This window comes from Panthera uncia, unplaced genomic scaffold (assembly GCF_023721935.1).
Source record: "Panthera uncia isolate 11264 unplaced genomic scaffold, Puncia_PCG_1.0 HiC_scaffold_1360, whole genome shotgun sequence".
NCBI classification, from domain to species: domain Eukaryota; kingdom Metazoa; phylum Chordata; class Mammalia; order Carnivora; family Felidae; genus Panthera; species Panthera uncia.
In genome coordinates, this window is record NW_026057987.1 from 82 (window position 1) to 71,456 (window position 71,375).

Below are 71,375 nucleotides of genomic sequence, written 5' to 3' on the forward strand. Positions count from 1 at the left end.
CTGGCCAGTCCAAATGTCCCTGATGCCCGGGGACACGTGTCCACGTGGGCCTGGAGCCCTCCCTTTCTCCTCCCAGGGGGCCTGAGGCTCTGAGTGCGGCCCTGCCACGGCCAGTCCCAGGAAGGGACGTAGAAGAACCGGGATCCCCTTTCACTGAGGAAGAGCCCAGAGAAGTCACACAGTTGCTGAACAACAGAGCCAGAGAGCCTGTGCTCTCTCATTAGCCCACACAGCCTCCCCCAGGACATCTCCTGTGGCCAGTGTGTGCCCGTGCGTTTGAGCGTGTATGTGCATGCGTGTGTGCACGTGTGCGTGCGTGTGTGTGTGTGTGTGCGTGTGTGTGTGTTTTCTAGGTGCAGTGCCTGCCCACAGAGGCCAAGCAACACTGTTAGCCTCCTGGTCCCACTCCGAACACACCAACACATTTCCCCCCAGGGCAGGGACAGCATGGTGCCACCCCGCTCCTCACAAAGGAACCGGGAGGGAGGGCACAGCCAAGGTGCAGCTCCAGTCACCGGATGCCCGTCTCTGGAGGACCTCACTCTTGGGATCTGCCTGGCAGCTCTTGCAGTGCACTCACTTGATTCCTGGAGCGTCCAGCAGGTTGGTCAGGCCTGTCCAGTTGATCTGCAGGTGCTGCAGGGGCAGAGGGAGGCTGTTAGGCTGGAAGAAGCTAGAAGCCCAGGGCTGGGTCCCTCTGCCAAGCGCCTCACACCTGCCAGCCCGGGGAACCCAGCCTGCTGGTGGTGGTGGGACCTCTGCAGGGGCGTCAGGCAGGTGAGGGCACCTCTCAGTCTTGCTTAGGCCTCGGCTTGGGTGGCTGGGGCCGCGAGGCCCGCTGCTCTCCTGCCAGGACCACACGGGAGAGCAGGGCACACGGCCACAGGCCGGCCTGGACTGAGAGGTCTGGGTTACACCGTCTCCACCTCGGTCCCCCTGTGTGACCTCGGCAAGCCACTCTCCCGAATGTTTCCTGGTGTCAGGGAGAGCAGAGCCGAGCACCTCAGGCTGCCTTAGATGACATGAGACGAGCAGTTGGAGCAGCCAGTCTCGCCGGCCTTCGGCAGTTCCATTCTGGGACTCAGACTGGCTCCTGGGGCCTAGCAGGCGAGTGCTTTCTCACAGGGAACCGCAGGCCTGCGTCTTTCCCTGGGACTTACTGGCTTCTGAAGGAAGAACACCGTCACGGCTCCCACGAAGGGCTTGTCCACCAGGAGGGGCTCCAGGATGATCCGCAGCGTGCCCTGCAACTGGGTGGGCACAGGGGGCCAGTGTGGGACCTCAGCCCCACTCCCCCCTGCACCTGCTGTGCTCTGCCGAGGCCACCCCCAAACATCAGGGCCACCTGCTGTTCCAATAGGGACCACACTTGGGAAACAGAAATCTGCACACAGCTGTCACGCCTCTGCCAGCTACCAGGGGCCCCGAGCTAGCCACCACTGCCTTCCACGGGTGCAGAGGGCAATTTACTTTACCTCTTGCTCACGTTTCAGGCCAGCCCAGCCAGTGGGGACCCAGCTCCCGTATTACTCCTCTACCACAAGAGATCTCCACCTCCTCCTCCAACCGCCTCATTTCTAAGCACTGGTTCTGCATCACTCCATGAACAGAACCTTTCCCTTCCCTGGGCAGCTGATATCACCCTGGGGGGACTGTACAGAGGCAGGTGTGGGGCCATGGGGCCAAGCAGCAGGTTAATAAGGCCTAGTCACCTCTTCACGGCCAGGCGACCTCAGGCCTGGAGTCCCTTGGTCATCGTCAGCCTGTGTTTGGTGTCTGCACCTTTTCTGCAGCCTGCTCCAGCATGAGCCCACTTCCCCCTGCCCAGCCTCCCACCCCAGGGGCAGGAATGGGGGGTGGGCAGTCCCACCAGGCTCCACGTACCTGGATCCCATTCACGCCAGCCTGTATCTTCTGCAGCTCTGCACTGATCTCACAGTCCCCGATGTAGCTGAAAGTGGGGAGGGACGAAGGGCAGGTACACCACTCAGAGAGATCAGGAAGCTTGCCCAGCACCACACAGCCCAAGTCCAGGCGGCCAGCCACCAAGCCTGAGCCCTGTGTCACCTGGATATGGCCTCCCTAAAAGCCTTAGCCTTTCTCAGCTCTGCAAAAATACCGACGTGAGCCCAGACCCTGGGAGGCAGCTGCACCGGTCCTTTCACCCAGGTGTCTCATGAATATCCCTACCTCCGCCCACAAGGGCGGTGACTGTGGTCACCACTTTGCCCTGTGACACCCCGAAGATGTGAAGTGGGGGCTCTCGATGAACATATTACCCAGTCCTCCGCTACTGCTGTGTGCCTGCCCCGTCCCTGTTCAGGTCTCTTCCCCAAGGACACAGGAACCTGAGTCTAGCTGGCAGCACTTACCAAGTAATGGGCACAGGGAGCCCAGATGGGCGCCTTGGAGGGTAAGGATCATAGGACTCTGTCAAAGGGTCCTCTAAGGGGATAGAGAGCGGGGAGGCTTTAAATATCTGCAGGACAGGCAGAGAAGCTGGGTATCACAGAAATGCTGAGTACCCTCTGAAGAGCAGGGGTTGGAGGGGGGGGGGGAGATCTGTCTGAGCTGAGAAGCTAACTGAGTGCCAGACAACCTGATGTGCCTTAACTATTCATGCAAGGATCCTGTGGCAAAGTTTTGGAGCCAAGAGTGACCAACAGCCAATATCATCCCAACACACTTGAGACCAGCCCTCAAATGGGGATGGGTGTTCCCAGAGTTGACTCTTGTCTTCCCAATATGCTCTCGGTGCCAGCCTCTGGGCTAAGGACAGGAAATGAGGCACTGGAGAGGAATGGCAACAACCTGGAACTTTAGGAGTTGATCCTTGGTCCTTTAAAGCACAGTTCAGATCTCACCACCTCCAGGAAGACTTCCTGGATTGAATGTCCCTTCTCTCAGACTCAAGCCTGCTACAAACATCATTCCAAAGAGGCTCCTTTGCCCAACCCACTGAACTAGTCACTCATGTGTCTTTGCATCCTTGTTTTCCTGAGGTGCAACGACTCCAGTTCTCCCACAGATTTCTCACAGCCTGTGCTCAGAGCTCCCTGGGCTTTACCACAAGTCCCCATATCTTCTTGCCATACTTGCTCCCTCTTTCTACACGCTCTTTAAGGCAGCTGGTCTGACCCTCCAGGTGACTAGCCCTGACTTCCAAGAAAGTTCTGCTGTCTGGGCCTTGGCACCCGGAGCATGCTTGGTGCCTAGTCTTATGGGAGGAGCTGGGCCTGGGCTGAGGGTCAAACAGCTGTGGCTTCCCTGGGACCATCCATTATTCCTGATAGTCGGCCCTGCTCCAGCCCAAGGTGGTGTGGATATGTCTGTTGTGAGGCGCTTTCACACCCCAAATTCGAGTGTAAGTATGCTACTCCGTCCTCAAACTGACTGTTCTCACACAGGGTTCCCTTGTGCCCTACACCCGGCCCACAAAGGCAAGAGGGCTCACCATATCTGCAGGTCCAGGACCACCTGCCTTCGGTTGCGCTTGTTAGTGTGTGCCTTGACGCCGTTGACCCTGGGGCACTGGAAGAGAGGCCAGAGGGCTAGGTCAGCAGGGATCTGGCAGCAAGGGATGGCTGCTGGCCCCTCGCCCAGCACCGGGCTTTGTCCCCAACAACCAAGGTGGCCTCTGCATTCCCGGGATGAGGCACAAACAGAAATTCACACTGCTGCATCTGTCCTGGGCACTGTGATACTTCCCTCCCTAGAACGCACACCCTTTCTTCTCTCTCTTAGTGCAGGTATTTACGGAGTACCTGCTCTGTGCCAGGCACTGGACTGGGGAGAAGGCCAGGAGCAAGATGGGCTGAGCCTGCCCTCATGGGTTGGAAGCCCAGCAGAGGAGACAGTGGTGGGGGAGGGTGTGATGAGATTCAGCCCCTTGCTGTCACATGGGGATCTGGAGATTTCAGGAGCAACCTCCCCTGGTGTGGGCAGAAGTTAGTGAAGGCTTCCTGGAGGAGGAGGCATTTAAACAGTTCTGGCCTATGAGTAGGAGTCGGCCACCCAAGGGCAAGGGAAGAGGGCAGGATCCCTGGCTGTGGGATCTGACCCTAAAAATTAAAGTGCCCTGCCCTTGACCCAGCCCTCCATGACCCAGGGTCATGGTCCCCCAGCCTCTGGGGCTGAGGGCTGAGCTGCTAAGTAATGCCTCCTACCCCAGGTCTCTTCGCCTTCTGTTAGGAGGCTATTGGGCATTGGAATGGGGGTCTGATTATTATTTACGAAGAATAAAAAGCAAGTATCATTTGAATTTGAGTTATAGTCATGCTGAAGTAGTGAGGGTTGAAGTTCACTAATGTTTGCAATCTAGTTTGAAATGCATTTTAAAAAAAGATGATGAGGTGGGGCACTGGGGTGGCTCAGTTGGTTAAGCGTCCGACTTCGGCTCAGGTCATGATCCCGTGCTTTGTGGGTTCGAGCCCCGCGTCGGGTTCTGTGCTGACAGCTCGGAGCCCAGAGCCTGCTTCGGATTCTGTGTCTCCCTCTCCCTCTCTGCCCCTCCCCCGCTCACACTCTGTCTCTCTCACTCTCAAAAATAAATAAATGTTAAAAAAAAGTTTTTTAAAGATGATGAGGAAAAATAGATGCATGGATATGTGCTAAAGCAAAATATAGCAACAGGTTAGCAGTTGTTTGATTCAGATGTCTCGTGGCATAATACTCTCACGTCTTCTGTATGCTGGAGATTTTTCACAATGAAATGTTGGAGAAAAAAATTCGGTCAACCACACTAGAGGATATTCCATTATCTTTCTGTTCTCCCCTTAGAAAGTGCCATTTACAAATGCACTGTCACATGAAAAGCCTATCCAAGAGTATGGAACCAAAAATGCAGGGGAAAAAGTATTAATAGGGACATCTCGAGTGGTTTAATTAAAATTATTATGTAGTCTTTCCACAGTTTGTGATATGTGTGGTAGGTCAGCTTTTTTAAATATATAGTTTGCTGTGGTTTATTTTTGCCATTCTTTCTCATATTTATTTAACATTTATTTTTGCCCTGATTTTATATTTTTATTTTTTTATTTTTATTTTTTTTTTGAGAGAGAGCGAGAGCACGCATGTGAGCAGCAGAGGGAGAGAGTGAATCTTAAGCAGGCTCCACGCCCATCATGGAGCCGGACACAGGGCTCCATCTCATGACCCTGAGATTGTGACCTGAGCTGAAATCAAAAGTCGGACGCTTAACCGACTGAGCCATCTGGGCGCCCCATGTTCTTTTTCTTTCCTGTCGAAGCTTCAGGCCACGTCCACCCTGGTCTCCAGGGCCTTCGTATTAAAGACCCAGAAAAGCCAGTGGAAGACTGGGGAGCAGGGCGGGGCACTGTAACGGACTTCCCACAGCCTGGAGCCTCTAGGCCTGCTTCTGTTGTGACAAGGGACAACTTCCCAGCAGCATCACATCCCACAGGCATCGGGCTGTGTGGTAAACACAGCAGTCTGCCGGCTCCTTAGCTCTTAGCCTGCTGAATCCTTCAAATGCCAACTCAGACATCACCCACTCCCGGCAGCCTTCCCTGACTACCCCATTCCCCTCCACTCCTGAATTCACGCATTCCTCTACCATTGTGTGTACACGGCCCTGTTGAGGTCCACCAGTTTATACGTCCGCCTCACACAGGACAGAGACCTTTGTGAAGGCAGGCGCATAGCCACGCCCATTTCTGTCTATGGTGTCTCACTCACAGCCATGTTCCATAAAGTCTACATGAACGAACCAGGGAATGGACAAATGAACCAACAGATGCTGGGACAAGCCAGTCCTGGCTGAGTCCGAGTGGCATAAACCAGAATCTCCAGGGCTCAGGCGGCTAGCGGGGCAGAGTTGGGACACGCCCTGGGGCAGGCAGACGGCTCTCAGCAGGCTGGCCTGCACTCTGGCACCTGCCTGCCCCACAGCAGACCACATGCTGGGGCCTCTGATTTCCCCAGTGATGGACATCACAGCAGTTCTCTGCCTGGAGGATGCTTTTCTTTTTTTTTTTTTTAAGTCAACTCTACACCCAACATGGACCTCAAACCCATGACCCCAAGATCAAGAGTCATGTGCTCCAGCGACAGAGCCAGCCCGCCAGGGGTTCCTGGGATGAATTTTCAAACAGCAAAAATAAGACTCACAGCAGTGGGGCACTTTAGGGCAGCAGGAACGGGGCACAAGGGTGGACTAGGAAGCTGTCAAGAATAAGGACCTGATGTTGGGTATGTCAGATGCAAACCTCACCTATCCTGGGTCACCTATTATCTTCACAGAACTAGGGTTGGGCTTGTGATGCTGCTTGCGAGAACCAATCATTTGGTACAGAACTATCCACTGTGTTGAGGCACTTCCTCTCTCCGTGAAGGTGTGCTCTCCCAAGCTGATGCCTTAGCAAGCATGACTTGTACATCTTTGTATCTGGCCGACTGCCACTGCCTGGCATGTTTCCAAAATTTGGCTGAAGAAAGGTGGACTTATTTCCCATCTTTCCTTTTTGTTCTCTCAGAGCCAGGCTTCCTTAGACCCTGCAGAGACGGTGGGGCCGGGACTCAGGGGTGAGGGGTCTATACCGAGGCTGAGAGGCTGAGAAGGGCAGGTGGCAGCCAGGCCCCCAGCAAGGTCCCCTGGGATGTTCTCAGTCAGGAGCGAATGACCTGGGGCAGGGTTTGGGACAGAGAAAAGGCTGCAGAGCAGATACAGGCTGCCCCTCCTGAGACATCACCCACCTTTTGTCACCCACCTTTTGTCCAAAGTAGAGCTTGGTGAAGGTGAAGGTCTTCAGGTGGATGCTCTTCTCCCGGATCTTGGGCTCGAGTTTCTCCCGGAACTTGTTCTCCATGATCATACTCAGGTAGGGCCAGATCTGAGAGATGATCTGTGACCACAGGAAGAGGCTCTTGGGGGTCAGGTCTGTTTCCCCCACCCAAGACCCAGGGCTACCCAGAACAACCTGGCCCCGGGGTGGGGGGGGGGGTCCCATGGCCCTTACACTGCAGCACCCACAGGCCTGTCTGCCCACCCATCCACGCAACTGTCCATCCATCTATCCATCAAACATGGCATAACTACAACAGTTGTTCTCACTCTGGCCCAGGCAGTGGGACCCCAAGACTTGGTGCTGTTTTGCAGAACACCACAAAATGGTCACTCAACTTAGTATTATGAAACTTTTGGTTCACTGCTAAAATGTAAGCTATCAGAATCAACATTGTGGTGTAACCAGGAAGGAGCAGGTGCCAGAGGCTTAAGGAAAAAGAATCACAGAAGAGAAAGTTAAATTGCTTCCTGTGGATTTAATTTTTTCTAACAATCAAAAAAAGGCTGCCTTGGGCTGATCTCTGCAGAATGACTCATGGCGTGGGCCTGGAAAGTAAGCATGGGACAGGGGAGAGGGAGGGCAGCAGAGAGAGGTCATAGTTTAAAGATGCAGTTCCTGTTCCCCAGACCCAGCATCGGAGGAGCCCGAGGCTGAGAGGTTTCAGGGCACCACTGCCTCCATCTCTCTCAGGGGCCCCGTTAGGGCTGGTTCCATCTTCCTGCCTCACTGCTTTGTCGTCTACTGAGTGCATCCTGAGCATGAAGCTCCATGGGACACACTGGGTGCCCCAGTGTGTGGTTTGTCTACACAGTTGTCTCCCCACCCGTGCCCTGAACTGAGGGTGGGAGCCTCATCCTACAGTCACATGTCCCCAACACCTTGTGTGGGACTCTGTGTGTCAGTGTAAGAAAGCAAGATGTAACACACGAGGGCACCCATGAACTAGGGGACACAGGCAGGAGGGACTCCCCTTTGTGGGCACAGAACAAGGTCTGTCCCAGGGGCCCTGGGCCCAGCATTAATCCACAGAAATCTGGTCACTCCTCTGAAAGCAGCAACCTACTTCGTCCAACTTCTACCCATAGGCTGGGAGCAGTGTTCTTTTTTTCTTTTTTTTTTAAATGTTTATTTATTTATTTATTTATTTATTTATTTTAATTTTTTTAACGTTTATTTATTTTTGAGACAGAGAGAGACAGAGCATGAACGGGGGAGGGTCAGAGAGAGGGAGACACAGAATCTGAAACAGACTCCAGGCTCTGAGCTGTCAGCACAGAGCCCGACGCGGGGCTCAAACCCACAGACCGTGAGATCATGATCTGAGCCGAAGTCGGCTGCTTAACCGACTGAGCCACCCAGGCGCCCCAAATGTTTATTTATTTTTGAAAGAGAGAGCAAGTGAGCGAGCAGGAGAGGGGCAGAGAGAGAGAGGGAGACACAGACTCTGAGGCAGGCTCCAGGCTCTGAGCTGTCAGTACAGAACCCGACGCAGGGCTCGAACCCACAAACCATGAGATCATGACCTGAGCCAAAGTTGGACACTTAACTGACTGAGCCACCCAGGCACCCCTACTGGAAACGGTTTTTGATCCACACGGCATTGACATCTTTGGTAACACAGAACTATCAACTTTTGCTCAAAAACCATCAGGAAGTCTTTTCTTAGACCTAACTTAAGTCATTCCTGCTATGGCTGTTCTAACCAGAACAGAGGCAAGGTTCATATTAGAAAAAGTCCTGAGTCAGAATACTTGAGTGGGTGGGAGGATCCACGAGCTGTCACATTTAGGGGACAGATGTGGGCTGTCCAGATAGGGGCCAGACTCTGTTTCCTCATCTGTAAGAAAGGGCTAGACCCAGAGTTGGAGCCTGGGGGCCCCCCTGAGGCATCTGGGAGCAGAGCCTGCTGGGAGTTCCCTGAATGATCTAATAGTAGTCACACCAGTGATGACAGTGTTCATGACGTCCCAGGCACTGTGGGGCACTCATTACCTCATTAACCCTCACAGCCTCACAAGGCAGGGACCGTAATTATTCCTGTTGCACAGATAGGGGGAACCAGCTCTGAGAGGTGAGGCGGCCTGCCCAGGGTTGCAGAGTCAGTGCTGACAGATCTGGGCTGGAGACCAGGTAAAGTGTGGCCATGGCCTTCCTCCCTAGCAAGCACTGATCTTGGCCTCATGGGCCACTGGGGGTGCTGCATTTTTCTCTATACTTCTCTGTGTTTTCTAACATTTCAGCTGTGGCCATGCATTAGTTTCACACTAAAATAAATTTTGTTTTCTTCTGTTTTGTTTTAAATAGAATCATTGGTAATGAGAAGATCCGGGAGGGTGGGAAGGGGAAGAAACCGGCAGAAGGCAGCCGGCAGTTACTGCCAGGAGGCCCCTGTCCCTGTGCGTGGCATCGCTGATGCCCCGTCCCCGGGGTCCCTCAGCCTAGGGCCAGGAGGATGAGGCCTAGAAGGAAGCCAGCCCTGCCGGACCCACCCCGGCCTTACCTTATTGGCCCACTCGACCCGCTCCACATCTGGGAAGTGGATCTAGGGAACAGAAACCCCAAAGGTAAGTTAGACTGAACACCTGCCCATCCCTGAAAACCCAGAAGCACAGCAGCCGGGCAAGTCCCCGCTCCCACCCCACACGCACCTCTGCTCTTCCTCCCCGTCCAGCACCCACTTGGCCAGAGACTCAGCCAGCCCTGCCCCGGAGCGCACCGTCTGGTGCGGCAGGCAACCAGACCGTACCAATGCACGGTCAACACTGACACTACTGGGCTTGGAAGCCCTGCACATAGGTGTGCGGTTCTGTAGAGACTGCTCCTCTCTCCTGCCCCCCCCCCCAACTGCGCCCTGCAGCCCACAGGCTGGAAGGGCAGGGCTGGAACCCCGTCGCTTGCTTACGCAAATAAGACCTTCCTTCCCAGTGGATACACACAGTCCCCACCCGGGCTGGCCCAGGGTACCACCCGACTTCGTTCCTTGCCTTTCCCTCCTCCTTATTCCTTTTAATGCCACAAGTAATCATGGACTCTGGAGAAAAACTAGAAAATACAGCTAAGCAAAAGGAAAAATATTTTATCACAGAATGCCAAGGGACAACCACCGTTAACAGGTCCAGCCTATTGCGGAAACAAGGCTATGTAGTTCCCACAGAAATTGAAGTCACCGTGTGTTTTGGTAGTCTGCTTTTTTCCACCTAGTGTATGTAGGATTGTATTGATTCCTAAGGTAACAACTGCCCGTTTGAAAGCCATTTTCATAGGCAACTGGAGAATGGAAGTGTCCCCCTCAACTCCCAGGAGCCCCTCCCCAGCAGGCCAGATCTGTGGTCACATAGGGGAGCTTCCTTCAGGTCACAGCCCCTAGCCACTGTGCCTGCCGGGTGAGTCCTGCCACTTCCTTGGGTCAGGGAGGGAGCTTGGGGGGGGGGGGCTGGGGGCAGGTGAAGCAACAATCCTACTGGCTAACCTTTGCATCACCTGAGGGTGTTTAAGCCCTTCCTTGCAAGAGTCTTAGTCTCTGCCAGTGTCTGAGCTTCTCATAGACCCCCGCCCCAACCCCCAAGGTTTTCAGGGACAAAGGGGTAAGACTGTAGTGGTACCTGGCACAAAATAGGGATCAGTAAATGGTAGCAGTGGCTACCATCACTGTCACCAAAGTCCTCTGAGCACAAGGCCAACTCAGGATCAGATTCATGGTGGGCATTGGAACTCCCAAGGTCAGGAAAGGAGATGTGTCCATGCAGTTCACACTCCTAGTGCACACCAGGCCCTGGGCTGGCTCTGGGGATGCCCTGAAGGCCTAAATGTAGACCCCGGCCTAGACCACTTGCCCAAGAGGAGAGCCATTCCCAAAGGAGTGATAAGCAATTCAGTCCTCTTAAGGAGTTTTTAACAACCTTGAGAAGTCAAAGAAGCCCGGCGCTTCTGAGACTCCTGGAACATTGAGCCATCAGGAATTAGGGTCAGCCCATCCATTTCAGCTGGGGAGAAGCAGCCTACTCACCACCCATTCCCTGCTGCTGCCCTGGGTCAGGTCCTAAGCTGGTAGCAGGCAAATGGAGGGTGAGACCCTTTCATTGCTCCCTATCACACTGCCCACTAAAGCACACTAAAGAAAAAGCTCCTGCACGTGGGGCTGAAACAGACATCCCCACTGCTCTTTGGTTGCTCCACTCATTACTATCTTTGACTTTATTTCTTCCAGGCAGCCTTTCCTGATCTCTCAAGTCAGAGACAGGTGTCCCTATTATGTGTCTGCTGGTTCTCCTTTGAGACACTTAACACACCTTAATAGACCTGCTTGTCTGCCTGCCTCCTTACTAGACTGGAAGCTCTCGTGGGCCGACTCGGCCGTGTTCCCTATTAGTGCCTGTCCCTGACACATGAATATCTTAATAAATATTTGTGGAATGAATGAATGCATAAATGTATGCAAGGCTCTTGCCCTCAAATAGCTCCTAGGCTGGCAAAGGAAGCAGACAATAAACAGATCATTCCAAGTACAGGATCAATACCAAGGTGTGGGGAGTGGGACCCCCACAAAGGAGAAAAGTGGGTTACAGCTGGGCTTTCACTGGCACCTTTGTCCCTCTGCTGCTCAAGCCTGCTGGCTGGACCCTTCCCTCTCCTCCGTCCATCCTGCCCCCTGCACTCCCAACCTACCCCGGGGCACATCTTATGTGCACACCCCTTCCACCGACCCCCTGACTCTCCAGGGGAGGACCCAGAGGAGGATCTGTACCCCTGGGAACTGGGTTCTGATCTCCTGCACCCTGGAAAAGTGATCCAGCTTGGCAGGTCTAACCCTGGCCACACTTAGGAGCCGGCTGAACGAAGATTCCTGAGCTGCCTCACACCTACTGACTCACAGTGTTTCAGGGTGGGGCCTGGCAATTTATTTTTAACAAGCTCCTGGCAGGATTCTGGAGTTCCATCAGGGTTGGCATCAATGACCAGCCCGCCCCTTCCTTTAGATGGGCCCACACTCACCCTGACAATGCAGACAATAGCGGGATGTCCAGGGCCTACACTGTTTTCATGGTCTCTTGGCCAGCTGCACTTGTGTTGAGGCTCCCTGCTAAGAGATTCCCCTAGAAAGTGAGTCTGAATGCCCTGACAAGAGCAGCAATTCAGGCCAGGAAAGGAAGAGGCCATCAAGTCTCTACTCTGCCTTAGGCACCCTGCTGGCTCTCCCTCGGCCTAAATCTCAGCACCTATCGTGACTCGCCAGTGAGCTGATTCAAGAGCCAAGCCACCTTCTCTGTGATGGCCCTAGAGTAAGTCCTGGACCAGAGGATGACATCAGAGTGATGGACATTTAGGAAGCAATTACTCAGACCCAATGTTCCCTCAGTTTGATGGAGACAAATTAGTCATATTTCCATTATAGTTGGCCTTTTTTTTCCCCTACTCCAAATTCTCAAAGTTATTGCATGCTTTTATCTATTGGCTTTATATTTTAGCTTTTCCACTTAGGTCTTCAATCTGTCTGAAATTTTTTATAGCAGATGAGATAGGCCTCTACTTTCATTTCTCTCCACACTCTAAGGCAGCAATTTTCTAGTATCACATACCAAAAAAAAAGTCTATCTTTCCTCCTGACTTGTGAAGTGACTTCCCTCATATGTCAGCTTCTGCTGTGTACTCTGGTGTGTTTCTGAACTTGGCATTGAACTCTGTGGTCTGATTGCCTGTTCCTTGTCAGTCTCACACTGTGCTAATCACTCTAGCTTTGCAACATGACCGGGGTTGGGTGATTCCCTCTGTTAGCTTTTCTTTTTCAAACTGATTTAGCTAATAGGAGTTATTTATACTTCCATATGAATTTTGGAATCTTGTCAATCTTCCCTCCAAAAAATCCTCCTGGATTTTGATGGTTATATTCCAGAACTTATAAATTTGTAGGAGAAATGACAGCTTTACAATATTAAGTTTTGTAGCCATGAGCAGAATATTTCCCTTTATGAATCACATTAGGTTGCACTCACATTTGAGATCATAAACCTTTTCCTATAAAAATCCCATATATTTTTGTTAGATTACTTCGTGGGTTTTGCAGTTATTAAAAATGGTATTTCATTTTCTGGGCAACTTTGTTGAAATTTGTTGCTAGTTCTAACTGTTCATGAATTCGCACAGATTATTTATACACATGAATAATCTCCAGTAACAATTTTTTTCTTACCTTCTCTTAGTTTGTCTTTTGGTCACGCCCAGTAGCAGTGATCTCGAACAGCTCTACCTTGTTCCTGGCCTCAAATGGAAGTTTTTCCATGAAGCGTGATTTTTGCTGTAGAGTTTTAGAGGACAGCCCCTATCAGGTTGAGGAAGCTCTTCTCAATAACTTAATTTGCAAGGACTTTCATTATAAATGGGTATCGAACTATATTCAACACGATAGATAATGAGACAATCATGTAATTTTTTCCTCTTTGTCCATTAATGTGGTGAACTTAACTGATGTTTGTTTATAAAACAAAACCATCTCTAGTACTCAGGAAACGCCCCATTTGAAGTAATACATTTAGGTAGCCTGATATCTCATTTAGGTTTTATACACTTAGGATTCAAAGTGATACCTACAATTTTCGTTCTTGTGCAATTCACACCCAGTTTTGGTACAAAGATCTTACAATAAATTATAAAACTAGTGGGACAGCTTTTCCATATCTTCCTATTTTCTGAAACAACCTGTAAATAATAGGAATTATCTCATTTAAAAGAAAAAAGAAAAAAAAAAGGGTGCCTGGGTGGCTCAGTCCGTTAAGCGTCCAATTTAAGCTCAGGTCATGTTCTCCTGGTCTGTGAGTTTGAGCCCCGCATCAGGCTCTGTGCTGACAGCTCAGCCTGCTTCAGATTCTGTGTCTCTGTCTTCCCCTCCCCCGCTCATGCTCTGTCTCTCTCTCTCTCAAAAATAAACATTAAAAACAAAAAAAGGAATTATCTGGTCAATGAAGTTTAATGCATCTTAGCTATAAAGCCATCTTGGCCTGAGGCTTTTTGGGGTAGGAAGTTACCATTCCTCTTTTTAGTGGTTAATGGTGTATTCAAGGTCTACTTATCTCTTATTGTGGCAATTTCAGCATTTATATTTTTCTAGAAATATAGTTTATATAGGCTTTCAAAGGTATTGATATATATTTGCTTATAATATTTTATTATTTTTTAAATGTTTATTTATTTTTGAAAGAGAGGAGTGCGAGTGGAGGAAGTGCAGAGAGAGAGGGGGGGGACGAAGGATTCTAAATGGGCTCAGCGCTGACAGAAGGGAGCCTGATGCAGGGCTCGAACTCAGGAAATGTGAAATCATGATCTGAGCTGAAGACCGAAGCTCAACGGACTAAGCCACCCAGGCTTATAATATTTTATTACTTTTAATCTGCTTTATCTATAGTTATTTCTGCATTTATCCCATATTTTATTTTCATCTTTTTCTATTTTTTAATAGGTCTAGCTTGACAAAGGTTTTGCCCATTGTATTGATCTTCTCAGAGAACTAGCTTTAGTTGTTAATAGTTTTCTTTCCCCTTTACCATTATATTAACATTTTTGTTCACTTTCATCGTTGTTTTTTATTTCCTTACCTATTTCTTTGATCTAAACCTGTTGCTCTTTTATGTTCTTGGAGTTGAATTTATTTTCAGTTTTTGGTTTGTGATAAATTCAAAGTTTAAATTCCCTATGATTTTTGGCATAGTGTTTTCATTATTTACCTCCCATTTTTTTGTCGTTTCCATGATGACGTTTTAAACAATAATTTTTTACAATAAGTACTATTTTTAAATATTTAGGCATGTGAGGTTTCTAACACTGCTTATTGCTTTCTGATTCCATTTCTTTATGGCCTGCACAGTCTGTAGGATGGCAGTCCACTGGAATATATTGATAATTCCTTTGCGGCCTAGTGCATGATTAATTGCTAGGGCTGTTCCATTTATGATCAAGTTATTAATCATGTCCTTTGTAAAAAAAAAAAAAAATATCGTGCCCTTCAAAAATTCTTTATCCTTGTTTCCTCCTTGCCTACTTCTCATTTTCAGAGAGGAATGTATTAGAGTTTCCAAGTCCAACTGTTGCTTTATCTTCTTCCCTGTGCAGTTCTGTCAGTTGTTGGGTTTTTTACTTCAAGTTTATATTATGCAGCATATATATGTCCATGACTGTTATCTTTTAAAATTACTATTCCTTTTATAATGACAGAACATCCTTGTCTTTAGGATATATCTGAGTTACATTCTACTTTATCTGATATGAAAATTGCTACTCTAGCTTACTTTTGTTTCAAAGTTGCCCAGTTTTCCACCTTATTTTCAAACTTTTTGAGTTCATGTGATCTCATGTCATTTAAAACTCACCTTAGTCCCTTTTTAGCTCCATTTTACAGATAAGGAAACTAAGGCTCAAAAAGGTTACTTACAGGCACTAGCTGCGGAGTGCCAGAGCGGAATCACAGATCCAGGTCGGTCTCACCACAAAGTCCCTGCCTGTCCACCCCACCCCTCTCACTCCTCTTAAGAAAACCTTACATAGTATTATCTTTTCCTCTTTTATAGAAAGTCTAATTTAGCAGAGGGTTGCCCTCATGGGACCTGAGTCTTCATTAGCAGGCCATGCTTTATAGCTTACAAAGGACATTCTACACTTTCATTTCATCCTCCTAATACTCCATAAGGTGTACAGCAAAGCTACAATTATCCTCATTTTACAGATGAGGAGAGGCTCAGAGACTAGTTGGTACCTGCCAAGATCACCCAGGTGACCAGAACTCAGATTTCACCCGCATGTAATTTGAGCCCAGCCTTCAAGCCTTTTTTCTCCCTGCCTTCTCCACCTGAAGTGTCAGCATTTGAAGTGCATTTCTTAGGGTCAAAGTAGTCTTTGTGCATTTAAAATTTCACCTCTGTAAGCCTTGGTTTTCTCATCCGCAGGATGGGTACCATGCTACCAATTTCACAGAGCTCCTGAGTAAATGAGACAATGCAAGTGCTCGGTACCTTCCCTGGCTCAGAGTAAATGCTCCAGAAGCTGTTACTGTTGTTGGCAGTTGTATAGACCCTGAAGGTGCAGACACTGACGTCTTTGTCCTCAGGTACATGCCAAGAACAATGTCACCTGGGCTATGCGTCCAGTTCTGTCTGACCCAAAACCCAGCAAATTCTCTACGGGCTCCCCAGGTGCCTGCGGCTCTGCACTTTGGGAAACACTGAGAAGAGAGACAACACAGTGAAAGCGCCTGAGGCTGAAGGAGGACCACAGTTGAGTGTTGTTTCCCCGGCCTCTGCTGATTGGCTGAGGGATGCGCCCCTAGATAGGCTGGGCCCAATGCCTGTGAGGCGCCTGTGTGAAGCTGTCCAATGAGGGCGCTCCACAATGAGGCGGGGCAAAGGGACCCAATCAGAGCCTCTGTGCATGTCTTTCCCTCAGGAGGTAAAGGAAGGGAAAGCTGAAAAAGACGACTGGTGGCCCACTCTCAGACTGAGTCCTAAAGTCACCGGAACTTTGGTTCCAATACCTCACAAGGCTGGGAGTCTCTGACACCAGAGAGCAGGGAGACATCCACGCCTCCTGGCAATGCAAAGGGCTACACTCAGGCGGGTGTGGGCAGCGGTCTTAAACTTTTCCTTACAAAACCACCACCCGGAGACCTCGTTAAGACGTGGATTCTTAGTGAGGTCCCTCAGAGATTTCGATTCTGGGAACTGAAAACTTGGGGCAGGAACCCGACAGCTTGTATCTTTAACAAGCTCCCAGGTCATTCTGATCACAGTGCTGGGGCGTGTTGAAGAATGAGTGGACAGTCCTCCCTAGGCTAGGGGACCCGCTCAGACCCTGGGAGAAGGTGACTCCTCCGCCCCCCTGAGGCTCCTGACGAGGGCTCCAAAGTCACAGCTGTCACTTTGTCATCAAATTCTTACACTCCAAAGTCACAGCTGTCACTTTGTCATCAAATTCTTACCGGCAGCCTATGGACCTCAATTCTTTTACAAAGGGAGTATCTTTTGTGCCACGAGGAGCAAGGGAAGGCAAGGGCTAGCAGATGAAAACACAGTATGATGAGTCTGCCTGGCTTTGGGCGCTGCTCAGGCCCCTAAAAAGGTGAGCCACTTCCACCCGGTAGCTGCTTTCTACAGCCAAGCAGCAGAGGTAGGACGTGCCACCAGGGGCCCTGAGGAACAGGGTCTGGTCCTGACCCCCTTTCTGCAGCCTCAGGTTTCTCCCCATTGAAGGAAGTGAGGCTGTGATGCCTATGCTGCCCAGGTCTACAATCAGGAGACAATAAACGCAAATCTACTCTATATGGAGACAAATTAAGAGCTCTAGCAAGGTGGGGCGTCTGGGTGGCTCAGTAGGTTAAGCGTCAGACTTCGGCTCAGGTCATGATCTCACAGTTAGTGGGTTTGAGCCCCATATTGGGCTCCGTACTGACAGCTTGGAACCTGGAGCCTGCTTGGATTCTGTGTCTCCCTCTCTCTCTGTCCCCTCCCCACTCACGTGCTCTCTCTCTCTCTAAAATAAATGAACATTAAAAAAAAAAAAAAAGAGCTGTAGCAAGGTTCATCCCCCTAGAACATGGACACTATCCTGACTGCTATATTACAGGTGTGAGCACTTACCCAAAGAAGGCCTGGAAACTCTTAAAGTTGCCCAAGCCCGTGGTCAAGTCACCAAGACCTTAGATGCCTGCTTTTGCCCCTCAGAGAAACTTAAGTAGACGGGGCCTCGGCACCCACCGAGAGCCTCCCTGTGCTAACTTACATCTTGCTGCTGTTAGTGTGCTTGGGCCAAAGCTTCCCAGGCAGTGGGCTCATATTTTAATGACAGCAACGTTTTAGACAATGGCAGTAATGAGAGCTCAGAGAAGAGATAGACTGTAAAGCAAACTCAAGTCAGAATTCCAGGCTAGCAGAGGCCACCACAAAGGCGCCACACATCAATGCTTCATCTCTAGGTGGTCGTGCTTTACTTCTTAAACCCTTGAGGAAAAAGGATTCCACAGCAGTGAGGAAACGGAGCCAGAGTGATGGCTGTGTCCAGCAGCGTGGAGCCTAGGCAGGCCCCACAGATGGACTAGGAGGCCTGGACACCAGCTTTGGGCCACCAGACCCTCTCAGGAGGCAGGGAGATTGGAGGGCTTCACTTAAAAGGCCTGCGTGTCACCAGGTGAACCCGGCTCACTCCCTGTCACAGGGATGGTAGCTCTTCCCATGGGAGCAGCCGTGTGCAGACACACAGACACAGAGAAAGAGACACACAGACATACAGAGATAGAGTATGTTCCTGTGCCTCTTTGTATCTCAAAGACCTGAGACACACGCTCCTGTCTTTCGAGATAGATTCCTTCTCTGTGGTGCCTATTCAGTGGTTCCTCCTCTACCAGAAACTGGTCCCTCATTTCATTCACTTGTTTTCTGGTGAAGAACAGCCTTCGTCCCCTTTTCTCTGTTCTTGGGAGGTAAACATTTAACCTTAAAAATTGCTTTTAAATCTGTCCACTCTTCTGCTTAAAATTACCCTGCTAAAAGTGCTTTAAAGGAAAAAACATTTTGCCAACTTGAAGTTCCATTTAGTGCTGCTCTAAAATCCATAGGCTATTTAACAACACACCCAGCCTGCAGACTGGCCCAAGCCAGCTGGACCCAGTAGAAGGGGCGGGGGGGGGGGGGGGGGGGGGAGGGGGGGGGGGGGGGGGGGGGGAGACACTGAGCAGATAAAACTCCAAAGGCAGTCACCGGCCATGAGAATACTGGTGCCAAGAACCTGTCACCATTTGCTGAGGAGTAAGGGCTTGGAGCATAGAGGGACTACCTGGGCTCTAGAGAGTCTTTGTTTCAAGGAGGCCTGAGTGTAATGCTAAGTCTCCAGACAGTTCAGTCACACAGTTAGGTTTGGTAGTGCCCAAAGGTTAACAAACATATCCTCTTGCTTATCAAACTAGTATAGGCAATGCCTCAGAGATACTGCAGGTTTAGTTCTAGGCCATTGCAATGAAGTGAATATTACCATAAAATGAGTCAAATGAATTTTTTCGTTTCCTATACGAAAGCTATGTTTACACTATACTGTAGTCTAGTAAGTGTGCAATAGCATGTTTTAAAAAAAGTACATACATTAATTTAAAAATATTTTATGGGGCGCCTGGGTGGCTCAGTCGGTTAAGCGTCCGACTTCGGCTCAGGTCATGATCTTGCGGTCCGTGAGTTCGAGCCCCGCGTCGGGCTCTGTGCTGACTGCTCAGAGCCTGGAGCCTGTTTCAGATTCTGTGTCTCCCTCTCTCTCTGACCCTCCCCTGTTCATGCTCTGTCTCTGTCTCAAAAAATAAATAAATAAATAAATAAATGTTAAAAAAAAATTAAAAATATTTTATTGCTAAAAAATGCTAACCATCATCTGAGCTTTCAGGAAGTCATAATCACTAATCACAGATCACCAAATATAACAATGGTGCCAAAGTGTGAAACACTGCAAGGATTACCAAACTGTGACACAGAGACACAAAGTCAGCAAGTGCTGTTGGGTAAATGCACTGATAGACTTGCTCGATGCAGGGTTGCCACAAACCTTCAATTTGTAAAAAAAAGAAAAAAAATGCAATTATCTGCAATGCATAATAAAATGACGTACACCTTAAAAGACCAAAAAATGGAGGAGCGCCCGGGTGGCTCAAAGGCCTGACTTCAGCTCAGGTCATGATCTCACCGTTTGTGAGTTCTAGCCCTGCAATGGGCTCTGCGCTGACAGTGTGGAGCCTGCTTAGGATTCTCTGCCCCTCCCTTACTTGTACATGCGCATAAACTCTCTCATCATCAATACATAAACTTACAAAAAAAAAAAGAGAGAGAGAGTAAAAAATGTAGTATCGATGCTGTTAAGGCCACAGTGAAGTGGGAATGAGAATCTTTAAGTTGTTCCCAAGCCTTGACCTATCAGTTTAACATGTAGGAATCCATAGCAAGGAACTTGTGAAACTTGAGACTAAGATTCATGCAGCATGTGAGGAACAGATTTTTACCGAGCCCACTATGTACTAGGCACCAACTGAGGAACTGCAGGTACAGATCGGAGCAGGAAACACACCTTGCCTCAGAAGAGCATTCAGTCTGGAAGAAAAGTCAGATGCAAAAATAGGTAGGTGCAAGTCCAGGAAGGAAGTGGGGTGACACAGGTTCCGGGTGCTGCGGGGGCCTGAGGAGCAGTGTCTGAGATTGGGGAGCCTGAGCTTGGATTTGAAGGAAAGGACAAGGGAGCCCCTGGCAGGTCAGAGGGAGAAATTCCAGACAGACACAGGAAACACCCCCACCTCTGCTAGCCACATGAGTAGGACAAACCTGAAACAACTGAGATAATCAATCAATGTTAGAGCAATCTTTTAAGCAGTGTAGGGTATATTCACATTAAGGGTATCATAATCCTTAAGCATGTTTTTGAACAATGTTATAGAATGTTAAGAACAAAAAAAAAAATAAGAAAAAAAAGGGTGCAAGTTTTTTAAGAAACCATGTTTGTATACTTTCTATACAAAAGAAGTACACACAAATAGAATAATGTTATCTCTGGGTGGAGGGACTGTTGGTTCTAATTCTTTTAGGCCATTTCCAAATATTCTACGATGGGAATACTTCCACTTGACAACCAGAAAAAAAGATTTTTAATCACTTTTTATAACCAGTTACTTAAGAAAGTAAACATGACATGGGCAAAGGAATGGAGTGGGTGATTCTGGGGTCTTGAAACATCCTGTATTTTCCTGGCTCTTTCCTCGGAGTGTCTGGAGGTCCTGGCACCCTGCAATGGGGTTTCACGGCCAGGAGCGGCCACCCTGAGCTCCTAGAGAGAGAGGGCTTGCAGGAGCTGGGCCCTGACTCCCAGTGTGGCCTGAGGGGGTCACCTCTCATACCCTTGGCTTGAAAGGCAGGGTAAAGAGAATGGGGCTTTCCCCTTCCCCTTTAATAGTCCCCACTGGGACAGAAAACACCTTTTAACTCTTCACTATTTGCAGTGAAGAAGGAGGAAGAAGGAAATCACTTTCCTCAGGCACATGTGAACACTTTGGGGCTACAAGCTCTAGGTTTCCTGAGATGAAAAACCCCTGGAACTCTCCCAGGAAATAACTGAAGGGAGGGGTAGGAGGGTCAGGAAGGAGGAAGGGAAGGCAAGGCCGAATCTCCTCTGTGTGGCTGGGTTGTGACCTTCAGGCTGCAGCCCACACCCTCCAGCGGCCCCCCAGTGTCATTGGGAACATTCCCACTCAAGTGCCAGCTCAGCCTGCTGTCAGGCCAGGGCCAGGAGACCCATGGAAGCTGGTGAGCAGCTCTTCACACTTCCTGCACGCTGGACAGGGGGCCACAACAGAGGAGCAGGGCAATGGCTGTCCCCTTCTTGGCCCTGATCCTTGTCTACCACGTGACCTTCCCATTACTAAGGTCCTCAGGTACTTAGCTGGGAGACAAGACTGCTGTGGACACTTCTGTCGCAGAAAAATTCAGCCCCTTCTACATAAAGCAACGGGAAGCCTCGTGTGAGTTAGGGTATCACAAGTTGCTGTCCCAGAATCTTCTCACCCCAGAACGAGATTATGAGCTCAAGTGACCATACCTACCCACAGTCCCCATCCCTTTCCCCAGCCAACATCACCCAAGTGTTGCTTTGTGGGCCACTTCCAGCCTGGGTTAGATCCCCTCCCCCAGGCTTTCTCAGAGCCTTGCGCGGCCACCTCATAGGACTGATCACACTGTATCAGGAAAGCCTGTTCTAGCGGGTCTGAATCACCATCTAGACCAGGGGTTCCTTGAGGTCAGGGACCAGGTGTCACTCATATCATTAGTCAGCCTGCAGCACCATGCCTGACACATTGCAAGCCCTCGATAGATGATTCCTGACTGAGTATAGGAATGAACACATGGATGCCTAAGATCCCTGTGCTGGGCCTGGAGGGCAGACGCCCACGTTCTGTCTCTTTAATTGCCCAGCCATGGCCCGAGACATGCTAAGTTCATAAAGCATCACTAAGATGTGGGGCAGAGACTCAGGGGGATGACTAAATCATGCTGTGCCTCTTCCTTCCTGAGGACAAGCCTGACTCCAAGCCATATGCATGACCTCATGGGACTGCAGGGACCCCACAAGTAAGTCCCCTAACTCCAAGCAGATCCCACAGCACTGGCTCCAAGAATTGAGCTCAATTGAGTGGCCAGCCCAGCTCAGAGCTGTCATTGCATTTACTTCCTCTAATTAACAAAAGTATCAGAATGGGACAGACCAAGAGCGCCTGGGTTCTGGAAGACTGCTGTTCCACCCACAGAAGGAATGTCAAACTCAGCCCCAGGAAAGCAAAGCACTCAACCCTGGTCTTCAACCTGAATGATGCACAGGAAGGCCTGGAGGGCAGTATCCTGGAGACACTGCCGGGAGCCCTGGAATGCTCACAGCTTTGTGTGAACAGTTTTCCCTGGTGCTTGCCTCACCTGATGTCCCCAGGGCGCACCCAGTTAGATGATGGGTAGGCAAGAAAGACTGCAGAACCCGGTCCTGTGGGTGGGTGGCACTACAGAAAAGCCAACTTGGGACTGATTCATGATGACAGACTCCTACAGCTGAAAAGACTCCAGAGGGCATCTCCTGGAGTCTCATCATTTTCAGAGGGGAACCAGGGACCCAGGGAAGACAGGGGACCTTCTCGAGTTCCCCTGGTGAATGAGCATCAGACTCCAGGTCCCTACCAGCCACCACATCACCTCAACCCCCACCCCCATCCCAGCAGATACTGAGGGTTAATTGTCTCTAACAAAGCTGCCAACTGATTGCTATCAGCTGGCCGGAGAGCAAGTCCGGCTAGACGGGAGACCCAGACAGACAAAATGCCAGGCTTTCTGATAGTTCTTCCCCCACTCTACTCAGTCTCAGGCCTTCATCCCCCAAACCTGGGGCCAGGCAAGGCTCTCACTGAGGTTCCCTCAGCACACCACACAGAGAACTGTTGTGATAGGGCAAAACACACCTCTGATAAACCAGTCAGGTTTATCAGGTTACTGAGCACAGGTCAAGGGCTTGATGAATATCCTGAAAGGGCACGGGGCCTTGAAGGAGAAATCTGGTGCACAAGGTCAGGAGGGCAGCCGGCCAAGCTTCAACCAGCCGGCCAAGCTTCTGCCCAGGCCTCGAGGAGCAGAGCATCGAAGGGACCCTGCAAAGGATCTTGAGGAGCCCAGAGCATGAAGATCAGAAGGGAAATGACTTCTGGAGCGCGGTCACTGGAACTTAAGGACCTATAGGAGCAGGTCCCAGAAAGAGCCAGGGGCCCGGGATGGAGTCTCACTGCCATGTGCTACCCGTTCCCCTTGCTTGCTTTGCCCTCTGCAGCCACTGGGGGTTTCACCAGCTCTGCAGTGGCAAGGACTCCACTTTTGTCACTACCCGGTCCACAGTCCCCAGCCCTGGCAAGATGAGCTAATGGAAGATGCTCCTCATTCCTTGAAAAATATATCTAAAAACTGTGTGCAAGATATATAAAAAAACATTCGCACATGAACAGTGAGGGGCAGCCATTCCTCTGTTCAGAGGATGAGAAGTGGGGACAGCTCGGCCTGCTCTTTCCGAGTGGCCAGGCCATGTTCACAAGCCAAGAGGACCCACGGCTTCTTCACTGGTGACCCCTCGCAAAGCAGAAGAATCCTTTATTCCAGCTCTCTCTTCCCTGGAAGGGACCCAGAGGGAGGGCAGGGCTGTGTGAATGAAGCTTGACCAGAAACAACCTCCTTTTATAGGTGGGGACGCTGAGGCTCAGGCTGGGAAATGAATCTCTAAGATCCTTTCTTATGATGCCCTGGGGGCAGCAGCTTGGAGCAGTGTGTTGAGGAGTCTCACAGGCAGGGAACATTGCTCCATTGAGAACTAAAAATGCCCACTGTGGTCCGGCAGGGGAGACTGGCTCCAGCTCAGCCTGGCCTGGGCCTCCTCTATCCGCTCACAGGGGCTTGGTGCAAATTAGAACAAGGTGCTCTTTCTCAAGCAGCCTGTGGGCTGGATTCCCCACACTCTCCCTTCAAGACCCTCAAACTTTTCTTCAACTCTCCCCAACTATTGGTTTGCCATGTGTTAATTTGTAAAAATATTTCTTGATACCAAAGGAGGTCATAAGCCATTGACCCCACTTCTGTGCAAGAAGTCAATTCTCAAAACAGGGAGGACGGCACACTGAAAGGTCCATATATAAGGATAAAGACACTGGTGCTGTGAAATCGTGGGCAAGGGTCATGCTGCCCCCACCATACCCAGAGCCATGTCTCTGTCTTCATCAACAGTATGCATTCCTCACAACAGGGAGAGAGTATGCAACCAAGTAGCTTCCAGGTTTTCCACATCATCTCCCCGTTTGGCAACCTTCCCGAGGAGGCAGGGCAAAAAGCCCACACCTGAATCTAGTTGCGTGCTCTACACAGGTGTTCACGCAGACGACCAACCTCCCCAGACCTGCTTCTCATTCTAGATGCCCAGCTCCCCAGATTAGAAAACGCCTTGGAAGATTCCTGGATCCCTCCCTCACACTAATCTAAGGCCACCAAGCACCCAGAGTCCCACTCTTACACATCTATTGTACTCCTCCTCAGTCCTCAGTACCACCATCTTGGCTTAAATCAATTTCTCATCTTGTCTCTCTTCTCCAGCTTCACTCCCCACCCCCCATGCTGCTTTTTACAGCATCTTTCCAAAGCCTTCCAGAGGCTCCTTGTGGCCTTCAGAATCAGGCCCAACTTCCACCAAGCCCGCCTCAGTTTGGCCCCTGTCCATCAACCCTTACCACACACTCCAGCTGAACCAATCCAAACCATATGGTGCTCCCTCATATACTGGCCATTCTGTGCCTCCATGCTGTGCTCGAGAGCCTCCCCCAGCCTGGAATCCCCTTTGCAGCACCACTGCCTCAGTCCAAAATGTAATCCACATCCTGGCTCACCAAACTAGCCAGCCAAGCCAGCCAGGAGAGTCTGAAGACTGCAAGCTGAGGCCAGACTCCTCCCAGGACTCTGCCAAGGCAACAACAGGCTGTGGTCTGGGGACATTTTGATATGGAAACAAAGCCAGATGTCCTTTGCTCCATGCTTTCAACCCTTGACTGGACCCTGTTCAGACTATCTCTGGCTTCCCTGAGACCTCTATGGCAATTACCTACATGCATCCACTTCCTGCCCCAGACTGTCCTCTTGGAAGGAGAGACACCATCACCTTCCTCTGTGTGTCCCTAGACCCAGCCGGGTCAGTCCTGGGGTATGGTTTATGAGATGAGGTAGCTTCCTGTGTTGTCTCACCCATCAGGCTGAGCTCCCCGTTGGCTAGTTTCATGTTGCTCCTGGTGTTCGTGTGCAGGGGGGCAGGTGATGGTGGTTGGGGCATGTCAATGCCCCCACAGGATCTGATTCTTGCCTCAATTTTGGAAACATTACCTTTTGCAAACAACTAAGTGTCTACAGGCCTCCCTAATACAAGAAGGGGCAGAAAGAAAGGGCCGTCTCCTGGTGAGGACTCACAAGCTCCCCCTCATGGATTGATGCCACCATGGGGTCACAACAAAAGTCTAGCAGGCATCCAGTACTCCCTCGACAATAAGCAAGGAGCATGGATAGGCCCAGGCCTGCTTTCTGGGTCCACATCTTTCAGGATCACAAGCCCCCAAAGAACAATCAGGATAATCAAGTTTGGGAGACAGGCTGCAAATACTGTTCCCACGGCTGCTACCATAGAAAAGTTGTCATTGTGATTATTGTGCACCCTTAGCGGAAGGTTTGGGCCCCCTCACCCTCAATATATGTAAACCAATTTACAAAACTGTATGGTCAATCCATATATTAAATATCAGTGTTATGAACTGAACCATATTCCCCAAACTCATGGTGAAGTCCTAACCAGGACCCCGGAATGTGACTGTTTTTGGAAAGAGGGCCCTTAAATAGGTGATTAAGTTAAAATTAGGTCCCATTAGGGTGGACCCTAACCCAATGTGATTGGTGACCTTAAAGGAAGAGGAAATTTGGGGACACCTGTGTGGCTCAGTCGGGTAAGTGTCTGAATCTTGAAACTCTGGATTTCGGCTCAGGTCATGATCTCACGGTTTGTGAATTAGAGCCCCCATCAGGCTCGTGTTGACAGCTTGGAACGCACTTAAGATTCTTTCTCTCCCTCTCTCTCTGCCCCTCCCCTGCTAGCTTGCACATGCACGCTGTCTCTCTCAAAATAAACTTAAAACGAAGAGAAAATTTGTATACAAATATATAGAGGGAAGACCATACGAAGACATGATGGAGACAGCTATCTACAAGCCAAAGAGAAGCCTCAGAAAAGGCAAACCCTGCTGACAATTTGGTCTTGACCAGTTTCCATTGTTTGTGTGACTGGGTTTGTGTTTTTGTGTTTGTGGTATTTTGTTATAGCAACCCTAGCAAACGAATATAGTCAGGCTTAATTTCTCTCGTTTTAAAGATAAACATAAAACAGATCTTTCTAATTGGTTCTTCTCACAAGCACTTTGGAGGCTACTGTCATGGCCTGACTGAATTTTAGAATACGGGCCTCAGGCCAGAGGAAAAGAGGGGCCTGGGGGCCTCTGGACATCTCCCACTGTGGGCCTGAGTGTGTCTGGAAGAATCAGAGAAGCACCCAGAGGGGTAGGTTTGCCGCAGACCAAGCCTTGGACCAAACACCCTTCTTCCAGTATTTCCCAGACTCACCGGATCCCAAGATTCACCCAGGTGCCTCAACCCCACCTGGGAGTTGCCAGGTGGGGCTCTGAACTTGTTTTTGTTAAGTGGGCCAGGTGATTCTCAGGACCAGAAGCGTTTGAGAAACCCTAATACAGGCCCTTCCACACCAGGAGGGGGGTGTGTAGTTGTGGAGTGTGAGTATGTGTGTGTGTCCGGGCAGGTCTGAGCATCCCACCAGGCGGAGGCAGGGAGAGAAGCTCGTGATCCAGCCTCCCAGCCCACCCTTCAATCCCATCTCTAGCCCGCCCCCTCCCTCTGTCCGGACCTCTGCGGAGGCAACTAGGCTGAAGTTTCTGTCATTGCTGTATTGGCGGATCCGTTTTGCGCCTTGCATTCTTTCTTTGAATCAACAGGTGAGTGGAAGAAATAAATGCCTTTTGCTTCCCTCCCGAGAAACTTTGCAAAGTACCAAACGCCCTTTTTTTTTTTTTTTTTCCTGGGTGTGGCCCGCCCGTAACTTTTCTCCCAGGCTCTGGGCCCTCAAATGAAACCTAAGTTCCCCGCTCCCCGAGCTGCCAGACCAAGAGGCGGGTATGAGGCTGAGGGACGTCGCGGCGAGGGGTCTGTGCGTCCTGCTTGGTGGGGCACCAGGTATTCGGATCGTGGAGCGCCGCCCCCAGCTCCCCCGGTGACAGTAGGTTCCTTCCGAACCTCCAAAGGCATCCATCCCACCTCTGCCCCCCTCGACCCTGCTCACCCAGGCCGGCAGGTGCTGGCCCCGCAGTTCGCGGCTAATGAACTGGCGTTCGTTGTCTAGGAATTCGAATGCGGCCGCAAGACGCCCGAGCTTCCCGCGACGGTTCCTGCGCCACCACATCCACAGCAGAGCGCCGAGCAGCAGCCAGGTTATGCTGAGCCCCAGGTAGCCGGCAAGGTAGACCGGCGCCAGGTAGAACAGCACTCGCGCCACAAAAGTGTACAGCTCAGGCAGCAGCTGGCTGGACAGGCGCGGCTCGGGGCTGGGTGCGCTCTGGCTTCCCTGGGCACCGGGGGCGCTGGGGGCGCCGGGCTCCTCCGCTTGCATCTCGTCGCCACCGTGTTACCCTTTCCCAGAGCTTCACCCAAGCTCAGGTCCACGCGTCCTGACACCAGGGCACATCGGGCCTCCAAGCGCGAGGACCCGGCCGCCGCGCCGCACCTGCCCTGAGGGACTCGGACTCGCTGGTGAGGTCTGGGCGCTCAGTTCCAGGGCTTCGCTGCCGCCACCTGGAGCGCGGGATGTGCAGATACGCGGCGCCGCAGCACTTAACTCCCAACCAGAGCCTTGGCTCGCGACGTCTCCGCCCCCAGAGGCGGGCCCAGGGAAGGGGGCGGGGTCAGACCGTGGGCGGGGCTCCTGCGGGGTTCTGAAGAGCAACCAGCGGGCGTGGGCACCCTCCGACTCCGAGGTCCCGCGCAGGCGTCAGCTAAGGGCGCAGTTGCAACTCCTGGGTAGAGCCCTGGTTGGTCTAGGTGCTGCCCCAGGCGGTTTATGACTCACCGAGGCATGTGGACAAATGGCTTGTCATTGGTAAACATCACATAAAACCTGTTTCCTACACCCGTTTATAATATGCAGTCTAGTATATGGGCTGTTAGCTGGGCGTTCGAGGCTCTCCACGGACCGGCTCGCCGGGCCTCTCCACCCCACAGTGGGTCTGACTCAGCCCTCCATCTGGCCCCTAGAGCCCGGCATCGATGCCCGCTCCTCTGGCATCCCTAAAGCTTAGACCTGGCCCCCAACCCAAGCTAGCCAAGCCCAAGGTGCCTCTTGCCCCCCACAATGCCCTGTGTCCTGCATTCCCCACTGTGTGTGTCAGTTTGGATCTTAATTCACCCCCCACCCCCACCCCCCCATCATCAGACTGGGAGTTTCCAGTGGCCAGGCTGTCCTGCTAGGCTCTGGGCTGCCCAGCACAGCAAGTGGTGGGTGTTCACAAGGGAGATGAAGGGCAAGCCCTGGGGTGACTGGAGGTCGGTTGTGAAGCCCATGGTTTCTATCTAATCGTTTCTGAATTATGTGAGCAGGGGAGTCTCAGTCTCCACCTTCAGACAGTAAATTGTCTTGTGAATGGCACACATTTTAGGCGGTTCTCATCAGTGATCACATCCATTACTGGAATGTGATTTTGGAGGTGACAAATGCACTGGAATGATTCCGAGCTTTCAGTAGTTTCATTGAATGGCTGGACCCAATGGACAACAGCCAGAAGATAACTATACTCTTTCCCTCTGTCCCTATCCTCTCCTGGATAAAATTCTTTGCTGCAATGAGTGTTTTCAATAACAGTGTTCCTTTGGTTCCTGTTGGGCTCTCCTCTATCATTCTTCCAGGCCATTCTTCCTGGCCTTCCAGGACTCAGTCAAAATGGAAGCTGAAAGCCTCCCAGCTTAACATTGTTCCACTATTTCCCAGGATAGCCTGGGAAATCAGTATAGGAAATGTGGTTTACTTAACGGTTTTTGTGGTTTTGTTTTGTTTTGGAGAGTTCCTTTTTTGGGTGTACACAATCCTATTAAAGGCTCTGAGAATTCCTGCAGATAAAAAGCTGTTAAATTTTATTTAACTCAGTTTCCAAAATTATTTGACCACAGAACTCTTTCTCAAAACACTTCTGTTATTGGTTGACCCAAGTCAGCTTAAGCTAAAGAATGGTGAATATATGATGAGGATATAGGAAGTGCTCTGTGAACCTGAGTCAGGAATCCAACCCGCCGTCAGGATGGACGCACCAAGAAGCTGACTGTTGACTCAGCTCTGAATCCCTGCTGCTATTCCTACTGACCTGCCTCCTCTGCCTCCGGCTGAAGTGGAGAACATAGCACCTTTTCCACAGCTTCCACGCTCACAGAACTTTCCAGAGAGACTGCTTGACCCTTATCCTGTCCCAAGTCCAAATGCCTCGGAGAGAGGCCCCAACTGTATCCATCATCCCCTCCCCTCTTGACACACACCGGGTCCTACTTCCAGGTCCCTCTTCTGGGTTAGTGTGTTTGCAGAGGGGATGTGGGAGTAGGGTGTTCAGAGGAGGATCACCAGAAAAAGGAAGGTTGCTGATTTGTGAGCTGGATGGACACCCACAAGATCTCCAGCGTGAGACTTGGATCATCTTGCGGAACACCGCTACCCCAGCTGCACTGCCTTTTCTGCTCCTTGAACACACCAAGCTCATGTATGCCTCAAGGCTTTTGTACTTGCTGTTTCTTCTACCTGCAAAGTTCCCCTTCTGAATGTTCCCCACAGTATGTTAGGGTAGTGGCATTATGCTTGATTTTTTTTCTTTTTTTAAAAACATTTTTTAATGTTTATTTATTTTTGAGAGAGAGAGAGAGAGAGAGAGAGAGAATGCAAGTGGGGGAGGGGCAGAGTAAGAGGGAGACACAGAATCCAAAGCAGGCTTCAGGCTCCAAGCTGTCAGCACAGAGCCCAACCCGGGGCTCGAATTCATGAACTGCAAAATCATGACCTGAGCCAAGGTTGGATGCTTAACCGACTGAGCCACCCAGGCACCCCGGTTAATTTTCTTTTTTAAACTTTATTTATAATGGCATTAAATTGCTCTCATAAATTAAATATATAAGAATGTGGCACCTAAAACTTCATATCCCGCCTGAGACTGAATCTGTACCTAGAACATTTGAACTATTATTTCTCTTGACCTGGATACCCTACTATTTATTTATTTATTTATTTGGCGTCAAGTCAAATGCTGAGCCCAATGCAGGACTTGAACTCACAACCCTTTAAGTTCTTTAAGCTAAAGAACTGAGAATGTGTGATAAGAATATAGGGAAGTGCCCTGGAACCTGAGATCAAGACTTGAGCTGAGATCAAGAATCAGACACTCAACCAACTGAGCCACCCTGGCACCCCTCTAGTTTAGTTGCTTTAGTGAGTAAAAGACATTTTACACACTGTTTGATCATCACAAAACCTGGGCAGAATCCTCAGACCATCTCTCTCCCTCTCTCTGCCCCCTCCTCTGTTTGTGCACATGCACACGCTCTCTCTCAAAAAATAAATAAACATTAAAAAAAATTTAGAAGTGGAATTGCTGGATCATACGGTAATTATATGTTTAATTTTGTGAGGAACCACCATACTGTTTTCCACAGATTTTGCCATTTTCAATCCCCACCAGCATGTGTGAGGGTTCCACTTTTTCTACCAACATTTGTTATTTTTTTTTTATGGTAATCATCCTAATGGGCATGGGGATATCTCATTGTTGTTTTGACTTGGATTTCTCTGGTGATTAGTAATGTTGAATTTCTTTTCATATGTTTGTGTTCCTTTGTGTATCATCATTGAGAAAACACAGAAACACTTCTGGGGATATAATGTACAACCATGGTGACCATGGTTTAAAATACTGTATTCTAGGGGTGCCTGAGTGGCTCAGTTGGTTAAGTGTCTGACTCTTGATCATTTAGGTCTTGATCTCAGGGTTGTAAGTTCAAACCCCATGTTGGGCTCTGCACTGGGCATGAAGCCTACTTTAAAAAAAAAAAAAAAGAAACTTATTCTATATTTGAAAGCTGCTAAAAGAGTACATTGTAAAAGTCCTCTCCACTCCCAGACACAAATTGTAACTATGTGAGGTGATATAAATGTGTTAACCTTATTTTGGTAATCATTTCACTATATATATATATCAAGTTATTACATTGCACACCTTTAGCTTACCCAGTGTTATATGTCAATTATATCTTAATAAAGCTGGAAACAATTTAAAAACACAAAACAGTAATAGGCTGTGTGACCATATGCAAATGTCCTTCGCACCCTGGACCTTAGCAATCCCTTGTGCCCACCATGAAGGGTTTAACCAGGGCATCTGGGAGGTCTTGGGTACTGGTTCCCTCAGTATGTCTTGATAATTCACTGGGTTACCAAGCTTAGTACCTAGCAGTAGGGGCTTCATGTTTGTGAAGGAACACACACAAGAATGAATACACGAATGTGTTGGAGCCAAGAACAGGATGGCCCTTAATCATATTTTCTGATAAAAAGCAACAGATGGAGCTGCTTAGCTTGGAATCTTTTCAAGCCAGGACTCAAAACCACACGAGCAAGTGATATTTGACAATATTTATAGAACACTGTATGCGGTGCTGGGGGGGGGGGGGGGAAAGGTATAGAGGCTGTACCTAAGAAGTCAACTATTTCATACTCTCATCATGAAAATGTGGCAGAGGTGTGTGTGTGTGTGTGTGTGTGTGTGTGTGTGGTGAAGGTGGTGGGACAGCAGGAAGATTTCAGGGGCAGGAGGGTGGGAGATGTCCCCACAATGTCCTTCATGATTTGACCATCACCTGCCACTCCAAGACCACCTCCTGATGGATCCATCCTGTGCCTGTGCTTCCAAAGCCACCACACTTCTCCCTGCGCTCTCACACTCTAAGCGGGAAGAAGGTGGCCCTGTGGGTCTTCCCTGTTCGGGGTCAAAATGGAGTTCCTAGACATGCGCATTGGGGCATAGCAGTGTTGGCCATTGCTGTCATCTCAGAGGGTCAGGCTCTAATTGCTCCCCCCTCCTCCAACCTGGTGTGGGGGACATGGCCAAGGAGATGACCGCGTTGTTAAAGGCCTCAGCCAGGTCCCCCTCAGATGCTCACCACAGGCAGGGTCTGTGGCCTCCTTTCCCAGAGATGTGGTTCTAGAACTCCTCACACAGGTCCTGGAGGCAGAGGTTTGGGGAGCCTGCCTCACCCCTTCCTTCAGTACTCTTCCCACCCTCCCCCTTCTTCTCCACTTCGTTGGCTCAACTTTCATTCCTGCCGTTCCTGACACCCACAAACTAGTACTTTGCTTCCCAAAAATAAATGAGACCAGAGGTGTCTTTTTTTTTCCTGTCATAAAACACCCTGAGGTAAAATGCACTATTTTCAACCGTTTTAAGTGTACATTTCAGCAGCATTAAATGCATTCACATTGTTGCCCACCCACCACACACCATCCATCTCCAGAACTCTTCCATCATCTCAGGCTGCAACTTGTACCCACTAAGCAGTAACTCCCCATTTCCCCTGCCCCAGCCGCTGGCGACCACTGTTTTATCTTCTGCCTCTATGAATTTGACTACTCTAGGTACCTCATGTAAGTGGAATGTTTGCCCTTTTATGATTGACTACTTCGCTTAGCCCAGTGTCCTCAGGTTTCATCCATGTTGTTGCATGTGTCAGAATTTCCTTTTTAAGGTTGGATAATATTCCATTGTACCTATGAATCACATTTTGTTTCTCCGTTCTTCCATCGATGGGCATTTGGATCGTTTCTCCCTCTGGTGGTGACTAATGCGGCTGTGAACACAGGTGTGCAAATACCTGTTTGAGTCCTTGCTTTCAGTTCTTTGGGGTATGCACCCGGAAGAGGAATTGCTGAATCGTGTGGTAAGTCTACACTTCATGTTTTGAGGAAATGTCATAATGCTTCTATATTTGTTCGTTAAACTTACTCTATTCAAGTGTGTAAAATTACAGAAGTAATTCATGCTTGCTTTAGCAAATAATACAAAGATGTGTAATGAAGTTTAAAATCATGTACCCCATGTGTGATCGACGTATCCACTTGGTTTATGTCCTTTCTCACCTGTCTGTGTGTTCATACAAAGACAAAAAACAGAGCAAGTTTTGGTTCTTTTTCTTCTTTTTCTTTTCTTTCTAAAATGAGATAATAGAAACTCAAAATTTCTCCAACATAATTCCCCAAATCCCGATGAGCTACATACTAAATATTCAAATTATTTTATAGTTGGTTATTAAAATAGATAAAAATAACAGTCATGTGCTCATTACAGTGGTAAAAGTATGTATGCAGGAAGAAACAGCCACTAGAATTGTTGGAATCAAACAGGAAAAAAGCAGGAAAAATAGAAAAAAATGTTAGAACTCGCCAGAAGAAAATGAAAACAGTAATTCGAAAAGATCTATGTACCCCTATGTTTACTGCAGCATTATTTACAATAGTCAAGATATGGAAGCAACCAAAGTGTCCATGGGCAGATGAATGCATAAAGATGTTATATATATATATACAATGGAATATTCACAGCCACAAAAAAAAGAACAAAATCTTGCCATTTGCAACAACACGGATGGGCTTAGAGGGTGTTATACTAAGTAAAATAAATCATAGAAAGACAAATACCATATAATTTCACTTATGCAGAATCTATACAGGGGCGCCTGGGTGGCTCAGTCAGTTAAGTGTCCAGCTTTGGCTCAGGTCATGATCTCACAGCTTGTGGGTTTGAGCCCTGCGTCAGGCTCTGTTCTGATGGTTCAGAGCCTGGAGCCTGCTTCGGATTCTCTCTCTCTCTCTCTCTCTCTCTCTCTCTCTCTCTGCCCCTCCCCCACTCATGCTCTGTCTCTGTCTCAAAAATAAACATTAAAAAATATTAAAAAAATAAAAAACAATACAAAGAACAACAAAAACCAGACTTATAAATACAACAACAGTTTGCTGGGGTGGGGAGCAGGTGAAATAGAGGAAGATGATTAAAAGGTACAAACTTCCAGTTATAAAATAAATCACAGGGGTGAAAAGGACAGTACGGGGAATATAGTCAATAATATTGTAATAACTTTGTGTAATGACCCCTGGTAACCATACTTTTTATGGTGAGTATTTCATAGTTTTCAAATCACTATCTTGTGCACTAATGTATCAACTGTACTTCAATAACAAAAATAAAAATATAAAAAATAAAACAAGAGAAAAAAAACCCTCCACAAGAAACCAAAATAGTCTTCTAGGTAGCTCACTACATCACTCTGCAGATGGTAAATTAATTTTAAACAAGACCAGCAGAGAATAAAGGTCTGGTTTTTTCTGTAAAAGTAAAAATGAAATCTGTCATTCAAGTTACGAAATGAAATCTCACCCAACACAACAGTCCAGAAAAATGCCGGGAAAGGTAAGGAGAGCTCTTTTAGTAGAAGGAAGTCACAGTGGCTACTGCAGTGAGACATTCTTGATCCTACCCTTGAGTTCACCAGCCTTCAGCCTGTTGTGTGGAAGGCATCTCCTCGACTCTGGGAAGAGAGTCTCTAAGATCCCCCAACCCGTTCATGTGTGTCTCCCCTTCGAGGGCCCAGTAGCACCACCCGCCTGAAAGAAATCCCTGATGAATGTCATCACTTATGGAGCAAGTAAATCTCTGATTACAAGAAAAGTTTATCTTTCCAAAAGCATGTATACATATATATTTTCAGGGACAGTAGACGAGGTGTTTTATTTTAGAATCTATAATTAGATCAGCCTTAAATGTGTTGAGAATTTTCTTTCAGGCCATAGTAGTATGAAGGAAAACTGCAACTACCATTCCTTAATTGGGAAGAGTAAGGGAATATTCGTTCTTTATACCTGTTCTGGCCATATACACTTATAATGATTAGATTTTTTTAGTGTGGAAACATGATCTGAAAGTGTTGATGTTATTTGATCTTGACTTGTGCATAATATCCTTTCCTTTATCTTGTATCCTCTGAAAAAATTGATTCTTCTAGTTGTGCAAAAAGAGGTCTACGTCATTCAATCTGGTGTTTAATTGCTGTCCAAGGTTTTGTACATTTGTCTTTGGCTATTTCATTCATTTATTCAACAAGTATTCATTAAGGGCCTTTTACATGTCAGGCACTGCTTAGAACACTGGAGATGTCGCAGTGAATTAAACAGACAAAACTGCTTTGGGAAGCTTATGTTCTAGTTTTGGTTTTCTAGCTTAGTTGGCTAGCTAATACATATTTTTTTTCCCCTAACATCTTCCACTCTCCTCTTTAGGGACATAATATAACTTTTGAGTTTCTTCTTCCCATGACTAGAAGAAGGCAAACTCTGTCTTTTGACCTCAAACATCAGTCCTAGTTATCAGTAGAGCATCTCTATCTAGAGTCTTCTCACACAGTAGTGTCAGAAACTGTTTCACATTCATTTGCTTTTCTTTGATCCGAGATCTTTTGTCAGTGCCAATCATGTTACCCAGCTGCAGATCTCTCCTCATTGATACTGTCTGGAAGACACCTGGCTTGCAGGAATGTGTCCCACAGGTCCTCCTGGGGTTGGCAGATGCAGGAGTGACAGAAAAGCCAGTCCACACTGACACTGCAGCTCAGCCCACCTGGAGATCTGTCACAGCTGAGGCAATCACCGCTGAGCAATGAATGCCAGTGCTGACTACGGTGCACACCTGACTCTTCGGGGCCAAGGGCCAAGTGGGAAACGGACAATCCTCTCTGTCCTTACTGCCCTTTGGACAACTAGCAGGCTGTCCAATTGCACACACATCTCCATGATGACAGCAGTTCCACCCCCAGCCCCTCGGCTCCAACCATTCTATATTTCCCATCACATTGTTTTAATAATTCTAGGACTATAAGATTTTCTTTCTTTTCTTAATCAGTTGTGTTTTTAAAACTAATTGTGAGGTTGTTTTCAAGGAATTTTTCAATCTGATCTAAAATTGGAGGTGTTTTTATAATATTCTTATTTTTAAAAAAGGTCTGTGTGGGGCGCCTGGGTGGCTCAGTCGATTAAGCGTCCGACTTCGGCTCAGGACATGATCTCATGGTCCGTGGGTTCGAGCCCCGCGTCGGGCTCTGTGCTGGCAGCTCAGAGCCTGGATCCTGTTTCAGATTCTGTGTCTCCCTCTTTCTCTGACCCTCCCCTGTTCATGCTCTCTCTCTGTCTCAAAAATAAATAAATGTTAAAAAAAAATAAAAAAAATTAAAAAAGGTCTGTGGGATCTATAGTGATGTTCTTAAATTCTTGTTATGGATACTTTGTTTTCTCCTTTTGTCCCCTTTAGTCTTGGTACGGGTTTATCGATCTTATTATTCTTTTTAAATAAGGAGCTTTTGGCTTCAGTTATTTTCTCTATTGTATGTCTACTTATTTCCATAATTGTGCTTCCATATTTATTTCCTTTCTTCTACTTTCTTTGGGTTTACTTTGCTGCAATTTTTTTTCTTCTAGCTAACTTCTTGAGATAGAAATTAAGATAATTACTTTTCAACTTCCTTTATAACATATGCATCTAGTGCTATAAATTTCTAAGTACAGCTAATGGCTGCATCCTACAAGCTTTTTCAATAGCATAGTGCTAATATTTATTCAGGCCATACTGTATGTGAAGCACTGTATTAAAAGCTTTTTAAGCTTTTTCTTTCTATTTATATATTTATTTTTGTAAATATAATTTACAAATATTAAAACACACAAATCTTAAAGGTACAACTTGACCAATTTCTACCAATTATATATACATCTATATAGTCCCCAGATCCAGATATGAAACATGTTTATCACTTCAGAAATTTTCCTCATTCTTCCTCCTAGTTAACATCCATGTCCAGAGGTAACCACTCATCTGAGTTCCGTTACCATTGATTTAATGTGCCTATTCCTGAACTTCATATAAATTATATCCAACAGTAATTCAGTATGTACACTTCCGTGTCTGGGTTTGTTGCTCAGTTTAGTGTTTTCAGTATTTACCTATATTATTGCACATATAAGATTGTTTGAATTGCTATGTAATATTCCATTGCATGGATGTGCCACAATTTGTTGATCCAGTCTCCTAAAGATGGAAATTTAAAATGTTTTCTAGTTTTTGATTATTATGAATAAAACTGATATGAAAATTCTTGCACATATTAGTAGGTGGACATACGCTCTCTTGGTCTTATGTGGAATTACTTGCTTTGCCATAGGATATGTGAATTTTTAGTTTTAGTAGATATTGCCAGTATTTCTCACATTTAGAATTACGTTGTATAAATGTGAATTTTACTATTTTTCTAATTACCTGATATATCTATAATTGACAGGGAATTTTTAATGTTTGTCAAATACTTTTTTATTTTATTATTTTATTTTATTATTAAAAAATTTGTTTTAATGTTTATTTTTGAGAGAGAGAGACAGAGCATAAGTGGGGGAGGGGCAGAGAGAGAGGGAGACACAGAATCCAAAAGGGAGCTCCAGGCTCTGAGCTGTTTGCACAGAGCCTGGAGATGTGGGGCTTGAACTCACGAGCTGGGAGATCACGACCTAAGCTGAAGTTGGACACTTAACTGACTGAGCCACCCAGGTGCCCCTGTCAAATACTTTTATTTTTTATTAAAAAATTTTTTTTAAGTTTATTTATTTTTGACAGAGACAGAGTATGAGCATGAGCTGGGGAGGGGCAGAGAGAGAGGGGGAGGCACAGAATCTGAAGCAGGCTCCAGGCTCCAAGCTGTCAGCACAAAGCCTGATGTGGGGCTCGAAATCACGAACTGTGAGATCATGACATGGTCGGAAGTCAGATGCCTACCTGACTCAGCCACCCAGGTGCCCCAGCTGTCAAATACTTTTAAAGGTCAGGGAACAATCATTAATTTTCCCATTGATTATTATTTAAAAAAATTTTTAAGGTTTATTTATTTTTGAAAGACAAAGACAGAGCATGAGTGGGGGAGGGGCAGAGAGAGACACACACAGAATCCGAAGCTCAGTCTCCAGGCTCTGAGCTGTCATCACAGAGGCCGATGCGGGGCTTGAACCCATGAACTGTGAGATCATGACCTGAGCTGAAGTCAGGTGCCTAACCGACAGCCACCGAGGTGCCCCTCCCATTGATTATTATTATTTTATTTTGAGACAGACAGAGAGAGAGAGAGCGTGTGAGCAGGGGAGGGGGCAGAGAAAGAGAGGGAGAGCATCTTAACCAGGCTCCATGCCCAGTGCAGAACCCCATGGGGGGCTCGATCCCATGACTCTGGGATCATGACCTGAGCCAAAATCAAGAGTCTGATGCTCAACCAACTGAGCCACCTGGGAACCCTGGTTTTCAATATTTTTGATGCTATGGTAAATGGTGTTAATTAAAAATTTTTTTAGTATTTTACAGCTAGCATATAGAAATATAATTGGTTTTTCTTTTTCTTTTTTTTTTTTTTTTAAGGCTAGTCAAGTGAAGCAGTGGGAATGGAGAGGGAGCAAAGAAATCTGTAACTCACTGTGATCAATTAATTGTGAACACCACTGCACTCGGACCAGCCTACAATTGGTTTTTCTATATTGATTTTGTATTCACTAAATTAACTTATTAGTTTGCTTATAGATTCTTCTGAAAGTTCCAAAAATATAATCATGTTATCTTCCCAGAAGCACATTTTTTTGCTTCTTTGTTTTCAATCTTTATATATTTTGTTTCTTGTCGTTGCCATTTTGGAATGGCCAAGACTGCCAGTACAATGTTGAACAGGAGTGAGAGCAAAATCCTTGCCTTGTTCCTGATCTTAGAGGAAGAGTGTTCAATCTTTTATCATTATATATGATTTAGCTGTAATTTTTAAAAATAAATCCTTTATCAGATTAAGGAACTTCCCCCTTTTATATAAGTTTCCTGAATTTGATTAAATGCTTTTTCTGAATCTGTGGAGATGATCGTATAGTTTTCCCCCTTTATTCTGTTGATGCAGTGAATTATGGTGATTGGTTTATGGATGTATAATTGACCTCACATGCCTAGAATAAAACCCATTTGGTCATTAGGTGTTTCCTCCTTTTAATTCATTTATGTATTTGATTTGCTAATATTTTGTTTAGAATTTTTGCAACTATGTTCATGAAAAATATGGTTCTGAAATGTTCTGTCCTTATAATTTTCTCTCCTTGTCAATATTTGATATCAGGATTATGCGGGCCTCTTAAGTAAGTTAGGAAGTTTTCTTTTTCCTTTGTGCTCTGAAAGAGTTTGTATATGGTTGGTATTATATCTTCCTTTGATGTTTGGCAAAATTTACCAGTGAAATCATTGCTCTGTGGGAAATTTCTTGATATAATTTCACTAACAAATAGTGACTATTCAGACATGTACTTATTCTTATGTCAGGGTTTTGTTCAATAGGTTATAATTTCCTGATCTGTTTAGTTAAAAACTATTCTATTTTCTGTTGCAACTTCTTCTCTGGCCCATTGATTATTTGGAAATTCTGTTTACTTTTTAAATAGCTGGAGTTTTTCCAGTTTATTATTTTCTTATTCAATCTGATTGTGGTTAGAAAATACACTTTGTATGATTTCAACCCTCATAAATGTTTTGCGTCTTGTTTTATGGCCCTGCATATAGTCCATTTTGGTTCTATGTGTGCTTGAAAGGTATATCCTGCAATTGTTGGGTATCATATTTTAGAAGTGTCATTTAGATCAAGAAGATTGATGGTATTGTGCAGAACTTCCATATATTTACTAATTTCTTGTCCAGCTATTCCATAAGTTAATGAGAGGAGGGTTAAAATCTCCAGCTATAGGGGCGCCTGAGTGGCTCAGTCGGTTGAGCATCCAACTTCAGCTCAGGTCACGATCTCGCGATCTCGCGGTCCGTGAGTTCGAGCCCCGCGTCGGGCTCTAGGCTGATGGCTCAGAGCCTGGTGCCTGCTTCCGATTCTGTGTCTCCCTCTCTCTCTGCCCCTCCCCCGTTCATGTTCTGTCTGTCTCAAAAATAAATAAAACGTTAAAAAAAAAAATCTCCAGCTATCATTGTTGGTTAGTCTATTTCTTCTTTTACTTCTGTCAAATATTGTTTTATGTATTTTGAAGCTCTAATATCAGGCACATACACATTTATAATTATGTTTTTCTAATGAACTCACTGTTTTATTGTTATAAAATGTCTCCGTTTATATTTGATGGTTCTCCTTATCTTAATTTGCCTCAAATGAATATGATCACTTTGGCTTTCTTGCACTTACTACTGATACAATATATCTCTCAATCCTTTTACTTTCAACTTATCTGTGTTCTTATATTTAAATATTTTTAATGTTTATTTTTGAGAGAGAAAGAAAGGGAGAGAGAGAGAGCGACAGAGGGAGAGAGTTGGGGTGGGGCACAGAGAGAGGGAGACACAGAATCTGAAGCAGGCTCCAGACTCTGAGCTGTCAGCACAGAGCCCAATGTGGGGGCCTGAACCCAGAAACTGCGATATCATGACCCGAGCCAAAGTCAGAGGCTCAACTGACAGGAGCCACCCGGGCACCCCTCTGTGTTCTTATATTTATTTATTTATTTATTTATTTAATTTTTTAACGTTTATTTATTTTTGAGACAGAGAGAGTCAGAGCATGAACAGGGGAGGGGCAGAGAGAGAGGGAGACACAGAATCTGAAACAGGCTCCAGGCTCTGAGCAGTCAGCACAGAGCCCGACGCGGGGCTCGAACTCACGGACCGTGAGATCATGACCTGAGCCGAAGTCGGACGCTTAACCAACCAAGCCACCCAGGCGCCCCTGTGTTCTTATATTTAAAGTGTGCCATATATGTGTAAAGTTGGGTCATTTAAAGAGCTAGTCAGCAAATCTTTTTATTTTTACTTTTTATTGTATTTTAAGTAGGCTCCACACCCAACATGGAGCTTAAATTCAAGACCCTGAGGTCAAGAGTCTAACGCTTTACTAGCTGAGCTAGCCAGGCACCTCACAATCTTTGTCTTTAATTGTAGCATTTGTTCTTTTGTGTTTAAGGTAATTACTGATATGTTTCGGTTTAAGTCTGCTGTCTTTTTCTTTGTTTTCAATTTGTTCCGTCTGGTGTTTGTCCCTTTTTCTCCTTTTGTATCATTAAAAAATATTAAGCAAAGGCAGAATAGACAGTTCTTCTATCATAATTGGAGGATTAAAAAACCTTCCCTCAGCAACTGATAAAACTAGACATAAAATCAGAACAAAACTATCACACTTTGATTTAATTGATATTTGAAGGACACTGTGCCATAAAATGGCCAACTACATACTTTGATTGTATGTGCTTTACCATATAGTAAACATAAAATTAAAAGGACTGAAATTATACAGAATATATTCTCTGAAAACAATGGAATTAAATTAGAGCTTAATAACAATTAAAAAAACCCCAAAATATTGGTAAATTAAATAGCAATTCATGAGTTCGAGCCCCGCATTGGACTCTGCACTGACAGTGAGGAGCCTGCTTGGGATTCTCTCTCTCCCTCTCTTTCTGCCTCTCCCCCACTCTTGCTCTCTTTCTCAAAATAAATAAATAAATATTACCAAAAAAAAAACCAGATGAAGACATTGTAGGAAAAGAGAACTACAGACCAATATTCCCATGAACACAGATACAAATGGCAGTGAAATTAAACTGTAGACCCCATGTGTGTTTGTAAATTATCTGTAACCTTCTATGTGCAAACATGTTCTGAAAGATACCAGGAATAATGTTTACCTAATATTAATGATAATTGTTTCTGGTTGGTGGTTAAAAAAATTTCATTGTTGCACTTTTCTGTATTGTTTCAATTGTTTATAACAAACATGTTTTATGCAGCAGAATAATCATTCTTAAAAAAAAAAACGGTATGCAAATTTGCCAGCTTATTAGTTCTAGGTGATGGCAATATGAATGACTTTTCTTTGTGCTTTTCTGAATTTTTAAAATAAAAATAGGGGCATCTGGCTGGCTCAGTCAGTAGAGCGTATGACTCTTGGTCTTGGGGTTATAAGTTCAAGTCCTATGCTGGGTGAGGAGATTACTTAAAAATAAAAATAAAGGGGCGCCTGGGTGGCTCAGTTGGTTAAGCGGCTGACTTCGGCTCAGGTCATGATCTCGCGGTCCGTGAGTTCGAGCCCCGCGTCGGGCTCTGTGCTGACAGCTCAGAGCCTGGAGCCTGTTTCAGATTCTGTGTCTCCCTCTCTCTGACCCTCCCCCATTCATGCTCTGTCTCTCTCTGTCTCAAAAATAAATAAATGTTAAAAAAATTAAAAAAAAAAGAAAAAGAAAAATAGATATTAGTTGTTGGACTTCAGGCATATAGTCTTTAAATTTTTAGGGAGTTTCTTTCTATTCCTATTTTATCAAGTGTTTTCTATTGGGAATGTGTACTGGTTTTTATCAAATGGCTTCTCTGAATCTACAGATTTTACTGTGGGGTTTTAAACTGCCTTACTCCTGAGCTATACGTGCACACCCGATGGAACCAGCTGATCGCACGGATGTCTAGTCATTAAGGTGCAAGCAGAAAGCAACCTCTTCCCACTGCCCTTCAAGCCCGTGGGCCGGGTACGCCCTCCCTCACTCTTCATGGCCTCTTGGGCAGCTTGTGTAGCTTTTCCCACCCTTTTTAGTCTAAGAAGAGTTTTGTTTTAGTCATAAAAAGACGCTATTCAATCCAATATTTAAGCTCTAGCCTCTTATCTAATTTAAATTTCCCACTCCCTTAGCTCTCCCTCAGACTGGAAAATCTGTGGTGGGGGTGGGGCACCACTTCTTTCCAAAGTACTGGTCAGGGTTCTTCAGAGAAACAAAACCATATCTATCTCTATATATCTATAGATAATTCTTTATTAAATGTATCTATTTATTTTGGGAGAGAGAGGGCACGAGAGTGGGGGAGGGACAGAGAGAGAGAGAGAGAGAGAGGGAGAGACAGAATCCCAAGCAGGCTCCACATACTGTCAGTACAGAGCTCGACATGGGGTTCCATCCCACAAACTGTGAGACCATGACATGAGCCAAGATCAAGAGTCAGACACTTAACCGACTGAGACACCCAGGCGCCCCTGCAAGCCTTTCTTAAGAGAGTCCTCACCCATATCTGCTACCTACAAGGGCCACTCCAACCACAGTCACTCATCTTGAGTCTTTATTGGTTTGTACACCCCTCAGGTGTCAGGGGCTCCTCCTTCGACTTGAAGTAGAAGGCCAAGTGGGGGGTGTGCTCATTGACAACATTTTCCAAACACCTCCTCACTCCTCCTCCTCAACCTCTCAAGGAAACCTCATGGTCTGGAGGGTTCTAGTTGGGTGGTAGGGGTCAGGTGTCTTCCTCAAGAAAAGGGAGGTGTTTGACAACCTTGCTCTTGTTCTGGGCCTGCGGGCTTCTGCCCAAACTCAGATTTCAGGAAGTGCTGCTTTTACTATCCCTTCCATTGGGATAAATCCTCCAGATGATAGCGAAGAGCATAGCATTCTTTTCATACGCAGCAGATTTATTAGTGTATTTTTAATGTTTGCTTCTATTTTCATATGGGAAAATTTTCGTTTTCTTCCACTTATCAGACTTCGATATTAAGGTATTTCTAGTTTTATGAAATGATTTAGGGACTTTTCTCTGTAGGTTTGTGTAGTTTGAGTGACAAGGGAATTATTTATTTTGGGAAGTTAAATAGAACTTAGCTGTAAAACAATCTTGGCCTGGTGCTTTATAAAGTGATATATCCCTAACAACTTGTCCACGTTTTTCTATTGTTATCGAACTGTTCGAGTTTTCTTCCTCTTTCTGGGTCATATTTGGCAATACAAACTTTGTCAGAAAGTCATCAATTTTCTTTCTAGACTTTTCAAATTCATCGCAGTAAAGTAGCACATAATGTTCTTGTGTTAGTTTCTTCGGGTTGCTGTAACAAATGACCACCAACTGGGTGGTTTAAAACAACAGACATTTCTTCTCTCACAGTTTTTACAGGCCAGAAGTCTGAAATCAAGGTGTTGACAAGACTAGTTTCTTCTGGAATCTCTGTGGGAGAGTCTGTTTCATACTCTTCCTCCTGGGTTTTTGTGGCTGTCAATCCTTGGTGTTCCTTGACTTCTATTTTTTTTATTAATGTTTATTTTTGCGGGGAGAGAGAGAGAGAGGGAGAGAGATAGAAAAAGTGGGGGAAGGGCAGAGAGAGAGGGGACAGAGAATCTAAGCAGGCTCCATGCTGACAGCAGAAAGCCTGACACAGGGCTTGAACCCATGAACTGTGAGATCATGTCCTGAGCCGAAGTTGGATGCTTAACTGACTGAGCCACCCAGGTGCCCCATATTCTTTGACTTCTAGATTCATCCCTCCACTCTCTGCCTTCATCTTCACAAGATCTTTCCCTCTGTGTGTGCCTGATCTCATCTCCTTTCTCTTTCCCGGACACCAGATATTGGATTTAGGGACCTCCTCTAAATCTAGGATAACCTCATCCACAGGTCTTTAACTTAATTATACCCGCAAAGACCTGAATTCCAAATAAAATCATGTTCACAACTATTGGAGGTTAGGACTTGGGCATATATTTTGAGGCGGGGCACTATTCAATCCACTCTACTTCTATTTATAGAATCATGAGAATTGGGTTGAGAGTTTTGGAGGAATATGCAAGTTTACTTGTAATTAGAAAAAAAAATCTTTATTTTCTGGAGTCTTCGAGCATCATTAGTAGAGCCTTGTTTACATAGGCCAACGGACCCTTTTACACGGAAAATAATTCTATCTTTTCTCTCTCTCTACATGTGTGTGTGGGGATTTGGATGGCAATGCTGAGTTCTAGGAAATCCCTCTCTTGGATGTCAGTTGGAGGGAAAGGAATGAAATTTTCACACTTTCTGTCAAAAAGATTATTTGTCTATTTGAGATTGTGAGCTTCCTAAAGAATGGGTCTGTACCTCTTGTTCATCCAGGCATCATGCTGCTCCCATCCCAGGCCTGGACCTTCCCCAGGCAAGGGCTCTCCACATCACAGGGGGTGGGTCGGAGCAGGGCCTGTACCTCCTCGCCCTTCACACTAGAACAGGGCCACCTCAGTGTCTCTGTGCAACCTTCCCCCTGCCTCCGAGGAGAAAAATACTATAGCTGTTGGAAACAAGATAGATCATGAAATCTGACCATCTGTGAAGCCGGTTGTCACAAGTCAGGGTTCTATTTGCTAAGCAACTGTAACGAAAACATTGCACATTTTCATCAAGATGAAAATGAAAACCACGATAACTTTGAGCACCGTCATACGGGAAGACACCTATCACAACCGTGTCAGTGGTGCACCACACAAGCCAACAATCACATCACTGACAAAACACTTCAGCCCCTTGGAAATGATGAATTAGACCCACCGGAGCTCTGGAGAGAACGATCTGGCGACATTTGTGGAGAGAAATCCTGTGGCCACAGAAGAGGGGAGAGCGGAAGCCAGAGAGTCTCAAACTTCCGGAGGTAGCAGGATCACATGGCGGGCTTGTGAAGGCACAGGTTGCTGGCCCCAGCCCGGAGTTCCTGCTTCAGTGGTTCTGGGGTGGGGAGGATATGCGTTTCTTATAAGTTTCCAGGTGATTTGTAGCAGCTGTCCTGGGGCCACACCTGGAGAATCACTGACCCAACATGGGGCTTTGGACTCTTCGCTGTTAACAAGCTCCATCTGTGATGTGAGGCAGGAGGTCCTCATACAACATCCTGGGAGATGCTGGTTGCAGAGTGAAAGGCCGAAGGCCAGAGGCCAGGGACTCGGCGTCTCCCAAGTTGGCAACAAGTTGGTAGGGCTATGAATGTGTGTGGAGCCTTGTGAGAACATTTCCTTGTGTCCACCTGGAAAACTTAAGGCAGATGGAGCAGTTCCTAGAGGGTATTTGAGGTCAGCCAAGAGGGGTTTGGCTTTGGCTTTCACCATGGAGTGTTCAGAGGGAGTTAGCCTGGCCTCTGGTGGGGAAGTTTAGGCCCAGAGGGGATCATCAAACAGTTCCTGAGAAGGCCTCTTGGCCTGGCCCTGTGTGAGCCATTTGGCACAAAGTAGGTACGGTGAACTTGCTACACTCAAGACAAGACCCCAGGTCCCCAGGGTGTACATTAATCTGGGTCCAAGCAGCCCTAGAGGGAGGAAGTCTCAGAGGGCAGGGGTGAGAGCAGGGGAGAGTGCCCTCTGGGAAGCCAGACGGCTTCCCTACAAACATACTGAAGGGAGGCAGTGGGGAAAGCCGCCCATCTGCTCTGCGATGGTGCCACCTGGTGGACAAGAGGGACTCTGGTCTGGCTTCCCAGGCATTCTGGTGCCAGGGGAACCTCAGATGGGGATAATACCAACTCCTGCTGCTCCTATCACAATAATAATGCTAGTAGTGCTAAAAATCGCAACTGTGCATTTTAGAGCTTTCTTTATGTGCATCAGACACTATTCTAAGCTCTGTGAATGCATCAACTCATTTAATCCTTAACAACCAGTGAAGCAAGTACTCCTGAGAACTCAGTTTTTCAGATGAAGGAATCCATGCCCATAGATTTGTAATAACTTGACAAAGCTGCATAGTGAGGAAGTGGCCTCTGATCCCAGTTGGGGGTGTGTGTGGAGGACACGCTTAGAGTCGCGGGTTTGCTGCTCAGCTTGTGAGACCTTGGGAGAGTTATTTAACCTCTCTCAGTCTCTCACATGAGAGGAGTTCAACGTCTTCCTCACCTGGTGGCAATTACAGTGAGAAGTGATGGTAAAAGCCCTCAGCACATGCCTTGGTTGCTCTGAAGGCCAGGGGGCGCCATTCACACAAATTCCTGTGTGCCTCCCGGGCTGTGCGACTGCCAGGTACTGCCCAAGACACAGAGAGCCCTCTATAAGTGGCATTTCAGCTCTTTGCCTTAAAAAAAGGCATCTCTGTTACAAAATCCCAATTTCTTCCCCAACCTTTGATACTATGCTTCTCAGAGAAAATATGTGTCACTGAACTTCCTTGCAGAGGTGAATTATAAGAAGGGAGACTAACACTGAGTCTCAGACAGAGGAAATCTGGCCCTTATTGGACCCGGGAATGAGCAGTGGCCAGAAAGACTGATCCGGTGACCCCCAGGGGACAGCACCCCTCACCTCCTCACTGCCACCCCTCCAGGACATAGGGTCTGTCCTTCCTCGGCTCCTACCTGGCATGTCAGCTGGATAGGGGCCATGAGCACTTTGGCTGAGCAGACTCAGTGGACTGTGGGAGGAGCATGGTTAGAGAAAACAGGAGTCTCATTGGCCCCAGAGACCAAAGCGAGGGGAGGATCTGTGGAAAGACTGAGGCAATGTGGCTGAGTGTGGGCTGGAAAAGAACATGGCAAGCTGAGCATGTCTTGGGCCTGCACCCTACTTAGGAAACCTGTCGTGACACAGGCCTTGACCTTGGCATGGGGAGAGTACCTGGTGAGAAGGTGAGCAGGGAGCTTTGGAGCAGCCTCATTCCCAGCCCACAGCTTTGTAAAGGGAATTCCCCTCGAACTTTGGGCTCAACACAAAGATTGCATTTCAGCCATAGGCTTTTGACGAGCGCAAAATGTATAGCGCACGATAGTGTTGGGACAACACTGGCTTAACACAAAACTCTAACCTATTTCATACCTAACTCCAGAAAAAATTTCCAGTGAATTAGAGTTTAATAATAGCTAACAATGAGTACCTACTATGTGCCACTTACTGTTTCTAGAGCTTTCCATGAATTAGCTCATTTAATCTTCACTATAATGGTATGAGGTGTGGATAATTCCATTTTATTATTTTATGGATAGGAAGTCATCTGACAAAAAGGTGTTAAGTTTAAAGGTATGAGAGGGGCACCTGGGTGGCTCAGTCAGTTGAGTGTCTGACTTTGACTCAGGTCATTATCTCGCGGTTTGTGAGTTCGAGCCCCACGTCGGGCTCTGTGCTGACAGCTCAGAGCCTGGAGCCTGCTTCCAATTCTATGTCTCCCTCTCTCTGCCCCTCCCCCACTCATGCCCTGTCTCTCTCCCTCAAAAATAAATAAACATTAAAAAAAATTTAAAGGCATCAGAAGAAAATAATATTTGATGAGTAAGGATCCTGTTAGCATCACATCAAAGACAAGAACCATAAAGGAGAAAATGATAGCTTTGAACATTTAAAATTTAAAATGTCTACAGTGTAAAATCAAATTAAAAGAAATCACATACTAGTGAAAAATTTGCAATAAATATGACACATAAGTGGCCAGTACACTTAACAGATGGAAACCAATAAGTAAGAATAATAAAATCTCCAATAGAAAACTGAAGTGAGAACATAAATAGGCAATTTATAAGGAATACAAGTTGAAAAATCTTAAAAAGCCCAACCTTACTGGTGATAGTCAAAGAAATGAAGATAAAAGGAATTAGATGCTACCTCCTTCACACTTCCACCAAGCAAAGATTTTGACAAAGAGGATACCGCCCAGGGCTGGCGAAAGGGCAGGAAATGTGTAGTTTTTACACAGACTCACACATCTTCTCATTAATTGCTGGGTTGTACTCCATTCTGTGGATCCAGCATTATTTATTAATCATTTGTCAATTGTTGTTCACTTAGATCATCTCCAAATTGGCTTATAAATTCAAAGATCATCTCTGTAATTCTTTGCATCTTTGAGGATTTCTTTAGGAGTGGATTTTTTAGGATGGAGGGTTTTAAGGCTCTGGATGCACGAGGCCAAATTGCTTCTCATGAAGCTCAAATCTGCTTTGATTGACAAGAAGAGCTGGGTCAGAGCAGGGCTCAGAGTAGCCCTGGGACCAGGAAAGGAGAGGACAACAGGCAGAATGAGTGGAGTGTGGCGGCTGCCTTTCAGAAGAGGACTGAGCAGGGGGAATGAGGCAGACAGGGGAGAAGTGGGAAGGCAGGAGCTGTGGCCAGAGGACAGAGGTGAAGGGCAGAGCCTTCCAGGCTGGCCATCCAAGGGAAGGAGGGCAATGGAGGTGAGGCTGAGCCTCCCTGCTGATATGCACATGGGAGGCAGAGCCCCCCCCCCCCCCCCCCGCAGGGCAGGTTGGTTTAGACTGAGGTCCTCACACCCCACTTACTGGGGCTGCGTGCTTGGGCAAGTGTCTGTGATCCTCAAAGTTTTAAGCGACCCATACAAAGCACAATGACAGATACTTGCTAAGTGTTCAGTAATTGGTGGCTGTAAAGACTAGTCGGCTCCAAAAGCATTTACTGATTGGATTCTGGGATCTTGGCTAACATTTACATAGAGATTCTGTGTGCCAGCCATTATTCTAAGGGGGTATATCTGATTCAAAGCTGATAGCCTAAATAACCCTAAGAAGTACAAATATTATCATCAACTCAATTTGACAAATGAGGAAATGGAGGCACAGAGAGGTTGGGCAACCTCCTAAGGTCCTCAGGTGGCAAAATAGCTGGGCTAGACTTGGACAGCCATGCTCTTATCACCACCCACACAGAGTCTGAGTACCTATAAGACCAGGAATCTCAGCAATACCAACCACAAATAGGGACACAAAAGTCTGATTCACTTGGGGTTTGGGAGTGGGGAGGAGCTCTTATAGTCACAAAAAAAGCCAGTTGTGGTGCCCTGCATCAAGGGCTCCCTCAGACAGCCCTCAAGGGAGTTAGGACCAAGGAGGGGTCCCAGGGGATCCCTGGCTGTGGGGTGCTACCCTGGGCTGGAGGTCGGAGGCCCTCAGACTTGAGGCCTCTGCTGGGCTAGACTGAGCTGGCCTGGTTCAGGAAGAGGCTGGAGAAAGAGGCGGCAGGGACAGGACTAGAGGCTATGTCTCAGGGAGAAGGCCCAGGGCAGAAGTTCTGGAAAATGACAGTGGTCTAGGTTCAAAATGCTGCTGCTGAGTCACCCAGGGGAAGTTGATCTGCATTTAGCTTACTTGGAAGAAGGCGGGGATGTGGGAGATACACTGAAAGATTTCCCTCAAGCAAGTTACATTAACAAGGGTGGTGTAGCATGCTGAGAGCAGCTTGTCTTCAGCGTGGCGGGGGTGGTGGTAAGCTGAGCACGGCTTTGCAGCCAGACCGAACTGGGTGAAAATCAGGCTCTGTCACTCGGCTGTCCCTGGACCTCGGTTTCTCTTTCTGTGAAACAAGCATCATAGCACCTACCTCGCAGAGTGCCTGTGAGGACTAATGAGATAATATGTATAAATAGCATAGGGTCTGGCTTACAGAAAGCACTTGACAAAACATTTGCTGGTAACCAGTATCTGTGGTGCATGGAAGTCCATGCCAAGCCCTCTGCTGAAGGATGTGGATTAGCTAATGCCGAGCTCTCCAAGTGTGCGACCAGACCAGCAACGTCACATCCTGGGGAAGATCATTGGGCCGCATCCCAAACCTGGTGAATCAGAAGATCCTGTGTCTCCCAGGTTCTTATGATGGTTGCTAACATTCAGGAACCACTGCCTAGTTTAGACTTATTAGTTCTGCTCTTATAGAAGAGCTGAAAAATGATATTCTTACCATAGGGTGACCAAATGTTCTAGTTTTAGCACTGAAAGGCCCATGTTCTAGGAAACCCCTCAGTCCTGCACAGATGGGAAACTTTAGTTACCCTACTAACAACTGGAATATTACACCCTTGGAAGCGATGATGGGATTGTGGCAAAATAAAACAAACCAGGTGCAGGTGAGGGAAACTGAGGGGTGGGTGTTTAGCCTACTGAGGGGCATGCTGATGTTGGGGGAGGAGTAGGGTTGTTGGAAGGTCTAGCATGGCAAGGGCTGAGAGGCCCTGAAAGCAGAGGGACCGTTCCTGGGACCCTCCCCCCCCCACCCCCCTGGCCAAGTCCTCAGCAAAACTCAGGAATGGTTGCTGAGAGTGAGCTTTCTTTGTGGAAACTGAGGCAGGGGCTGAACTTCAGAGTGGTATGAGTCTGACTTAGGTTTAAGGCATGAAGGCCCCTGCTGATATCTACAGTAATTACTAACTCATTTAATAAGCATTAAGTGTCAGGGCGCCTGGGTGGCTCAGTCAGTTAAGCGTTGGACTTTGGCTCGGGTCATGATCTCACAGATCCTGAGTTCAAAGCCCTACGTTGGGCTCACTGCTGTCAGCTCACAGCCTACTTCGGATTCTCTGTCCCTACCTCTCTCTCTGCTCCTCCCCCTGCTCAAAAAGACTCGCTCTGTCTCAAAAATAAATACACATTAAAAAAACAATAAACATTAAATGTTGACTTTGTATTACCACACATCCCCCTGAACTTGGGGATATAAAAATGGAAGGGATGTGAACTTGTGGACTGTGACCAGATGAATCAACAAGTCAAGCCAGGCTCAGAGAGGACCTGCTGTAATGGAAAGAGAAGAATCCCTATGGTCAAGTGTCTGTTTACAAAGGGCTGGGAAACTGGGGTCCTTTAGTAACCTCAGACACTGGCAACTCCAGGCAGCTGTTTCTTTTATTTACTAATTTTCACTAAAAAGTTATAGGATTCAAGGGACCAGAATCAAGTGGAAACAGCTAGTGGTCTCAGCCCTGGCTACAGAACTGAATCACCTGGGGCACTTAAAAAATATCTCCACATTTGGGTCCCAACCCAAGTCAACTGCCCCAGATTCTCTGGGGGTGTGGTGCGGGCACCAGGGTTTCCCCCCCAAGCTCCAGAAGTGATTCTAATATTAACACACAGCCCTTTGCGGACCAATGGCCTAGGTGGCTATGAATTCGAGAAATGGCTTCGGATGTTAAGTGCCTTTGCTACACACCTTACATCCTTCCTCTGCCCCCTTTCCTGGCCGGGCTCCCACCCCAGTGGTGGTCCCAGCACCCTGAAAGTCCTCTCCCCATTTCACCAATTCTAGACCAGTGCTGGGGCCTGAGCAGCAGGTGGTACAAACCCCGGTGGGGGGAGGTGAGTGAGTCATGTGCGGGTCACACACTTAGTCATGTGGGGGAACTGGGAGAAGGGTGGCCGGCCCCCTCCCTCAGGATGTTGTGGAGGCGGGTTCAGGGATGTGTCAACCAGACGAAGAATTTTGTCAGAGCTTATAAGAGTCAATAGATCTTTGCTCCTTTCATTTCCTCTTGCTGCTCTCAGTGTCTGTGAAACTACCAGAAGGACCTGAAGTCAGAAAAGGAGGCTCAAGGGACCAGTTTTTTTTGTTGGATAAGACACAGCAGTACAGTAAGAATCTGATGCCATAGGATAGTCTCTCCAGAAGAATGCATGTGTATAGACAATTTTACATGATTTTGGGGGAGGGGGAAGGGTCAGCCACCCCACTGTCACCCCATGGAAGCAAGGTTACTAACCCCTGCACCAGAGTCCCTGGGTTCCAGACCTTGAAGGAACCTCATTAATCAGCTGCTGAAAGGGGAGGGGCAGGCCCTGCACAACTTCCCCAGATTGCCCACTGCTGTCTTGCAGGTGAGAACAGGATAAGTTGCCACTTACCCGCATGTGGTGGGAGTTTTTATTTTTACTTACTTATATTAATACAGTGCTTTTCAAACTTGAGGGAGCACTATAATCTCCTGGAGAGCTTGTTAAAACACACACTGCTGGGTCTCACCTCAGAATTTCTGACTCAGTAGGTCTGAGATGGGGCCAGATAGTCTGCATTTCTTTTTTTTTAATTTATCAATTTTTATTTTATTTTTTAGAGAGAGAAAGAGAGAGGGGCAGACAGAGACAGAGAGAGAATCCTAAGCAGGCTCCATGCTCAGTGTGGAGCCCCATGCAGAGCTCGATCCTATGACCCCGGGGTCATGACCTGAGTCAAAATCAAGAGTTGGACACTCTTGGGAATGCAAGCTGGTGCAGCCACTCTGTAAAACAGTATGGAGGTCCCTCAAAAAACTAAAAATAGAACTACCCCACGACCCAGCAATTGCACTACTAGGCATTTATCCAAGGGATACAGATGTGCTGTTTCGAAGGGACACATGCACCCCCATGTTTATAGCAGCACTATTGACAATAGCCAAAGTATGGAATGAGCCCAAATGTCCATCGATGCATGAATGGATAAAGAAGATGTGGTGTATATATACAATGGAGTATTACTTGGCAAACAAAAAGAATGAAATCTTGCCATTTGCAACTACATGGATGGAACTGGAGGGTATTATGCTAAGTGAAATTAGTCAGAGAAAGACAAAAATCATATGACTTCACTCATATGAGGACTTTAAGAGACAAAACAGATGAACATAACAGAAGGGAAACAAAAGCAATATAAAAACAGGGAGGGGGACAAAGCATAAGAGACTCATAAACATGGAGAACAAACTGAGGGTTACCGGAGGGGTTGTGGAAGGAGGGATGGGCTCAATGCATAAGGGACACTAAGGAATCTGCTCCTGAAGTCATTTTTGCACTATATGCTAACTAATTTGGATGTAAATTAAAAAAAATAAAAATTAAATTAAAAAAAAGAGTTGGACACTCAACTGACTAAGCCACCCAGGCTCCCCAAGATAATCTGCATTTCTAATAAGTTCTTAGGTGATGCTGAAGCTGCTGGTCTGAGGACCAAACTTTGAGAACCACTTATAAAATTATTTTACTTCTGTTCATCGGACTGGGCACGGGTCCCAGGACTGACTAGGAAGCTGAGTTTGAGTCAGAGTTAATGGTTTACCACATCATCGCCAGAATGTACATTCTACTGAAAGCATCCATCAGTGCTAGGCTCAGTGTGAACTCAACTTTCTTTTTTATGTTTACACTTTCACATTAGCATGGTAATGACCTATTTGGCACAATGTTGGAGTTTTGCAAAGCGAAAGTCCTGGGGAACAAGCATATCTCCAGCCTGCATAGAATACCCCGTCTTCAGAGTGGCTGAAGAACCCAGAGCCTTTCAGCTTTCTTAGCTCGGATTGTGAGTTCTCTTGTTCTTTGCATTGAACATAGCTACCAACATTTGAACAAAAATACTAGAGTGTGAGAAGCAAACTGGGGTCCCACTGGCCTTAGTGTAAAAACTCCTCTTAATTAAGGGCACCACATGCTGATGGGAGGACACTTCTGAGCATACTGCCTTGCCAGGCAGAATCTTGCAGCAGCTACAGGCAGAGGAGCAAACTCTTAACTGCCAAGTTGAATGCCAATGAGGCTTCTGCTGGTTGCATGTGGTTGAACAGGGTCCCGAGGCACAGTGAGTCCAGGGCTGGATATCATTCCAATGCTGGGGTGATGTTCTAAGGCAGTGCTACTCAAACTTTACTGTGATGCACACATCAATCACCTAGGGGTCTTGCTAAATGTGGATTCTGACTGGGTAGGTCGGGCCAGGACCCCCGCTCCTAGGTGATGCCGATGCTGACATCTGTGACACCTGGGAACTTTTCTCCACTGCCTTTTCACAAGTGTGTGGAGACAGAGGTGGAGTTTATTTTAGATAGTCCTGAGAACCTGGGCAGTGAAACCTTTAATCCTCACAAGCAATGGAACAAGTGGACCCAGTCTGTACCTGAAATTCTCATCTAGTCAGTGCACAACCTCCTCATTGACTGGGTACAAAGTCTATGAGAGCCCCTCCTGGCTCCCCCAGGTTGAGGGAATCCTCTGAATGCACAGATCATAATAGTTCACCACCCCCATTAGGGCATGAACCCCTGTGACGTGGAGACTTTTTTTTAAAGCAAAGTATAGTTGATGAACAGTGTTATATTAGTTTCAGGTGTCCGACACAGTGGTTCCACAATTCTATACCTTACTCAATGCTCACCACGTTGAGTACTACAATACTCATAAGTGTAGACAGTGGCTGGGCTGGGATGTTTTGATGACCTCAAACAAAATATTTTTAAACACAAAGTACAGCTGACACACAATGTTATATTATTTCAGGTGTACAACTTAGTGATTGACAAGTTTTGACATTATGCTGTGCTCACAAGTGTAGCTACCATCTGTAACCCTAAACACTATGACAGTATCATTGACTATACTCCTTATGCTGTCTTTGTTCCCATGACTCATTCATTCCGTAACTGGAAGCCTGCATCTCCCTCTCCTCTCCCTTGCACTTGTTTTGCCCAATCCCTCTGCCAATAAAAGTTTGTTTTCTGCATCACAGGTCTGATTCTGCTGTTTGTTTATTCATTTGCTGTTGTTTTTTTTACATCCCACTGACTGAAATAATATGGTATTTGGCTTTTTCTTAGCTCACTTAGCATAATACTCTCTAGGTCCATTCATGTTGTCTCAAACGGCACAATCTTATCCTTTCTTGTGGGTGCATAATATTCCATTGTGTGTGTCTGTATATATGTGTATACATGTGTGATATGTGTGCATATATATATCATATATACATGCGTGTGTGTATGTATATACCTCACATTTTCTTTTTCCATTCATCTATCGATGGACACTTGGGTTGCTTCCATATCTTGGCTATTGCAAATAATGCTGCAATAAAATAGGGGTGCCTACATCTTCTTGAATTGGTGTTTTCGTTTTCTTTGGATAAACACCCAATAACAGAATTACTGGATCATATTTCTAATTTTTTGAGGAACCTCCATACTGTTTTCCAGAGTGGCTGCATTTACATTCCCACGAACAGTGCACAAGTGTTCCTTTTTCTCCACATCCTCATCAATACTTGTTATTTCTAGTGACTGGGTTTTAACATCCTCTGTTGCCCTGATGTTTGGCTCAGAGCCCAATGAATATTTGTTGCCTGAATGAATGAAACAATTTGACTTCCCTTCTCTTGTGGGTAATGAACATCAGCTCACTTCTAGGTGTTCAGTGGCATAGCTCACTGTGACATACAGTGAAAATGAGGTAGGGGAGCATTTGGGGTGGGGAGGGTTGAACAGAGTGGAGACATACTTTGACTTCCTCCCTTTACCAAGATTCCTCTGGATGTGGTGCTGAGAAAGAAGCGTAGGAGGACATGAGTGAAACAGGCAGGAATCTTGGTGGCTCAGGCCAGAATATTAGCAGTGGAGGTGATGAGAAATGGGCAGTACATTTTAAGGGCAGGGTCAGCAGGATTTGCTGATGGATTGGCTATGAGGTGTGAGGAAAAGAGAGGAAGAATTAGGGATGATTCCAAGGTTTTGGGCCTGAGTAACTGGAAGTATGGAGATGCCATCAACAGAGCTGGGTGAAGCAGGAATGGGAGACCAGGAACTCAATATTGGAGATACTTTGACACAGTCTACTTGAGACATCTAAGCAGAGATGTCAAGTAAGCAGTTGGGTGTGAGTAGGGTCTGGGAAGAGATAGACCTTTGGGAGTCACTGGTACATAGAAGGCATTTAAGTGTCAAGACTGGACGAAATCACCAAGAGAGATGTTAGGATCAAGGACCAAGCTCTGGGGTACTCCAATGGAAGAGGAAGAACTAGCAAAAGAGATCAGGGAGTGACCATGAGGAAAGAGAAAAATGAAGAGATGGCAACATCTTAGAAGCCAACGGAAGGAAGTTCAATAAGGAAGAGGCAGGGATCAACTGTGCCAATGCTATGAGATCAAATGTGAGCAGATTGAGAACCAGTCACTGAATTTCACAAGATGGAAGCCATGGCTGACCTTGAGAAGAAGGGTGGTGGTGGCAGAATGATGGGTGGAAGTCTGTTTAGAGCAGTTTAAAGAGAAAAGAGGGGCACCTGGGTGGCTCAGTCGGTTAAGCGGCCGACTTCAGCTCAGGTCATGATCTCACGGTCTGTGAGTTCGAGCCCCGCGTCGGGCTCTGTGCTGACAGCTCAGAGCCTGGAGCCTGTTTCAGATTCTGTGTCTCCCTCTCTCTGACCCTCCCCCATTCATGCTCTGTCTCTCTCTGTCTCGAAAATAAATAAACGTTTAAAAAAAATTAAAAAAAAAAAAGAGAAAAGAATGAGAGCATTTCATGGACTGAGTGTAAATTACCCTTTTAAGATGGCTTCCTGCAAAAGACAGCAGAGAAGCCAGCGGTATCTGACAGAGGCTGTGTATCAAAGGAAAGTTTTGTTCTTTTTTTTTCAAGATGGGGAAGATCTGAGAGAAGAACTGATGATGCAGAAGAGAGGGAGGTGAAGAGCCAGAGGAAGGTCCTGGATGTGTTCTAGAGAAGAGACTGGCTTCAGTCAGGAGCACAGATGGTTCACCTACTGCAGCCAAGAAGGCAGAGTGTGTGGGTGCAGATGCTTGGGGGTGGGTGGAGATGGTGGAAGGGGGCTGTGGAAATTCTGCTCAGCTGGCTTCAACTTTCTCGGTGAAAAAGTGAGCATCAGCTCAGAGGGAGGGAGACTTGACACAGGGAGAAGGCTATGTGAGGATAGAGGAGAGATTCAAAGATGCTGGCCTTGAAGACTGGAATTAAATGGGTACAAGCCATGAGATGCCAGCAGCTCCAGAAGCAGGATTCAGAAGCTCTCCCCCAGAGCCCCCAGAGCAGGGCAGGGAATGCAGCCCTGCCCACACATGGACTTCAGCCCACAGATACTGAGTGTGGACTTCTGGCTTCTAGAACTGTGAGAGAATAAATTTCTCTTTGAAACCACTAAGTTTGTGGTAATTTGTTACAACAGGCACAGAAAACCAATACAGGAGTAAAGGAGATCTGGTTACCAGAAGACCCTCTGCCCTACTCACCACCACGTACCTAGGACCCAGCCCAATGCCCAGTAAATACGTGCAGAATGAATGGATGGGCAGGCAGCTGGGCCCGGTTGGCTGTCAAACCACCGCTCCTACTCTAGTCTGCTCCCAGCCCAGAGGGTGTGAGGAGCCCCTGGGTTTACATGCTGCAGCCATTGTCCCCCACAGGGATTCCAAAAGAGGGATTTGGTCTCTTGGCCTCTAGCCCCTGATAAAGGACCCAGAGAGGCTCAGTACCAACAGGTTCAATCAACCGGGAAATGAAATCACATTGCACAAAAGACTGTGATCTTGTGGATGGGGGCAGGGGTCAGTTTTCACAAAAAGCCATGTCAGACACCCCAATCAGTGTCCTTTACAAAGAGTGCCATTTCAGAGCTCCGTCCCACAGCTTCGCTTCAGTCCTGGGTCTACTCAGGAGGTACACACTATCATCCCGTTCTCAGGCAGGGCAGCTGGAGACTGAAGTTCCACTGCAATTGAACTTGCTCAAAGGCACAAAAGGTCAGTGGCGGAACTCGAATCCAAGGCTGCCAGACATCAAGAGGCTAGGTCTCTAATCACCCCGCTCACTTGCCCTCATCCTCTGGCTCCAGGTAGGAAGGAGACACTTCCTCACGGCCACCAGTGATCTCCTCCTTAGTTTAGGTTTGCTCTGTAAGAATGTGCTCTGGGCCAGACACGGGCAACTTATAATGTCCTCAGCAAAACTTCAGGAATATCTGAATAAGAGGAAATAAGACAACTGCTCTTCTTTTCTTTATTAATGGGTTGAGCTACACAAAGACTTGATAAAAAGTTACATAAAAGGCTCAAGCATCGTCGAGACCCTCAGGCATCACTCTCCTGTCACAACAATGGCCATCCGGTAATACTGGGTAGCAGAAGCTGTGCGCTCACGGGCGCTCAACAATTCAAGTATCTTTTGTTCTAAGTAAACCCAACATGGAATTTCTAACCCAATGGGCTGCTAATGGAAGGACTCTGTCTGTGGCTCCAGGTTGACTGTCACATGTCTGAGGGGCCTTTGGGTCAGAGCTGCCATGTGTTCGTGGGTCACATCTCTTGGCAAAGTGAGACAGGCCACCCTCGGCTCCCAGGCACTCTCCACAGCAAGCAACACGAGGTGGGGTCCAAGTCCTAAGAAAAGCCATCCAAGTGACCCCCGTGTGGCAAAATACAGGAGAAGCCAGTAGCCAGAGCCCCAGGCTATAGGGGTCGGGAAGATGGCTAAGATTACCTGCTGGAGAGAAAAGTAGCCCTCTAATTGGGGTTGTCAAAATTTTAGGAGGAAATCTGAGAGCACACAGGGGCAAAGGCATGGGGTGGGGAGGTTCAGGAAGGGTGTATTCCAGATGTGAAGGTAGCACTATTCAGGTGTTCTGGAAAACCAGTGGAAACACCAAAATGTCACCAAAGATGAGCCCCATTGGGCTCCTCAGTCACGGAGTAGCATGGCCACCTGATGTTCCGACAGACTCTGCCATGTGGCCATGGAGAGGTACTGTGCTGGGGATGCCCCAGGGTACACTCCATTCTGGCCTATCTGGAAGCCCTCACTGCCATAAGGGCCCACAGTTCTCTAAAACACAGACCTGTCTTTTAAAAGTGTTATTTATCTGTGGGCCACACGAGGTCATGGACAATGAAGGCTGACCCCAGACTCAGCAGCAGGCGGCCTTTCCTTAACCAGTTTCCCCCTTGAAGAACGGAGCTGAGTTGTGGGCTGACTGCAGGAAGGATGTTCTGGAAGATGGGGCCAGGTGGGCAGGAGCACTGCTGGGATCAGAAGCAGATGGAACCCCTTTGTCTGGTGACCTTCGTGGCTAAGGAATTCATTCTATGTCAGCCGATCAGCTTCCAATGGGACCCCCCACTCAGTGCAGCTGTGGAGTCACAGGATCCGCAGAGGGCAGGGGGCAGGGGTGTGCTAGAGGTGGTCCGTGCCCGCTAGTTTTCCAGCAGCGGCCGCTGCCCGCCACCCCTTCGCCACGGAGCATCTCCGTCCTTACTTCTTCCCCCCATCTTGCTGCCGCCTCGTCTCGTCCGCACACGGGGCTGCTGCGGACTCGGCTCAGAGGAGCATAAGGGCTGGAAAGAGCCTTGTTCTGTTAGTGTTTAAAATGTCCATTAACACTACAGGATCTTGGGACACTCTGAAGTGCTCAATCTGGAACGCTCTTTGTTATCTTTCCGTTTAGGGTCAGACCAAAAAGGCCCCTTTCGACAAATAAAGGAGTTTGATTTTCTAATTAACAAAAGTCCCAATTATTTCATTCTACACAGAATCATTCCTCAGCTGGGGCCCTGGGGCTGGTGATCTTGCTGAGTTAGGAACTCAGCACACTTTCAAAACCAAAGAATCCAGGTGTCTCATGTCCAGTTGGGTGCTCACTTTCCCAGGGTTTCTTTCTCCACAGAGTGGCCAGGCCACCTGCTGGGGCTGTTCTAGTTTGCCTAGTGATCTGACTTGTATCACAGGGGAAAGAAGGTCGTTAGCTGTGCTCCCTGGTCTTTCGACCTCCTCTCCGCGGTGCGCTGCTGTTCTTGCTGTCTCTACAAGCACCCTGGCTGGGAAAACCCAGCCTTTGAATCACTCAGAAGCACCCGAGAGGGAAGTGGCATTGTCAGGATGCTGGGGGAGGGTCCCGTTGCAGACATAGGTATATGGGAGCCATGGCATCACCCCAATCCTCCTTTCTCCTTTAATTATACGTTATAGTTAAGATCCGAGAGGTTAAGAAAAGTGTGTGCCAGGAAGGCAAGCGAATCTTAAGTTTGCAAATGCTTCGAGGGGTTTGCTCATTTACTGGGCTTTAAGAAGTAGTAGTCAGTCAGTGGACTCAAAGGGAAAATGGCTTCAGGTCTTGCTGCTGTTTTAGTAATAACAGTATTGGATCGTTTTTGGTTAAGATTCAGCACAAACTCGAGTTTTCTGGATGGCGCCCACATTAGCTTACTGTGACGTGTTGAAACATACATGCCCATGTCAGTGTGTCTGTATCCAAGAGGCACCAGGCAGCACAGGCCGTGAGAAAGCGGGAAGAGACAGATTCGGGAGAGCCCTCAGAGCACAGAATGGAATCTGCACTATCTGAAAAGTAAACGAACCCCTCTGCAAAGCCAATCAGCTTAATTTATACATTTAAAAAGGATAAGAAAAAACCTTCTTAAAACTGACACGCCTGTGCCAGCCTCTCCGCTCAGCAAAATAAAATTCCATTTCCTAATACCTACACCCTCAAACTCTGCAGAACCTTCTGGGTGAATGCATCTCTCTTCTCTCCAGCTTGGAGGCCACGAGTGGGGTGTTCATCCTGAGGCCTCCAGCCACAGTCCTCATTAACTTCCAGGCTCTCGGTCCCTCCACTTCCATGTTGAGCTGAGTTTTGGCACTGCTGGGAAAACTCAGTTAAAAACAACAACAACAACAATATTCCAGACATGGTCTCAGAGAGGCCTGCTGAAGACTTAAAGCTCCACCAGTCAGTGGGCACAGACCCCTTTAATAAAATAATAATCACTAAAATAATTTAAAAATCTAAAAAAGACACCCAAGCTCAGACACTTTGGGTTGGAGGCTGGAGCCGGTGGGGAATTGATCATGGCTTATTTGGTACTTTGTCTGAGGTACACCCTTCAATGTCAAATCAGTATTGTGTACTTCAAAGAAACAACGTAGCCACTGAGAGAGACGGGGAGGAACCGGGTTGAATCAACGTGAGGGGCTTGGGTGCTGCTTCTGTTTAGCGTTGCTTCCCGGTCTCTTACGAGACATGGGAAAGCCTGTGCCCTTTTGGCAAAGCCGGAGCATATCTCCTTCCTGCCCACCCTCCCTTTCTCCCTTCCCGTGCCAGGTCCTCGGGCCAAGGGTCATGGTTAGAAATGGTTTTCAGTGCGGTTAGGCAGTGGAGGGTCCCGAGGGCCGGCCAGTTCACGGTCACTGTGGCCAGGGTCTCAGGCCCGTCACAATATCACGCACTGCAGTTTGTGGGTGCCGGTGGCCCGGTCTCCCCGCCATTTGGTTTTCTTCTTCTTCTTTTGGCTCTTTTCCGGAATCTGTTGCCTTTTGAGATAGTGAAAGGCAGAAAAACAAAGTCAGAATGGGCTTAGCTTCTCCCTGCCCCACCCTCCTGCGCACCAGGCGGGCCTGTTCTGGATGCTGCTGGAGGGCTTGTCCTGGAGAGTGTCTCTGGGACAAAGAGAGTGGAAGGCAGAGAGGGCAGTGCAAAGCCTGTCCTCCTACTGCTGAGAATTCCTGACATCATGCTGTGGCTACAATTATTTAAATCATAAACTACATTATATGTTATACAGTATTGGCCTCTATTTTTGTGTTTCATATTTTAAAAAAAAATGACGGGTCAGCTGAGGACAAAAGCTCTTTACATGTTTTCTGGTAGCCATTCCTATGTCTGCAACCTGCCCTTGGAACGACAGGTCCCTAACCAAGACATCACCCGCCCATGGTGTGGCAGCATATCCTAACTGGAGGCCCATGGGAAAATTTTTTCAAGCGTGAAGAAAGTAAGGGCTGTACTATCACAGTCCATGCTGGGGAATGAGGACAAAAGGCGTGCGTGTGTGAGTGCATGCATGTGGATGTGTATCCTGGGGGTGCTGAGAGGTAGCAGGTGGGGAGTACTCTGTCAGAGCCCCACGTGTGATTTCGTAGCTCGAGCTCACCAGCACATGGCCTCACACTACGTGCTAGATATTTGAGGGCCACTGGATAGGCTGTTCTGCATGTTGCAGATTTCAGAAGTGGGCAGATGGGCGACAGGGGAGCAGCCAGGAGGCTGGTTCAATCCTCTAAGCACAAAGTGGTTAGGGCTTGGACCCTGACCATGCAAAGGAATGCAAGCGAGACCACGGACCAGGATTTCCAATAATATTTGCAGACTGGCAGTGTGTACAGTCTGGAAAGGAGGCTCATGTGCCTCGCTTTAGAAATTTGAGCCTAGGAATTAGAATGGTGGTTGTTCAGGTGACATGTCCCAGGGTGCTCTGGCGTCAGGGTGGGAAAGAAGAGACAGACCTGTCTGTGGTGCTGACAGGTGCAGTGGTGTGGGGAGAACCTCAGACAGGGGGAGGGAGTTGCCCTCAGGGAGCCTGAGCTGCAGAGCCTAGGGGAGGCCAGAGAGGAGGCTGAGTGAGCACCACCGGCAGGAAGGGTTCTGGATTCCCCCACAGGTAGTAGGAGTGAGGGCAGGTGTGGGAAGGCAGGTGGGAAGGGCAGGGAAAAGAAATGAATGGAGGTACAAGAAATCCAAAGCAGGCCCAGAACCGTGCATCCTGGGCCTTGGAACAAGCGCTGCGTTCCTCCAGCCCTGCGGGTGCCCATCCTGCCACAGAGGCCCCACTTCTAGGGAGGCGTGCCATGCTCACCTAATTACCCTCACCAGGTCATGGAAGGCTTTGTCGACGTTGAGAGGTGGGTCCTTGGCACTGGTTTCTATGTACGGAATCTGGAAGGCAAAGCTCGACTTGGTAAAAGTGGCTCGGGGGTCCACCAAGCCCTGTTCCCTAAAACCGCAAAATCTCAGAGGTCCTGAGGAACTGCCTGACTTTAGACACCGTCCCCCCACCACAGAACCCCAGCTCCAACAACCTCAAGTCCTTTGGTAGCTTCTTGTTCCTTATGGCTGGAAAATTTTACCAACAGCTTTTCCATTTCCCTCTTGTTCTCTAGTCATAGAGATCTTTAATAGCCCCCCAAAAATAGAAAAGAAGTGATCTTTTTATATACTTGAAGACTAAAGACTGTTTCATTTATCAAACTAAAATAGGATCTGAGGCCATTCTTTTTTTCTTTCTGAGGCCCATTTCTCCACCGTGAAGGGACCTCTGCTTCTTCCTGGGCCCTCTCTAGAGGGGACTGTGGCGGGAAAGGCTGAGGCGAAGCTGGGCCATGGGCAGGACTCTGCACCCTGGTGACCCCTAGCCGGTCTGTGCCTCCCCGCCCCCAGCATCTATGAGTCTGGGAGCTCAGCACAGCACAGTCTGCATCTACGAGTCTGGGAGTTCAGCCATGTTTACAGAAGGCTTGTGCCTGCACGTTTAATACTGAGGGATCATCATCCGCCTGAAAGGCAGTCAGCACATGGAGAGATGTGGCTGAGGTGGCCCCACAGGACAGGTGTTGAGGGCCATGTCTACACTGAGCCTCGGGCCAGTACATGGAGGGGAACGAAGGTTCCATGAGGTCAGGACACAGTCCTGAGCACACCTCTTCTCCTGTAGCAGGGACCCCACAAAGGCAGGAAGCATTCATGCCCACTCCTCCATCAGTGGAGAGGGTGTGGGGTTTGTACAAAATATACAGGCTTTCCCAGGCCAGAGCGGTAAGCAGCTTGTGACCAGACTGAAGAACTGTGGTAAATTTCATCACTTTTTCCTGGTTACAAAACTAAGGCATTTCACTGTAACACTTTCAAAAAAGAAAAGCCCAGTGAAGAAAATAAAAATGATCAACAGTTCAAGTGCCTGGGTAAGGGGGTGACAGAATAAGCTATTACTTTGGAAGAGTGTGTTATAAACGACTGCCCAGAACATACCCTAAACTATCTTCACACATTGCTGTGGCTTCAGACAGAGGTCTCGTAGTTGACCCAGACCCCAAGGTCAGGGCACAGGAAGCACGGCTTGCTCAGACTTTAGAAGTAGTCATCCAACAAATCTCTGAACCTCTGAAAACACTGAAAGAAAACTGTCCTCCACTGTAGGTTGTTTGATTGAGACGACTGTGGGCTGTTTTGCCCCCCAGGTCTCAACATCCCTGACCTCACTGAACCCCCCCTTAACCGTCTGCGGTGAGCAAGTATCTCCATTGTGCAGTGGGAGACTGAGCTCAGAGTCTGACACAGTTGCCCAAAGCCACACAGAGGCCAGCAGAGAATCAAGGTTTGAAACAGATGCATGTTCCACTTGCTGCCTGGCCTCCCACAGACAGGTAGGGGTGCTGAGGTCATTGGCAGAGCCTCTTCCAAGCATGGCAGGCACCCCTGCTAGTGCCTAGAAGCCAGAGACCCGTGGCACCCTGTGAGGCCAGGACAAGGCACTTCTATGTGCACACTGAGAGGGGAAGCGGGAAGGTGCCAGTAGTGGGGCCCGGGACCTAACTGGGACCCCTTCACATCCTGTGACCCTGCCAGCTCAGCAAGTCCATGGATCCAGGGGCCCCAGATCACTGCTGCCTGCTGTTCCCCTGCACCACTCAGAAGTACATCACTTGTAGCATCCCCTAGGTCCTCAGGTACCCCCCTCCTTCTTTCTGGGCGTCTTGCCTCTACCAGTAAAAAAAGGCTGATGTGCATTTTCTGGGTTCTTAGAATTCTAGGATTTCAGGAGCAAGGAGACTCAAACTAAGGGAAACCCTGCAATAAACGGTAGTATGCTCTGACTCAGCCACAGGGCTAAGAAATGCCGTCTTCCTGCACAGGGTGGGGCACCAGCCTTGCCAGCTAAAGAGGAACTTGCCTTATGAGCTCTAAAATAGGATGTTATCCAGAGTAGCTCGCAGAGTCATTTGGTCAAATAAGTCACTTGGCTGCAGGAGAAAGATGGCTGAGACAGGGGAGACCCGGTTCTGGAGGTGCGTTGCTTATCTGCAGAATGGAGCTCCTCCTGCCTGCACAGCACCCTCCCCTCTGCACCCACCCACCCAGCTGCTTGGGAGGGACACACACAAGGTGAAAGCCCTAAGAAAGCCTCCTCAGGCCAGTGTATGGAGCCCAAGGCTGTGAAACGGAGCCGGCTCCTCAGGCCTGTCTCTGTTCAGAATGTCCTGCTGCTGAACCAGCTCTCCTCTGGAGACTTCAGGGCAGCCCTGTCCTGGTCGATCACTCCCTCCTCCTTGAGGCACCTTCTTCACTTGGCTCTCATGATGCTCTGCTTTGGCCCTCATGTGTCACTGACCACTCAGGCCCTTTTATGGCTTCCTCCTCACTTCCCCACATCACTAGTTCAAGTGTCCCGGCCTCGGTCCCTCAGTTTGGGGCCCTTGCCCTACCTACACCCACTCCCTTGGTGTTCATGGCTTCAAATGCCATCTACATGCTGTCAATTGCCAATATTTACCCCAGATGCTATATCTGACTGCTGTCTTGGCATTTCCAACTGATCATCTGCTCAGCTCTGTAAATGACACAGATATGCAAGCAAGCTCCTGTCTTGCACACACTTAATCCTACTGTCTCCTCTGCCCAGCTACTCTCACTCCTGTCTTTTGAAAGTTGCTCATGCCCAAACCACAGGGTCACCTGCCATTCCCTTCTTTCTCTCTCACCCCATATCCAATCTGTGCACAAACCCTGTTGGCTCTCTTAGAGACATGTCCAGAATCCAACCACCTCCTTGCCACTTTCACGAGTCCCACCCTGGGCCATGTTAACCTGCACCTGGATTATTGTGGCAGCCTCTAACTCATTTCCCTGCTCCCATGATTGGCCCCTACCAACCCTACTCAACACGGCCACCAGAGAGAAGCTGTCCAGCCATAAGCCAGACCTCATCACTCATCACTCATCACTCAAAGCCCTCCAGTGGTTTCCCGTCTCCCTCTGAGTAAAAGCCCATAAAGCCTTAAACCCCTTCTCTGACCTGACCTCCCGCTACCCACCCCTCCCACTCCTGCTCCAGCTGGCCTTGCCGATCCTCAAACTCCCACCTCAGGGTCTTTGCATCGATTATTCCCTCAGCTGGAACGTTCTTTCCCCAGAGGTCTGTGGGGCTTACTCCCCCACCTCCTGTAAGTCCTTGCTGAAATGCACCCTCCCTAGCAAGGCTTTCTCTGATTACCCTATTTGGAAAAGCATCCTCCTCCACCTCACATTCCTGACCCCCTTCCCTGATTTACTTTTTTCCATAGTACATGTCACCTTCCAACACACTGTAATTTGCTTTGTTTATTATCTTCTCCTGTCACTAGACATAAGAACCATAAAGCAAGGGGTTTTGTTTCCCAGGGCCTAGTACAGTTAAGTGAACATGTGAATGAACACAGAAGGCACAGACAAGCAGAAGTAACTTGCAGTGAGCCCCCTTCCTCTACTCACACAGCTGGGCCCACCAGGCAGGGGGATGGGGCAACCTTGCAGCAGACCTCCCAGCAGGCAGAGTGGACTTCTATGTAACTGACCAAGGAGGCCAGGGGCCTGCGCTGTGCCTGTGGGGGGGAGGGGTGGGAAGAAGCCCAGTGACCCCTCTCCAGCACATCCAGAGGGCAAAGGGGCATCACAATGAACTGAGAAAAAGAAAACAAAGATGTCTGCTGATATTCACGGAGTGGCCTCGGCAAACCTCAGCGTGACCAGCCGCAAGATGGGCATAACGATACCTACCTCAACATGTGGCTATGAGGCCTAAATGCTCTCCCGGCATAATACCTGTCATAGAATGGGGCTCGGTGAACTGCAGCTCGTCTGATGATTCTGAGCATAATCAGGCGGCTGGCTCAGAGTACAGGACAGAAGCCAACCCCTGCACAGCCCAACGATGAATCTGCTGTGTTGAAGGCCAGGAGGTGGCCTGAACGCCACAGCTCACAGGCTGCTGTGAAGGCCCTTGGTCCCCACATCAGAGCCCCTTATGACTGAAGAGAGTGCTTTCTCTCTGGTCTGCTATTTTGTTTCACAACATATCCCTTATCACATATGCCCTCTACCCACTACCCAGGAGCCCCAAGGTACCACAGGGGTGATGGGCATGGACTTGTATACATCCCTGACCATCCAACACACACACACACACGCATACACACACACACACACACACACACACACACACACACACACACACAACCTACATTGTGTTTGGTCGCCATTTCTTTTCCTTGTTCCCTGGTGATTTTCCTCAAATGCATCAGATCGACTTTGTTGGCCACGAGGATCATCGGAAATGACTCTCTGGGAAATAAAGGAACAGCAGCTCATGAAGTTTCACAGCTCCCACACCTGGTGATGGGAACACAGCTGCACCTCAGGCACAGTGCAACCCATATTGCCTCCCTGGTTGCCCTGGGGCCGACTCAAGAGTCCTTCTCTCCACGTCTCTAGGCAGGGGAAGGGGGAGCTCAGGACTGCTGGTTTGGAGGCTTGCTGCAGGGAGAGGAAAACGGTTTTCCTGGGAAGCTGCTGGCTCAACACCATCAGTGAGGGCCCTGACAGACTGCTGTGCGAGGGAGGGCTGGCTACCCAGACCTGCTCCCTTCCATCTCCTGGCCACGCTGATGCACCAGCCATGCAGGGCAGCTGTGGCCATCAGCAGTGGCTCGGGAAGAGCATCAGGGCCAGCGTCTGGTACACAGCTGGCATTCAATAAATGGCAGCTGCAAAATCAAGATGGCTCCCAAGAGAGGAAGAGTGGGATCACAAGGCATGTCTGCCTTAAAGATTTTCATTGACTTGGGGCGCCTGGATGGCTCAATCGGTTGAGCGTCTGACTTTGGCTCAGGTCATGATCTCGCAGTCTGTGAGTTCGAACCCCGTTGTCGGGCTCTGTGCTGACTGCTCAGAGCCTGGAGCCTCCTTCAGATTCTGTGTCTCCTTCTCTCTCTGCCCCCACCCCTCCACTCTCTGTCTCTCTCTCTCTCTCTCAAAAATAAATAAACATTTAAAAAAATAATAAAGATCCTCATTGACGTATGTGGCCATATTGCCGCCTGAAGGTGAAAGAAATGTCAGTCTTACAGCATTTTCAACATCATTGGGCATTTTCATTTTTAAAAATTTAGAATTTCACAGGTAAAAAATACTACTTTATTATTTTTCTTGCATTTCTTGGGTTAGCCAAAAGGCTGAATATTTTCTCATATCAGAGTCATTTATGTTTTCTCTTTTGAAATTCCTACAGTCAGGAGCTTAACCCACATTTACGTCTCAGAGCTTTATGTGTATATGTGAGTGTGTGTGAGTGTGTATCCCTTTCCCTGGAAAAGTTACTAATACTTTGCCTTTGGAGTTGGTGTGAACTAGGCTTTTCTGAATTTACTGAGATTTGTTCAAAGCTTGCTCATTTCCTATTCATTTGTCCTTTTACTCTCTTTGCGTTGCCTCTTTAAGAGCCAATTAACTGAAAACACCAGTTAGGCTGAAAAGAAACTACAAATTATTTAATTACTCCATATAATGCTAAGGAAAAAACCAGCCTTTAATTAGGTGCTTGTAAATCCCACAGTCAAATGTGATTTAGCCAATTACAACGCATACTGGAGAGAAAATTCACTTTTTCTTTGAACATGATAAAATTTGGTTAAATTGGGGGCATCAGTGGGGACAGTTTAGGAGAGATGGGAAGGGGCTGACTTAAGGCTTGAAAGCAGTTTGGCCCCATGGAAAGAACTGGGGTAGGAGCCCAAGGGACCAATGTCTGAATTCACCTCTGCCCCTCTGTGCCTCAGTGAGAGAGACTGAGACAGACAGAGCCTGCTCTGATCCAGAGGCTGGGAGGTCCTGGCCCAGCTGCCCTTACCTGTCCTTGACGCGCAGGATGAGCTGGTGGAAGCGGTCCACGTGCTCGAAGCTGGCCTTGTCTGTCACCGAGTAGACGATGAGGAAGCCGTCCCCTGTGCGCATGTACTGCTCCCGCATGGCGCTGAATTCCTCCTGCCCGGCTGTGTCCAGAACTGGAGTGGGATGAGGCCACTCAGAGGCTGTCACCCCCCACTGTGGAGCCCTCCTGGCCTGCAGACCCCCATGCTGCCACTGCCATCCCCAGGGTGGCTCCAGACAAGCTGTCCCCACGAGAGGCTGCATGAGTTCCCTGGGCTGAGGTGTAAGGGACCCAGCAGGGCCTCAGACACTTCAAAGTATGAGGCTCTAAGAGACTCATTTGTGGACCTGCTGATTCCAACCTACTGTGCTCCCTGGGCCTTAACAGTCTGTCTACAGAAAAACCTCACAAAGTCCATGATCAACTCTGCTACACAACCCCTCTGGGGTCCCCACACCTGGGCTTGGATCCTGCTGCAGCCCTTACAAACTGATTCCTGGGGAAGTTACCTGACTCTCTGAACCCCCTTTCCTCTTTTGTAAGATAGACACAACGCTTCCACCTTGTAGCTCCTTGGGAGGAGAGCCCAGGACATGCACTGGGGAAGCCTGAAGAGGCCATCCCAGGTCAGGAAGGGTCCTCAGTTCCGGTGTGGACAGACAGCAGGCAGGCCATGGGGAAGGAGAGGCCTCTGAGAGCCAGGATCACTTGCCCCTAGGATGGGGCTGTCACAGGGGTGATGGGAAGGGAAGCTGGGGAAGGAAACAAGAATGGCTGGGGAGACGGAGCAGGGCACCATCTCGGCAGAGGGTCTCTCCCCAACCCATCCATCCCCTCTCCTTCCCTCCACCCTATGGACTTCTCAAGCCGATTCCCCTCCAGCTTCCTTGCTAAATGTGCACCCCCAGGCTGTTTCAGAGGGGTGACAGCCACAGCTGGGGGTTCTCCTCTGAGATGCACAGGCCTGACCCCCCTTAGGCCTCCTGAAGCCCCTCAGCATCCCGCAAGTCTCTGCTCACCATCCGGCCTCTCCCATTTCCTAGCTCATTCTACTCTCAGACCCACCTGCCCTCTCCCTGGAGGCAGTGGAGTAGGTAGTTATAGATTTTGGAGCCAGATTCTGGGCTGAGTCTGATTCTTCATTCCTAGAGTGTGATTCAGGGCAAGCTCACTTCTCTGAGCCTTCGTTTCCTCAAATGGGGATGCTAAGGGTTGTTTAAGTTAAAATATTTAGACCCTTGGAGCAACGCCTGCCACAAAGAAGCTCTGAAGGAGTGTCTGTTTCGAGCTTGTCTTCCTCACCTGGGGTGCCATCCCCCAACCATCCCTCCTCTCTTGCTCCCCTTGCTTTGGCCAGCTGACTCTGACTCACTGCATTCTCGTGCCTGAGCCTCCGGGACTCTCCCCACTCTTGTATAGCTCCTTCATGGCATACTGTTCTTGCTGCCCATTTCATAGGCCCCACCTGGACTGTCACCTCCCAGAGGCAGGGGCTTGGTCTATTTGGAACCTGGCACAAACAGAACTCAAATAGTAGCTGAATGAGTAAATGAATGTGAAGTCTACTCAATTTTGTTCATTCATTCACTGAAGAAATATTGGAAAGCCTACGATGTGCCAGGCAGTGTTGTAGGCACTGTAGATGCAACATCAATGAGGCAAAATCTTTGCTCTCCTGGGACTCATAATCTAGTGGGGAGATTGGCAAACAACTGAATGGGTAATATAACATCTGGTGGGGATGAGTACATACTGTGAAGATCAATATAGCCAGCTGAAGGTAATTGATGGGAGTTGGTGTAATTTTGGGTAGGGATCGAGGACACTAAATAAATCCCAACAGCAAAACAGATGAAAATGTCACAGGTTTGGCTGAAGGGATGGGAAGGCCCAACATTCAGTTGGTATGTAATTAATGTATTCACAGATTTTGAAGGTGTGTATTATCCAAAACAAAAACTAGAGATCTAGGGGTGCCTGGGTGGCTCAGTTGGTTAAGCGTCCAACTTTGGCTCAGGTCATGATCTCGTGGTTTGTGGGTTCCAGCCCCGCATCGGGCTCTGTGCTGACAACATGGAGCCTGGAGCCTTCTTCAGATTCTTTGTCTCCCTCTCTCTGCTCCTCCCCTGCTCCCACTTTGTCTCTCTCTCCCTCAAAATGAATAAACATTAAAAAAAAAATTAAAAAAAAAACAAAAAAACTAGAGATCTAGGATAAGTGAAAAAATATGTTCAGAATTTTGAAACCCCAATTTAATAGGGAGCTGAAAATTGAAATGGA

The 71,375-nt window shown here is 47.7% G+C and overlaps 2 protein-coding genes across 4 annotated transcripts in view; both read right to left on the reverse strand.

Moving 5' to 3' along the window:
- Positions 1–580: 580 nt before the first annotated feature.
- LOC125916961 (extended synaptotagmin-3-like) lies at positions 581–27,743 on the reverse strand (the record flags this gene model as incomplete). The annotated part of the gene is made up of 7 exons (XM_049623209.1): positions 27,258–27,743; positions 9,307–9,348; positions 6,729–6,863; positions 3,455–3,531; positions 1,885–1,951; positions 1,161–1,250; positions 581–636 (listed from the first exon to the last, which is right to left on the reverse strand). Coding segments are annotated over exons 1-7 (794 nt in total), but the record flags the coding sequence as incomplete, so codon positions are not given.
- Positions 27,744–60,613: 32,870 nt separating this feature from the next.
- The window catches only part of LOC125916959 (ras-related protein M-Ras), a 28,697-nt gene continuing 17,935 nt past the window's right edge, over positions 60,614–71,375 (reverse strand). For 2 of the 3 annotated variants that reach the window (XM_049623206.1, XM_049623208.1), the window contains 4 exons: positions 69,075–69,228; positions 67,411–67,510; positions 62,994–63,073; positions 60,614–61,671 (listed from right to left, as the gene is read on the reverse strand). In XM_049623206.1, the coding sequence (XP_049479163.1) occupies positions 61,572–61,671; positions 62,994–63,073; positions 67,411–67,510; positions 69,075–69,228 (434 nt within the window). In that variant the 3' untranslated portion in view covers positions 60,614–61,571. Of the gene's footprint in view, positions 61,672–62,993; positions 63,074–66,058; positions 66,772–67,410; positions 67,511–69,074; positions 69,229–71,375 lie in introns of those variants that run through there. The other variant, XM_049623207.1, reaches the window with a different exon arrangement.